General features: G+C 46.6%; 4 protein-coding genes across 6 annotated transcripts; 3 read left to right on the top strand and 1 right to left on the bottom strand.

Moving 5' to 3' along the window:
• Nucleotides 1-7,587: 7,587 nt before the first annotated feature.
• Nucleotides 7,588-12,156, top strand: Il27 (interleukin 27). The gene is made up of 5 exons (XM_076840929.1): nucleotides 7,588-7,618; nucleotides 9,509-9,681; nucleotides 9,767-9,865; nucleotides 10,718-10,876; nucleotides 11,881-12,156. Exons 1-5 carry the CDS (start codon nucleotides 7,588-7,590, stop codon nucleotides 12,154-12,156), a joined length of 738 nt encoding a protein of 245 aa, XP_076697044.1.
• Apobr (apolipoprotein B receptor) lies at nucleotides 11,593-16,596 on the bottom strand. Its single transcript, XM_076840967.2, has 4 exons — nucleotides 16,513-16,596; nucleotides 13,521-16,169; nucleotides 13,174-13,439; nucleotides 11,593-13,088 (listed from the first exon to the last, which is right to left on the bottom strand). Exons 1-4 carry the CDS (start codon nucleotides 16,567-16,569, stop codon nucleotides 13,019-13,021), a joined length of 3,042 nt encoding a protein of 1,013 aa, XP_076697082.2. The 5' UTR covers nucleotides 16,570-16,596; the 3' UTR covers nucleotides 11,593-13,018.
• Cln3 (CLN3 lysosomal/endosomal transmembrane protein, battenin) lies at nucleotides 15,692-30,356 on the top strand. Of its 2 annotated transcripts, none has more exons than XM_076840969.2 (17): nucleotides 15,692-15,927; nucleotides 18,246-18,447; nucleotides 18,646-18,759; nucleotides 18,909-18,987; nucleotides 20,312-20,408; nucleotides 21,399-21,470; nucleotides 21,838-21,917; nucleotides 22,043-22,128; nucleotides 22,592-22,664; nucleotides 22,751-22,894; nucleotides 23,976-24,088; nucleotides 25,948-25,994; nucleotides 26,075-26,143; nucleotides 26,230-26,285; nucleotides 26,427-26,520; nucleotides 29,847-29,987; nucleotides 30,080-30,356. In XM_076840969.2, exons 3-17 carry the CDS (start codon nucleotides 18,714-18,716, stop codon nucleotides 30,197-30,199), a joined length of 1,317 nt encoding a protein of 438 aa, XP_076697084.2. In that variant the 5' UTR covers nucleotides 15,692-15,927; nucleotides 18,246-18,447; nucleotides 18,646-18,713; the 3' UTR covers nucleotides 30,200-30,356. The 2 variants fall into 2 exon arrangements, with proteins under 2 accessions (XP_076697084.2, XP_076697083.2); XM_076840968.2 differs by having other exon boundaries at nucleotides 15,692-17,433.
• An 11,992-nt stretch (nucleotides 30,357-42,348) lies between these two features.
• LOC143385077 (eukaryotic translation initiation factor 3 subunit C) lies at nucleotides 42,349-63,125 on the top strand. 2 transcript variants are annotated; one of them, XM_076840336.2, is made up of 21 exons: nucleotides 42,349-42,435; nucleotides 42,578-42,717; nucleotides 44,586-44,651; nucleotides 44,737-44,926; nucleotides 45,799-45,924; nucleotides 46,111-46,165; nucleotides 46,253-46,362; nucleotides 46,739-46,866; nucleotides 53,113-53,272; nucleotides 53,412-53,512; nucleotides 53,876-54,017; nucleotides 54,217-54,342; nucleotides 54,476-54,569; nucleotides 55,517-55,707; nucleotides 55,932-56,156; nucleotides 59,908-60,271; nucleotides 62,102-62,261; nucleotides 62,356-62,421; nucleotides 62,513-62,600; nucleotides 62,692-62,854; nucleotides 62,956-63,125. In XM_076840336.2, exons 2-21 carry the CDS (start codon nucleotides 42,617-42,619, stop codon nucleotides 63,036-63,038), a joined length of 2,739 nt encoding a protein of 912 aa, XP_076696451.1. In that variant the 5' UTR covers nucleotides 42,349-42,435; nucleotides 42,578-42,616; the 3' UTR covers nucleotides 63,039-63,125. The 2 variants fall into 2 exon arrangements, with proteins under 2 accessions (XP_076696451.1, XP_076696450.1); XM_076840335.2 differs by having other exon boundaries at nucleotides 53,409-53,512.
• Nucleotides 63,126-63,573: the final 448 nt, after the last annotated feature.

The raw sequence follows: 63,573 nt of genomic DNA, 5'->3' as shown, positions 1-63,573 counted from the left end.
CACTGGATCTCAAGCTAGCATGGACCAAAAAGAAAAAGATCACTTTGTGAAACAACATTTCAGAAGTAATTACTTAGAGAATGTCTGGATATAAGAGCTCAAATTAAATAATAATCAAGATTCTTGTCTATGGGGCCGGGGTGGTGGCTCAGTGTTAGAGTACTTGCGTAGCATGTATGAGGCACTGGGTTCGATTCTCAGCACTGCATATAAATAAATAAAATAAAGGTCCATTGACAATTAAAAAAACTTGGCTCTGCTTTCTCACGTGCCGGCTCCAGTCTGACGAAAATTCTTGCCTCATGGCATCTCCCAACAGAGTCGGGTTCACATCCTTCCATCAGTTCATCAATGCCTACAGAGAGAGGGAGGGCTTCTTTCCTTAAATCCCAGAGCTGATTCTCAGATTCTCAGATTCTCAGATTCACATGTCCATCCCTGAACCATTCACTATAGCGAGGGGTATGGGTCACCCTGACTGGATGGGACTGGCTTGTGTCCACCATGGTAGAACGGCAGTCCCTGAGCAAGTTTGATTCCCCAAAGAAAACCCAGTGCTTTATTTTATTGATCTATTTATCTATCAGATTTATATCTTTCATTTTGATACTGGGAATTGAACCCAGGGCACTCAACCACTGAGCCACATCCCCAGCCATTTTTATGTTTTATTTAGAGACAGGGTCTTGCTAAGTTGCTTAGGGCCTCGCTAAATTTCTGAGGCTGCTTTTGAACTCGTGATTCTCCTGCCTCAGCTTCCTGAGCGGCTGGGATTACAGGTATATGCCACCGTGCATGGCTGTTGGTTTATACATTGAGTGATTGATTTTTGTGTTGCTGAAATGGAACCCAGGGTCTCACATATGCTAGCAAGCACTTTAACACCGGGCTATACCCATAGCCCTTATTTTTTTATTTAAAAAGGAGGACTAAGGACTAGGTGAGCATGTGGAAAAGACACACAAACCAGGTTCCAGACAATGCTCTTCTTTCCCCACCCTCTCACCTCTGGCCAGTTGACAATTTTTTTAATATTCTATTTTTTAGTTTTAGGTGGACACAATATCTTTATTTTATTTTTATGTGGTGCTGAGAATTGAACCCAGTGCCTCACGCATGCCAGGCGAGCCCGCTACCACTTGAGCCACATCCTCAGGCCCTGGTTGACAATTTTTGCTTTGTGACTTCTCAGTCCAGTTTGAGCATCCCTAATCCAAAACTCTGAAATTCAAAATCCCAGTTTGTTTGTTTGCTTGCTTGTTTGTTTGTAGTGTTGGAGATCAAATCCAGGGCCTCTTGTAGGCCAAACTAGCACTCAATCACTGAGCTCCACCCTCATCCCCAATCCCAAACCTCTTGAGTGCTGACATGATGCTACAGCGGAAAATTGGCATATATGAAATGCAAATAAATGTCATGTTGAGTTTTGGGTTCCATCCCCATGATATCTCATTCTGTATTTGCAAATTCCAAAATCTGAAAAATATTTGAAATTCAAAACACTTCTAGTCCCAAGCATCTTGGGATGATAAGGTACCTGTACTGATAGCATTTTCCAGTTTCTACAAGCCCAGAGCCCGTGCTCATGCACTCTGGGTTTCTCTGCAAGTAAAGTATGCTATGTCCCTTCTCCAGGAGAAGGAAGGAAGACCAGAATGTGGCTTTTCAGGGTACTCCAGCAACTTACCAACTCTGCCCTGCCTTTTCTGGCTGGCTCTGGCTCTGCACACACCACCTGTGTTCTCAGCTGGGTCATCTCTGTGGGCAAGGACCACGGTTCCCACACCTCAGCACCAAGCCCTCAATTACATCTTCCCCTCTCTACCCACGTGCTCCACTTCAGTAGAGAAAGAGGAGCAAGTGGAAGTTGATAGTCTCAACATTGCCAACAGGATCTGAATGTCTGATGAGGGAGGTTTTGGAAACTTGAGGTTTAGAGAAGACTCCAGGAATTTGGCAATGGCCCAGAATTTGTAGAAAATTGAGAGGCTAAGAGACTCACATGTAGATTTATTTTAGGGTTGTACACAGGGTGTTCAGGCTGGCAGAAATGGAGTGGGACAGTCTTCCTAGACATAGAGTGACAAAGGTGTTTATCAGGAGACAGGACCTGAAGGAGGAAAAAGAAGCCAGTTATATGAAGAGCCAAGGGAAGAGTGTTCTAAGCAGTGGTAACAGCGGTGGAAAGGCCCTGTGGTAGGAGTGTGCCTTGTGTGTGTGCAGGCAGCCAGGAGCCAGAGAGAGAGAATAGAGGGAAGAAAAACAAGGGGCAGGACCAAGAGGGTTCCATGGGGAAGTTGATGATAAGCCTGCAGGTGGGTCTGCTGAAGGGTAATTGGGGGGCTCCTGAGTATAGGGGACAACCTTGCCCATCTGGCCCAGCAGCTGAGTGCCACACAGCGGGCCTCCTATCTGAGGCTTCCTCACCCCAGCCCGGGACCTGGCTGGCTGGATCCCCGAGATATCCGCTTCCAGCCTGATCTCTACTCTGACTTACATCTTGGGGTCACCAGCCCCCTTCTGCCTGTGGCTCCTCCTCCCTGGCCTGCACCCCCTCCTTACCCCGGTTTCCCCTTCCTAAACTCTCCCTGTAGCCTCTTCTCTCTTGACCTCCTTCCCCCAGCTCCCCTTCAGATGCATTATGACAACTAGCATTTCCTGTGGCTCAGAGCTTGTACTACTAATAATAGCCGAAACCCAGCGTCTTCCCGCAAGCCAGGCCCTGTTCTGAGGGCTCCACACACAACAGCTCAGTGAGCCCCCGACAGTTATGAGTTTGTATTCTTTTTCTCACAGAGGAGGAAACTACAGCTGCCTAAGATCACACAGCTTTCAGTGACAGTGCCATTTTATGTGCATGATTGTCACAAGAGTCTATCCCACTGGAATGAGTGGGCTCGTCACCTGGTAGATGAGCCCAGCACAGGGAGTGCCATGCTGTGACCAAAGTCCCCCTGGACCTCTGAGAGTCGGAATGTAAATCTGATTGACTCCCCAGCCAGGGCCCTGACCCTTCCCAAGTTCGTCTCCATGCTCAGACCGAGAGGTGCCAGGGAGGGGAGAGTGGGCCTCCTTCTACGGTGGGGAAACTGAAGGGCAGTGTTGGATCAGCCTTGCCCGGGAGGGCGCACCCAGGAAAGGGCAGAGCGTAGCTGGGACTTGAACCGGGACTTTTCATTCAAGGCTGGTGTTTCTCTTGGGCAGCCGCAGCCTCCTGGGCGTCCTTCCCCACCCTCGGCCGACCTGGCCTCCCACCCTCTTCTCCTGGTTCTGGTAGCTCAGTCCTTCCAGCCCTGCCTTCAAGTCACTGCCATAGAACACCTGGTGATGGACATCGGGTTCATAGGAAGAGCACCTCCCCTCCGCCTTCCTCCAGCCCTCCCCGGGTGCCCACCACCGCTGTGAGACTAGCAGGATCAAGTACCCCTTGCAGGGAAAAATGTAAACCCTGTCCCTTCGCCCTCCAGGGTCACAAGTCCCATGACAGCCACTGCATTTAGAGCTGCCCTCCAGGTGGACAGGACAGGGCTGAGGTGACACTGTGAGGATAACTGCAGGAGACATCCTGGTGGGGCTGGGGTGGGACTCAGTGGTGGAGCCTTGCCTAGTGCACGAGGCCCTGGGTTCCATCCCAGCAACGTCAACAACCAAAAAAGAGAGACTCAACCCGGTGGGCAGCAGGACTCGCATGGGATGACGGTGGAGGGGACTGCCGACCCAGGGAGGGGCTTTGGGCTTTATCTACTACTCCTCTTCTGGGGGGGAGGGAGCTGTCCTAGCTCCAGGGTCTCTCCGCCTGGGCTTCGGAGCCTGCCTGTGAGGCCCAGCTCCAGCCAGCCTATCTGCCTCCACCCCAGGCCATCTCCGTTTTGCTGAGGGCCAGTTCAAGCCTTGGAGCTGACATCAGAGAGTGTAGGGATTCCCCTCCCTCGCCCAAACCAGGAGTTCCAGTCTCCATTCTGTCCTAGATCTGCTGTGGGTCTTGAGTAAAGCCTCCCCATCCCCCCAGGCTATCTTGAAATCAGCTCTGAAGCATCTTTCTGCTGCCCCTGAGCTTGGATTTCTACCAATCCCCTGGAGTGCCCCAACAGAAACTCTTATGGATGATCTTTTGTTGTTGTTTTGTTTTTAACCCAGGGGTGCTTTTACCACTGAGCTCTATCCCCAACTCTTTTTATTTATTTATTTATTTTTAAATTTTGAGACAAGGCCTCATTAAGTTGCTGAGGCTAGCCTTGAACTTGAGATCCTCCTGCCTCAGCCTCCCAAGGCACTGGAATTATAGGCCTGCACCACTGCGCCTGGCTAGATGGTTGTTTTCTTTTTTCAACATCCAGGCTTTAGTTTCTCTGTGTAGTCATAGTAGCAGCCCTTGAAGATCGCGGTCACGTTTTCACGAGGACACTGAGGTCCAGGGCAGGCCAGTGACTCACCTGAGGTTTTCAGCAGGGCCAGCTCCACACCAGAGTCCACAACCCAGCCTTCAGTTTCCTTCCTACTGGTTCTCACCCCTCACCACATCCCCTTCTTCGTCCACTGGCTCCGGCCCAAGTCACAGTCCATCAACCGAGACCAACTTGTGAAACGAGGCCCAGGTAGCCAGAGACTAGTCTGGAACCATCCTCCAAGACTCTGAACAGAGGCTGGCCCTGTTTTCAGTGACCCTCTGAGTTCTTGCCAAGGGTCTGCTCCATCCTAGGGCCATGTCAAGCAGCCCAGTTGCCCCTTCCCATCCCTGTCGCAGGGGGTCCAAGCCTGGGCTGCAGCAGAAGTCTAATATGACTTCAAATCTCAGGCTAGTTGTCTTGCTGCTCCTTCCAGGTGACTTACATGTGGCCAGCCACGAGCAGAACCTGGATCGGGCATTTGTGGCAGAAACACATTTGTTCAAAAATGATTAAGAGCTTCCTCTTATTGGCTTCTGGGGACACATCACTGCACTGAACAGGCACAAATTCCCACATTCCTGGAACCCAGAGTCTATGGCATGCCACAAAATTAAAGGATGAATGTTAGATATTAAAAATATAAATATAATTATATTTTTATATAATTAAAGATATAAATATAATTATATTTTATATAAGTCCACCACTTGGGAAGGTGATATTGGAGCAGGGAGGGAAGACAGTGAACTCTCCGGATGTCCAGAAGAACGTTCCAGACAGAAGGAACAGCAAGTATAAAGAAAGGCCTGAGGCAGGAGGGGGCTTGATGTTCTATGAGTCACAGGAAAGCCGAGTTACTGGAGGGAGGGAAAAGGGGACAAGACACAGAGCATGTGAAATATCCACTTGAGACAAGATGTATGGTAAGAAACATGAGCCATATATCAGGGAAGCCAAGTGACCAGGGTATGTGTGCAGGGAAGGCTGAGGAGAGGGACACCAAGAAGACAATGGGAGCCAGGCACAATGGCACACTCCTGTAATCCCAGTGATTCAGGAGGCTGAGGCAGGAGGATCGTGAGTTCAAAGCCAGCCTCTGCAAAAGCAAGGCACTAAGCAACTCAGTGAGATCCTGTTTCTAAACAAAATACAAAATCGGGCTAGGGATGTGGTTCAGAGGTCGAGCATCCCTGAGTTCAACCCCCAGTACCCACCCCGCCTGAAAAAGAAGGCAGTGGGGACATTCTAGCAGAGAGAGCAGCTTTAATAAAGAGAAAGCTGAGTGTTCAAACTTGACCACAAAGTCACCAGAGCTAGAATAGGGTGAGGGTGGGGTGAGGCCGGAGGAATTAGCTACAGCCAAGAGAAAGGCAGAAGAAGCAATGAGGGTCAGGGGCCCAGGAGATTGTAGTCAGAGATGGGGAGAGGGGGTTCAAGATTTAAGAAGTGATTCTCACATATAATCCCAGCAACTTGGAAGGCTGAGGTCGGAGGAGCATAAGTTCAAAGCCAGCCTCAGCAGTTTATCCAGGCCCTGAGGCACTTAGTGAGACCCTGTCTCAAAATAAAATATTAAAAGGGCTGGGGATGTGGCTCGGTGGGAAAGCATCCCTAGGTTCAATCCCCAGCACAGAAAGAAAGAAAGAAAAGATTTGAGAAGGGCAGTAGTTTCAGATGGAGGGTCTTCCACATGCTCAAGGGGGTGCAGGGGGTGCAAGGGGTGCAGGAGATGCGAGGGTGGCCATGGCTCCAGGGTGACAGAAAGGACTTGGGAATGCATGCATGACCAGCCAGTGCTCTATCTGTCCTCACCATCCTTGAGATTTATGTCCCCAGTCCTGCCCCAGCTGCTTGGCAAATGGAGGAAGGAGCTTCTACCGCTAGGGGGCGCTGCAAGGAAACCCGTCTGACCAGGATGCTCCAGGCTGGTTTCCTTCTCCCCCAGCGAACCTCTGATCAGCTCCCAGAGCAGCCGCTGCTTGTTCCTGGCACTCGGTCCTTCAGGCAGCCCTGATGGGCAGTGCCCAAGCAGTGCTTAGGAGGTACGATGTGGGAAGGGGAAGCCCCCTTGGTTTCTGTCTCATAGCAGGGACCCAGCAGGGAAACCCCACAAGTCCTAAAAGGAAAGCGGCAGCGGTGGGTCTTGGGGAAGACCAAGAAACCCCATCCCCTCCCTGAAGATGGGAAATCCAGGGTGGGGCTGAGGGCGGGGCTGTGCTGGAAGGGAGACCGCTGGTTGATGTAGCCCAGCCTAGAAGCACGGGGGATTCTTGTGGGTCCTGGCCCAACCCTGATCCTGACCTCACACAACCCCACCCTGGCCATGAGCTGAACCCTGGTCCTAGCCATAGATGGATCTCTGTCCTTCAACAAGCCCATCCCTGACCAGAGCAGAGCCCCAGGACGTGGGTAGCTCTGACCCCAAACAGACAGACCCAGGATGTGGGTCCCAGACTAGATTCGCAATCCAACCCTAAACCAAATCCTGACCCTGGATAATGGAGCTTTAATCCTATACCTGATTCTGGCCAAAGACTGAGCCCTTGACCTTGGATGGAGCCAATCCTAGTCCCAGACATGTTCTTGGGCCTGGGTCTCTTCCCTCTCTGACCCCAGTTTATAGACAGGTCTGATGCCATCCCTGATATTCATCAGACCCAGCCCCCACCCACCTTGCACCAACACTCATCCCAGCCACCATTGAAATCTGACGTCCCTCTCAGGCACACACCCCCCTCAGCCATCTGGTAAAACAGAGAGGATGAGGATGACTCAGAACCCCTAGTCCCCTTTGGTGGGCAATCCCCTTACCTGGCCATCCATCTTTTGAAGGACAGTGGACTGGTGATGGCTCCCGGGTGATGGTGACAGAGAAGACAAGCAGGAGGGGGTTTGAGTCCCTGGGACCCACCCACGAATAGAGCTGAACAGCATGCCCCAGAAGGGGGCACCGAGGTAAATCCTAGACCTGAGAGCCAGGAGCTCAGATTCACTGAAACCCCAGCTTCCCGCCATCCCCCGTGCCTCCCACCCCCTCTGGGAAGGGAAATTACATTTCCCTATTTTAGCACAAGGGGTGGCGAAAAGCGAATACAAAGTTGAAAGTACAAGTAGGACGGAAAGTGAAACCGGGTGCAACCCCCAGTATAAGACTCCCCCCTACCCAGGAGATGGCTGGACAAAGAGGCTGGGCCCTGACATGGGCCAGACGGCAGGCGACCTTGGCTGGCGTGAGTTGGAAGCCAGGGCTGAAGCGGAGGGGCGGGAGGCTTGGGGGAGACTGGGCAGAGGATGGAAAGGCCGACTGGTGTGGACGGAATCCATGGCATGGGGACAATAACTTAGCCAGGACCAAGGACCCGGCTTACTGGAGCCTGGGACTGACCATGGCATAAGTGAGGGGGGGGGGCCTGGGGCAGTAGGGCGGGGGTGTGGTCCAGGGCAGGGCACAAGCGGGACAGTTTTGCTGGGATGAATGGGAGGGACTGGACAGGCAATTTGACCAGGACCAGGATGAGGCAGATACATGAAGTTTGAAGTAATCGAGCCAGAGGCGGATGGTGAGGCTGAGACTGAGAACTGAAGCCAGTCAGAGGAAGTGCAGCAGGGTGAGTTGGCACAGATGGGGGCTGAGGGTAAGGAACCAGCAGCCTGAGTTGGACATAGGTCTTTAGTCCGAAGGTGGGAAGGAGGTCCAGTCTGCAGTTGGCAGCTAAAGAACTCAGGGGCTGGTGCCAGAGCTGAATTTGGTACCTCTAGGTAGGGCTGATGGCTTGAGGGTGAGGAGCGAGCCTTGAAAGGCCAGAGCCAAGAACCCAGGACTAGATACAAGGGTATGGAGCAGCTGGGGAGTAAAGTTCAGGAGACACAAATCAATCTGGATAGGCAATACCACAAGGGCCTAGGCCCCCAACATAGAGCTAGGAAGAAGCCTATTCTGCCTTGGGTCTCCAGGATGCCACAGGGTCAGAGTGGCCTCCAAGCCAAGGAACCAGAACACCAGAGATCTTAGGCGTGGCCCACATCCTCTGGAAGTCCGTGCGGGGGAAGTGGGTAGCCCAGAAACTCCTCTTACCCTTTGCTGAGAGGCACTTTGAGAAGCAGTGTGCAGGGATTAGAGATTATCCTTGGACAGGGAAGGGGCCTGGAGTGCAGCAAGAGTGGGGATGGACTGGGGTTCGGTTTTAGTTTGAGTTTCAATGGCAATTGTATAACTTCATGATGGCTAGATTTCCTCACCCGAGGGAGAAACCACTGAACACTGCCCTCTGCCCCGGGTGCCCATCCTGTGGCCCCTCTTCCCTCTTTCCAGGAAAACATAGGGCTTGAAGCACCCTCAGATGCCAGCTGATCTGACCCCCATTTTGCAGACGGGGGCCTGAGGCATAGAGGAGAGACAGCTTGCTCAAAGGAAGACCAGGATGAGAAACAGAGTGACCCCTCCCATGCCAAGCCCCCTCCCTCCCTTCCCAGCACCCCCGCCCTGCCTACTCTCATGCCGCAGACTTGCCCCAGGTGGGTCTGCTGCAGAATGACCCCCCGCCTTGGCGGAGGCCTTACCACATGGTCATGCCATCCCTGGGGCCCCTAGTAGCCAGTTCAAGGCATCAGAGCCGCCTGGCTGAGCCCAAGGAATCCTTGGCAGAACAGACAGTCCCCACTCCTGGGCCAGGTTGCTGCCTCCTCTGAGGTCCCTGGGGAAAGCAAGTGGACTGTATGTTTGGACAGATCTGGAATCCAGCCCTGGCCCCCCACCCCCATCTCTGCTATCTGAACTTGGGCCAGTCTCCTTCATTGAGCCCAGGTTCCTCCTCTGCAAGATGGAGAGAATAACAGCAACAGGCTGCCTCATACGTTGTGCCACTCAGAAAAGGCACTTGGCCAGGGAAGTGAGTGGGGAGACAAGATCCAGCCTTGGGTCTGCTTACAAAAATGAGCACTTTGTGCAGATTCTATATGGTGGCCTCAATGGTCCCCATCATGGTGTGGAGGGGCTGTGTGAAGATACCTGGGAAAGTTCCCACGGGGCTTGCGCATCGCGCAGGCTTGGAAAAGTCACATTCCCTTCCTTCTCTGAGTTCTTCCCAAGCCCACATCTTGCTCCCCACCCGTCTCTCCAGGGCTCAGCCTGTTACTGCTCTCCTTGCTTCTGGTGCAAGCTGGTGTCTGGGGATTCCCAAGGCCCCCAGGGAGCCCCCCTGTGAGCCTGCAGGAGCTGCGCAGGGAGTTCACGGTCAGCCTGCATCTTGCCAAGAAGCTGCTCTCTGAGGTCCGGGGCCAGGCTCATCGCTTTGTGAGTTTTCCCTAATGCAGCTGGCTCTAGGGATGAGGAGACTGTCAACCCCCATGGGCCACCACTAACAGACTTCACCCTTCAGGCTGAATCTCGGCTGCCAGGAGTGAGGCTGGACCTGCTGCCCCTGGGAGAGCAGCTCCCCAATGTTTCCTTGACCTTCCAGGCCTGGCGCCACCTCTCTGTGAGTGAGGGGGGCTAGTGGGGCGGGGCCAGGAAGCTGGCCATAGACAGGGCAGCATAGAGACAAGTTGGGGATTGATTTGGGGACAGAATCTGGATGAGGTTAAGTGTGTGGTTGGATATAAAGATGAAGCATGGGGGCTGGGGCTCAGCGGTAGCGCACTTGCCTAGCATGTGTGAGGCACTGGGTTTGGTTCTCAGCACTGCATATAAATAAATAAAATAAAGATCTATCAAAAACTAAAAAAAATATTTAAAAAGAAAAAGATACGCAGAGATTTGGAAATGGGATTAGGAAGAGGGAAAGAGTGAAGCCGGGCATGGGAATGGAGTGGATCGGGAATGAGTGGGATGGAGTTGATGTTGGATGGGAAGAGAAGAAAGGTTGATTGGGGATGAGAAGAAAGGTTGGGGATGAGGGCAAAAATCAGGCGGAGGATGGAAAAGAGATGGAGATGGCTGGTGGGACCGGAGTTAGAGATGAGATGGGGAGACGGTGAGAATGCATATGGAGGAAGGACCCACCTGGGACCAGGAATGGGAATGAGGGTGGGAAAGAGGTTGGAAACAGAATGAAAATGAGTACACAGGAGACAGGAAGGGACGATGGGGGAACGGAGTGGAGTGGCAGAGGAAGAGTGATGGGGATGGGACGGTATTAGAGAGGGGTTGGGATGTCCCAGCATGGGATGGGAAAGGAGATGGGATAGAGGTCAAAGACAATGGAGGTGGGAAACCTGATGAGCACAGGAAGGAAATGGGGATGGAGATGAGGCCTACAATAGAAACAGGAGGCTGGAGCGGGCTTGATCTGGGGTTGGGGTTGACCTACCCTTGCCCCTCCCCTTCACAGGACCCAGAGCGACTCTGCTTCCTCTCCATGATGCTTCAGCCCTTCCATGCCCTGCTGGGAGGCCTGGGGAGGCAGGGCGGCTGGACCAGCTCAGAGAGGATGCAGCTGTGGGCCCTGCGGCTAGATCTCCGGGACCTGCAGTGGCATTTCCGCTTCCAGGTAGAGTGCCCACGCACCCTCTTTGACCCCCTAAGACCAATGCACAAAACTGAGGTTCACCAATTCCCTTTACGGAACACCCCCTGCCCTCAGGTTGGGCGAGTCCGGAGGGAGGTGCTCCTCTGAGCAAGTATATGAGAATGTGCAGGAGGGTGCAGCCACACAGGGTCCTACACAGGGTCCTGACTCCGCCACCTAAGTCCCTCCCTCCTTTGGGGGGTTGGTCTTTAGTGAGATAAGACGCTGGCGTACCCAGGACAGACTGCCATTGGCAGGCCCTGCAGCGAGGTCAGTGCCCTTCTCCCTGTGGTTCTCTGACACAACCCAGATCCTCCTGACCATTTCTAAGAGCAATAGAAATTTCAGTCTTAATAAAAAGGAAATGGAGGGCTGGGCTTATGGCTCAGTGGTAGGGCGCTTGCCTAGTGTGTGTGAGTCACTGGGTTCAATTCTCAGCACCACATCTAAATAAAATGAAAGTCCATTGACACCTAAAAAAAAATTAAAAAAAAAAAAAAAAGGAATGGAAACACAAGCAGCAGATAAACTGGCTGCACCCTGCCTCTGACCATTTCTAATCCTGAGACAATCCAAAATGGCAGGAAGGAACTTCCAGAACCCCAATCCCCAGGGCAACGCAGCTCTGTGAGCATCCTCTTGCTCCAAACTTTTATTTTCTTTTTTTTTTAAACATTTATTTTTCAGTTGTAGGTGGATACAATATCTTTATTTTATTTTCATATGGGGGCTGAGGATCGAACCCAGGGCTTTATGCATGCGAGGACAGTGCTCTACCACTGAGTCACAACCCTAGCCTGCAAAATTCCATCTTCTTAAGCTCAAAAAATCAGGTTAAGACACGTGAGATGACGACATGGAAGATCTGAAGCAGGGGTTATCCAGCGGACTGATGTCATCAGGAGCCACTGGGCTCATATAAGGATTGAAGATTTGCTCAGGTTCTCCGCCTGCCCACTGTCTGAGCTGTGGATCTGTCTTCCTAGGTGCTGGCTGCAGGATTCAACCTGCCCCAGGAGGAAGAGGAAGAGGAGGAGGAGGAGGGGAAGGGGCTGCTCCCAGGGGCTCCAGGGGACTCTGCTCCAGCGTCGGCCCAGGTGTCCTGGCCCCAGCTGCTCTACACCTACCAGCTGCTGCGCTCCCTGGAGCTTGCCTTGTCCCGGGCTGTGCGGGACTTGCTGTTGCTGTCCAAGGCCGGGCACCCAGGCCTGAGTTGGGGCTCTCAACACCCAGATCCCAGCCCGGATGGAGCGATCTTTTAGCCCCTTTCCCTCACTCTTTAGGACTTCAGGACTAGCTTCAGACCCTGCCCAATAACTTAAAGCCCCTCCAGTCCTTGCCAGATATTTATTTCTTAGATATTTATTTATTACCTAAGGAGATGACAGTTTATTTATTGTTTCATCTTTGGGCCAGGCTGCCACATTGCGTGCCTAATAAAGCCCTCTCACTTTCTCTTTGCTTCAAGATCTTTTCACAGAAGGGACATCGGACACCCAAAGGACCTGGAATGGAGCTGGTGGCCTCTGGTTACCCAGAACCCCTCTCTGCTCCTACATTTTCGGGGTGTCCTGATCCACCTTCCCCCACTGTGACCTGCTCAATTGGCAGTTGCCATAGCAACCAGCAGAGTTCCGAAGTTGAACTATCAGTTTGGAAACTCAAGGCAGCTGACCTGCTGCTCATCGACCTTTGAGACCAAAGTGGTGTCCCCGAGGCCCTTCAGACCTCTTTCCCGTGGGTGGGCTTCCCCTCCTATATGGCTCTGAGGGGTCCAGGTATGGTTGAGGTCTGCAGGGGTCAGAGAGGGAAGGCTGTGGGAAAAGTCTCCTATTCCCCCCATTTTCCTCACAGTCTTCTGGGTAGCTGAGACAGGTCGGGGAGGTAACCAGGACAGGAACTCACGAGAGGCAGTCCCAGTGGCACAGGAGGTCTAGAGTCAGATTCTTCAAGTTCATGGTCTTCACGGATGTCTAGTTATGATCACTCCATGAAGGACACACCAAGAAACCCAGGCCCAGAAGGTGGGAAGAATGCATCCAGGTGGCAGAGAGAGTCAGGGGTGAGGGGTCCCCGGGGAGCCCCGTGACTCTCACAGTCCGGCTCAGCCGGGTCAGGTCTCAATCACTGGGGCTTCGGCCGACCCAGGCGGGCTTGTAGCTCCTGCATCATGCCCGGGTGTGCCAGGCCAAACCTGGAGGTGGAAGACAGGCGCATGGGAGCTGGTCCTCAGAGGCCCACAGCCTCCACCCTATCCCAGCCCGTGCCCCTGTGCCTACCCGAGTCCCAAAGTCTTTCTCCTGGCTGGCACTGGGGTCCCTTCAGGTCTCGGGGGGCTTGGTTCTGGGGCCTCCTCCAGCTGGAGTGGCCTCTGCTCAGGGGCTGATAGTCCCTCCTCGGGCCTCGGGCTAGGAGGGTCCTCCGGCTCCTCAGAGGCCTGGACTCGCCGGAAAGAGGGCCGAGAGCGACGCTGTGAGGAGCTTCGGGAGAGGAGGGCGCGGCTCCTCGGGACAGAGACATCCAGGAGGGGCCCAGGAAGCAAGGCCTGCAAGGGAGCAGGGAGACAGTTCTGTGGGCTGGCTTCTAGATGGGGCTTGTCCCCCCTGGACCTCGCCAGAGCCCTCACCTCACACCAGCTGCTGTGAGTGTCCCCTCTGGCACTTCCTGCAGCCTCAGTAGTGTCCGAGGGCCCAGGCAGGACCTCCACAAGGCCCTGCCGTGTCAGCTGCACCTCCTGGCCTTGAACATCCTCCAGGCCTTCTGGATCAGTCTCCTTGGCCTCTGACCTCTGGCCTCCAGTCCCAGTGTCCTCCACATGCGGCAGCCTTTGTCCTTCTCCCTCAGGGTGGTGGTCCTCACACTGCCCCTCACTGTCTGTCCCCTGCTCTCCGGCTTGCCAGCCCCCAGCCTCTTCCAACAGCTGCTCTCCCAGGAACCCCTCAGCCTCCACTTTGGCTTCAGCGCCCTCTGCTCTTGCTGCCTGGGAGCCTGAGGTAACGCCCTCCACCCCACCACTTCCTTCTACCATGGAAGGTCCCCCGACCCCTGCCTGATCTCCAGCCCTGGCCTCAAAAGCCTCTGCTTCACCATCTCTGCCAGTCACCTCCTCCCCTGCTGAGCCTTCTAGGCCCAAATCTTGCCCACCTTGGTTCCCTCCCTCTGCAGCCTCCACCAGCTCTGCCTCTCCCTCAGCCTCCTCTCTCCCTTCTGAGTTCCAGCCTCTCCCATACTCCCCCACCCAAACTGCCCCAGACTCCTGGAATTCTGGCCCTTCCTCAGCCCCAGCAGCCCTCACAGCCAGGACTGCCTCATCCTCCACAATCTCAGGAGCCAAAAAACTGGTCTGTGCATCCTCCTGGTTCTGGAGGCCCAGAGCTGCCTCCTCCAGCCTCCAGCCTCCCCTGGATGTGAGGTCTGCCTCCGATGGTCCTAAGGCCTCCACTTCGCTATCCTCAGTTTCTCTGGCCTCTGTTTCTCCTGGTGACTGGCCTTTCTCTGCCTCTTCCCCTTGAATTTCCTGCAGCTCCTGGTTTTCTGCTACAAAGCCCTCCCCCTCCTGTGCTGCATATCCTTGGATCTCTGACAAGTCAGACTCCCAGCCTCCTTTGGCCTTGGCCTCCAGTGCCTGACCTCCTGTGCTCTCCTCCTCCCCATCTTCAGTATCTGTTTTTTCCTCCTGGGTGTTACTACTTTCCCTGTCTCTTCTCCTCTGGTTTTCCCAGTCTTCTCCCTCGGGGACCTCAGGATCCATAGACCCCGTGTGCCTGGAATGTTCCTCCAGCCTCCCTTCCATCTCCTCTTTCCTCAGGTCTGAAACTCTCCCGAGTTCTTCCTGAACCCCCTGTCCTTCCTCAGGTTGCTCTGTTGGGGTCAGGACACCTCCCATCAGCTCAGGCTCCTGGCCTTTGGTGACCTTGAATTTGAGGTCTTCCCACTCCTCCTCCAATGTTTCTTGGCTCCTCTGAGCCTCCTTACTTCTCTCCTCAACAAACTCTTCACCAGGCCTGGCCTCTGGGGCTGCCTCCAAGTCATCATCACCTGGAGCCTCTTTGTCCAGGGCCAGCTCAGCCTCTGCGGCCAGGCAACTCCCTTCCTCCTCCCAGTCCCCCTTGGCTTGTACCTCCTCCTCCTCCTCCGGACAAGCTCCCTCAGCCCTGATCTGCACGTCTTGCCTCCCTTCGGCCTCTTTCCCGTGCTGATCGATGTCCCCCTCAAAGCCCTCCCCTGCCTCCTCCTCTGACTCGGGGCCTTCTGCCTCCCTCCCTGCTGTCTGGCCCTCAACTGCCTCAGTGCCCAGGACCGGGGTCTCTTGAGGGAAAAGCTTCACTTCAGTCTCTCCCTTCTCCTCTTCTTGAATCTTGATCCCAGTAACTTCCGGGATCCTTTCTCCTGGGACTGGCCCATATTTGGTCTCCCTGACTCCTGGGAGGTCAGACTCTTCCCTGGCTAAAGCAGCCCCGACCTGCTCCCTGTCTGAGGAGGTTATTCTGGCCTCTTCTCTGCCCAAGGCTGCCCAGTCCTCAGACTCTACCCCTGTCCCCTGTGTCCCTATGCTTTGGCCATTCCTCACCACTACCACCCCCTCTTCTTCCCTCCCAGGCCCTCTGACCTCAAAGTTTTCAGTTTCTGCAGCTGCCTTGGAAACCACTTGCTCTGTCTCCCTGCTGTCCCCTGCCACCTTCTGCCCGCTACTGCCCGCCTTCACCTCAGGCTCTTGGTGCCAGGTCCACTCTGACTCCACCCCCCTGGCCATCCCTGGCTCTGTCACCCTGACCTCTTCCTCCTTCTCCTCCTCCTCATGTTCCCAGTTTCTCGGTGTCTCCCCTCTGCTCACTTCCTGCTCACCAGGATCCTGTCCTTCCTTGGAGTGACCGCTCCTGTCTTGCTGAGCCCTGGACCCTGCCTCAGACTTCTTCCCAGCCTCCAGGGGTGCACTTGGCTCCTGGTCCCCAGAAGCCCTGGCTGCCTCCTGGGACTCAGTGTCCTGCCTATCTGCTTGAGAGCCCTGGGAGCTACCTTTTCCCCGGCCCCAGGTCTGTTCTGCAGCGGAGCTTCCCTCTGGGCATCTCCCGGCCTCTCCAGGCCCTCCTGGCTCCCCAAACCCCTGGCTCCGGTGGTCTCTAAGGCCTTCCAGGGCCTCCTGGGCTTCCTCCTCTACAGTCTTCTCTGGCTTTCCTGCTGCTACCTCCTGCAGTTCTTTGGCTACCTGTGCCTCCTGCTGTACAGTGGGGACCTCATCTCCTATGAGGTAGGACAAAAAGGCACTGAAGGAATCCTAGAGGAAAAGAGTGGAGAAGGTCAAGGCATGCAGGGAAGGCCAGGCCCGGCCCCTTCCCTGGGGGCCCTGGGCCAGAGGAGCCCACAGTAAGGCAGACGGGTTAGGGATCTGGGCAGACAGGGAGAACAGGATCTGCAGAAGGAATGAGAAGGTTCCTAGACTGAGGGTGTTGGATGCACTTGTGGGAAGTAAGAGATTAAAGCCCAGAAAGAACTGGTCAAGGAAACTGCCTGGCCCTGTGAAAGGAACCTCTAATCCGAGGAGAGGTTCAAAGGGAGGAGGGAAGGTGAAGACACAGGGAATGGGGTGAAAATCTTTGGCATCTCTTTGCCCCTCTCACCAGTGCCCCCCTCAAGGCCTGATGCAGCCCAGGGAGGTGTAGCCGGAGGAAGTCCATCTTGTGTGTTTCTGTGTGTCCAGAAAGCTGACAAATGGCAGTCCCCACCCACCAAGACAAGACAGTCTTCCCCAGGACCTAAGACACTTCCTCTTCCCCTGTCTCTCCCTGACGCATCCCCAGGCCCTGCCCACCTTCCCCAGGGCCACAGCAATCTCCACCCCAGGTGGGGAAATGGGTGTGCGTCACCTGTGGGACACAGGTGCACATCTGAGTTTTAAAGTGCAAAGGGTGAGAACGGAAAGAAAGAAGTGGGAGCAAGGGACCTCAGAATTGGGGATGGGGGAAGGGACGTGTGGCAACTGCAGAGGAGTGACTCAGGTCTTGAATTCACACCTCAGCCATTTCCGTCTGCCCCAAGCCACAGCCTTTCTGAGAGAGGAAGCCAGGGTTTCTGGTTCCTGTTTTGTCCAGGGACAGAGCGGAGGAGTGAAAAGGGCTGGTGGGAGCTCTGGCTTCCCAATTCCAAGTCATTAATGCTTCCCTAGGGCATAAAGGGTTGGTTGGTGGCTCTTCCACTCATCCCCTCACCCATGCTTATTCTTGCAAAAAGGACTTGACTAACTTTGTACTGTGCTCATTTGCATCTACCTCCCACACTCCTGTGAGTTCCCTGAGGGCAGGAGCCCGTAGGAAATGCTGCAGAATTTCTAGAGCTCTGCAGGGGTAGTAGGACCTCATTTCTTATTGGTTGCGTGATCTGGGAAGCACATCGCAAGGGGCACATTTCAAACAGCAGTCTGAAGGCCTGGTGGTGGGAAAGAGCTGGTAGAGATGGGCACAGGCAGCTGCAAGCCGTAACAGTTTTTCACAGGGGAAGGACACAATGAAGAAAAGCAAGGATTCTGCTTTACCTAGAGGAAGGTAAGAGAAAGACTCCTTATTTGAGACTATATGAAGTGGCCTCCCTCTCTCCCCTGCCAAGCCCCACTTTCCTAATTTCCTAGGGCAATTGGGTGAGATCACAGAATCAGAATCTTAGGACTTAGAATCTAAGGACCTCTGATGGAGCAGGAATCCAGCAGCAGTCTGCCCAATGACGCTCTGCCTCTGCACTCTTATTTCTTTTTTTTTTTTTATATTTATTTTTTTGTTTTAGGTGGATACAATAACTTTATTTTTATGTGGTCCTGAGGGTCCAACCCAGTGCCTCACATGTGCTGGGCGAGCACTCTACCACTTGACCCACAACCCCTGCCCCTGCGCTCTATTTCTTGCTAAATGGGTCTCTAAGGTCTAATGTTATGTGATAGTCGTTAACTTTTTTCTTATGGTAACTCAGTTTTCTCATCTGTAAACGCAGGGGTTGAAATACTAATGTGGTATTTTTGATACTAGGATAACAGGGGAAAGAGTATCTCTTAAGGCCTTGGATAGTGTCCATAGATAATTCAGGAAATCCCCATAGTTGGCTATTATCTTTATTTTAGGTTTCCAAAACAGTATGTAAGGGTATTAGATAAAAATGAGTGACTGGAGTTTGGCTCTCTTTGCTTCCAAACAAAGGCTCTCAGGGGGTAAGGTAGGGGAGGGCGGGGTGGCCATATTTGCTCCTGGCAAGCGAGGGCGGCTGGAGAAGAGTTGAAGCCGCCCGCGCCATGACGACTGATGGCAGAATTCGGCCACGGCTTTCGAGACCGGTAATCGCGGCTCTCCCTGGCTCCCACCCTCTCCAGTTCAAAACCAGCGGTGCCAGGGCTCTCCTGGAGTCTACCTTTCTCACGCCCTAAAGTTGAAAAGGCCGAAAGCGAAAGCAAGAGGAGGGCCCGGAAGTACGGAGGACCTCCGAGCACGTGATGGGGGAACCTGCGGGTGATGTCACGTGACCCACCAACCTGCCGGGGCTCCTCGGTGCGGATCGTTCTGCTGCTCTTAAAGGTACAGGCCTCAGCCCCCGCCCCGCGTCCGCCTGCTTTAGAGGGGACAGGGGCGGAGTCCGACAGGTGGGGCGTGGTGGGGAGTGGGAGGACGCGAGACGGAAGCCTGGGATCTCCTGATGGATCCTGTGGCGCGAACCCAGCAGGCAGCCGGAGCTAGGTGTGGCAATAGGGCCTTAACCAATTTTACCTGTCGCAGACCCTCATCCACCCGGTTAGAGCCAACTCGCTGACTTTGGACCCTTCGGGGGATCAGAACTTGATGCCATGGGAGGCTGTGAGGGCTCCAGGTGGCGCCTTTTGGATTCCGTGAGTGAGTATTTATGGCCCGCCCCGTCGGGAGTGACTTCTGCCGTGTGCACATCCTAGGGGCTTGGAAGCTGGCTCAGTCAGGGGAAAGACCCTCGCGAGGCAGTAGTGCACCTGAGAGTGGAAGGGATCATGTGCTCTTCTAATTCACAGGGGAGGAGACCACCTCTGAGCCCCAAGCCCCTCTGTTGGAACGTCAGAGTGCCCATTGGAAGAATGCGGTGGGCTTTTGGTAAGTGGCCTAAGAGCTCAGCTAAAGTAAAAATGCAGCAGCAGGAAATGGGGGAGAAAAGTTGAACTGCACAAAGAAGCTGAATCCACAAATATTTACTTAGTTAACTGGTTTGCCCAGAAGCTGCCTGTGAAAATCCACTCGTTTGCTTACCGTCTTCACCTATGAGCCAGATTTTCAGTACCATCTGTAAGATCACTCACTTCATATTCTCCAACCAATTCAGCCTCAATCTCAACATTTTAAAATTCAAGTATTAAAAAAAAAAGAAAGCTGAGCCACTACTTCAAATAGAAAACCAATATTTTGCTAATGCACGTTCATATAAATGGATCACTGCTAAAACTTTTTACAAGATCATCCATGCACCTTCCAAAAGCTTTCAGATACTGAGCCTTGGGAAGTACTGCTAGCATTAGCTTACCCAATTAAGTCACAAGTTTTTAGTTCTTTGAATATTTCAATGAAATTGACCCAGATGCATTAAAATAGGTAGAGTTTATATGTATCTTTTATCCATATTTTCATATATATTTTTTCAAATGCTGTTGGTAATCTCTTTTCTCAAGAAAGTAGAACTGTGAAAGCATGATATTGATTTCAAAAGTTCCTATAAATAGTACAGTTATTGCTCAATTTGAGTTTTTATATGTGTCATAATTTAACTTAATGAGTTAACTGTGGGGGACTTGGGTGGCAGGTTGGGTTGGAAGTGGCTTCCCATGTAACTCTTTGGAAGAGTGACTTGATTTCTCTTAGCTTCAGTTTCCTCAACAATAAAATAGGGAGAGCCACTTCACAGGTTTGTGAAAAGGACACTTGAAAACTCTGACACTGAGCCAAATTTCTTTCCTATCAATGAGCACAACTTTGGAAGATGAAAGTGAGTGAGGTTCCTTATGGATCACAAATGATTTTGGCATTATTTTAATCTTTATAGCCACCCTGGGGATGTAGTCAGGTGAGAAATTTATATTCCCATTTTACACATGAGTTAGACCGAGACACCTGAAAAGGAAGTGGCAGACTTGGGACCACAATGGTCTTTTGGATTTCAAACTGTGGGATATTTTTATTGTACTACAGGGCATCAGTGGTTGAAAAGTGGCCTAGGAACTGAATCACTTGGAGCTCAAAGGAAAAAGTTGTTAAAAGATAGCTTTCTGAAAGGGGCCATGAAAACTTGGAAGTGAACCCAAGTCTCTGATCTCCAAACCTGTATTTCTAGCCCTGACATTGAAAGAAGATGGGATGTGGTGAAGGGCACAGACAAGAAAAGATCATAGGCAGGAAAGTAAGTGAAGATCTGTCCTGCTCATTCCAGGCTCCTGGGCCTTTGCAACAATTTCTCCTACGTGGTGATGCTCAGTGCGGCCCACGACATCCTTAGACACGAGAGAGCCTCTGGGAACCAGAGCCATGTGAGTGCGTCCCTCTCCACTTCCACCACCACCATGGTTGGTCCCTATGGAAAGATTAGGATTCGCCCTGGGGCAGAGCCCCCCACTTGAAAAACTCATGAAGTAAAGTGGCCCATGGGGCAAGGTGGCTTAAGTTCCTAGTCTTCCTGGCACCTATGTCAGGGAAGGTCCTTAGGAGATCAATAGGTGCCAAATGGCTAGGGAGGACTATAGTTTATGGCACTGTTTCTTTTTCTTTCTTTCTTTCTTTTTTTTTTTTTTTTTAACCACTGAGCCATACTCTTAGCCCTTTTTATTTTGAAACAGGGTCTCCCTTAGTTACTGAGGCTGGCCTAGAACTTGTGATCCATCTGCCTCAGCCTCTTGAGTCACAGGGATCACCAGTGTGCGCTAGCATGCCTGGTTTTATGGCTAGGTTTTTTTTGTTTTGTTTTTGGTACCAGGGATTGAACCCAGGGATACTTAACCACTGAGCCACATCTCCAGCCCTCTTTTAATGTTTTATTTAGAGACAGGGTCTTGCTGAGTTTCATAAGGCCTCGCTAAATGGCTGAGGCTGGCTTTGAACTCGCAATCCTCCTGCCTCAGCCTCCCAAGCCATGTGCCACCATGCCCAGCTGTGGCTGGGTTTCTTAACCTGGAGCTGGTGATTGTTTGCTGTGGGATTGTCTTGTGCATTGTAGGATGTCTAGCAGCATCCTGTGCTTCTAACCACTACTCGCCAATAGCATACCCCTGACAAACAAGAGTGACAGCCAATAATGACTCAAGACATTGACAAGAGTACCCTGGAGGTTAAAATTGCCCCCAGTTGAGAAACAGTTGGCTAGAGTGAGCTGGAAGTACATGCCCTATCCAAGCAGATCAGCTGCCACTTTGTAGGTCCAACAGGGAATTTGGTTCCATCTTTCAAATTAGAGCCGAGCTTGGACTGGGGCCATGTCTACCCTCCTTCCTCCCTAGGTGAAAAGCTTTTTTCTCTCCCATCAGGTAGACCCAAGCCCGATGCCCATCCCCCACAATAGTTCATCTCGATTCGACTGCAACTCTCTCTCCACAGCTGTGAGTATCCATCTGGTCCCCCACCGTGAACCCCTTGGCACATAGCTGGGATTGTTATGATTACAGTTATTGAGACTGCTTGTTACGGGGCTCTTTCCACGAGTGGCACATATTAACTCATGTAATCCGCATGCTAGTCCTACGAGTTAGGTACTGTAAGCATCCCCACTTCCCTGATTGGGTGGGGGGGATCCCCTAAACAAACAAACACACACACGCGCGCACACACACGAACCCAGATCTGTCTGGTTCCAGAGCCTGTACTTGTAGCAGGTCTCATTGCCTGGCTCCTGTCTTCCCTTGGCCACTTGTTCGGGAGGGTTGTCCCTAGGAAGGTCTGGAGTCTCACTCTCTTCTCCTGTTGCAGGCAGTGCTCCTGGCTGACATCCTCCCTACCCTCATCATCAAATTGCTGGCTCCTCTAGGCCTTCATCTGCTGCCCTACAGGTCTGGGTGTGGGGGTGGAGGGAGAAAGGGCAGGCATGATCGGAGAGCTGGGAGGAGTGGCAGGAGGCCACAGAGCCAAGGGAGGAGGCTGACCTTCCACTTCCCCTTTCTCCATTCGCCCTTAGCCCCCGGGTGCTCGTCAGTGGGGTTTGTTCTGCGGGCAGCTTTATCTTGGTTGCCTTTTCTCACTCAGTGGCGATCAGCCTGTGCGGTGAGTCTCCAGTTCCATGTCTAGTGAACTGGCCCAGAGGAACCTCAGCGGGGTGGTGTAGGGGGCGGTCTCCCCAGCTTCCCAGAGGAAAGGGGTTATTTCTGCAGCCCACAGAAGCCTTCTGGGGCTGCCACAAGCAGGAAATGGGAGGCAGGGCTACTTGGAGGGGTAGGTAGTGGAAGTGGGAGGATTGATGGAGATTGAACTGAGCAGGGTTTGCCAGACACACCACCACAGGGGGTGGAGGAGACAGGGAGGGTCCTCCCTGATCCTGGCTGCATAACTGGGTACCATTCTCTGCAAGAGGACATTCAGAGAAGGGGTTGTAGCTCTACTTCATAGCTGAACCCAGCCTCTCCAAGAGCTCTGACTTAGCTCCTCTGAGCTGATGCACACAAGGCCATGGTCAAGCACCTTCAGGAACTGGGGCTGTGGGGCCACTTCTGTGCTTGTCCTCCTCCAGGTGTGGTCTTGGCCAGCATCTCATCAGGTCTGGGGGAGGTCACCTTCCTCTCACTCACTGCCTTCTACCCCAGGTAAGCAAAATGGCAGAGAGTGAGGACAGAGGCCATTTCCCCGCTGACTTCGGTCCTCCTGAGAGCACCTGTGTTCTCCTTCCCAGGGCTGTGATCTCCTGGTGGTCCTCGGGCACTGGGGGAGCAGGACTGCTGGGGGCCCTGTCCTACTTGGGCCTCACCCAGGCTGGCCTCTCCCCACAGCACACCCTGCTCTCCATGCTGGGGATCCCTGCCCTGCTGCTGGCCAGGTGAGCAGTCCTGGGCTGGAAGGAAGAAAGAGGGGAGGGGGGCAGGACTTGATCATATCCCAATCTTCAGATCCCAACATTTTTGTTGAGAAGGATAATAGATTTTTTTTAAAATTTATTTTGGTACCAGAAATTAAACCCAGAGGCGCTTAACCCCTGAACCACACCCCCAGCCCTTTTTTATATTTTATTTAGAGTCAAGGTCTCATTGAGTTGCTTAGAGCCTTGCTAAGTTTCAGAGGCTGACTTTGAACTCACAATCCTCCTTCCTCAGCCTCCCGAGCCACTGGGATTCTAGGCATGTGCCACCGTGTCTGGCAGGAGTGTGGATTTTGTATCCTGACAGGTGTAGACACTGCTATTCCAGTTCTAGAGTCCCGGAACTGCCACTTGTTGCCTGTGTGGCATTCGACAAGTTCCTTCGCTCCTCTGACCCTCAATTTCCCCCATATCAAATGGCGGTAGTTCTCGCATTCCCACGAGGGGACACTTGTGAGGCATTCGGCACAGTGTGGTCCCCAAGAGGATTCTAGTAGGACAAGGGTGGACTTTATTCTGCGTATGTTTTCATAAGTATCAGGAAACAATTGTAATGAGCCAATTGAACCTGTGACCTCACAGCTCATAGCTTAGAACAAGGCCAGGTAGGAAAAAAAGCAATCAATGTAAAGGAAATGTTAAGTAAAATAAAACATTACATAGGAAGAATGGAGAAATAGCAGATAACATGAAGCCAGAGCCTAAGTGAGCAAAGGTTGGGAATTTCTGGCCTAGACAAAGTCCCCATGGAGTAGGCCATACCTAGAGCCGTCATTAGAATGGGAATGAACCGCCTGCTCAGAGAGGGGCAGCAAGCATCCAGGGGCCTTGGGTAGTTGGAAGGAGGCAAGTGTCAGCTCCGGAAGGGGGCATTTGTCCATAATAGGGGCTCCACAGCAAGGAAATGGGGTACCTGCAGCTCCCCATCATTGGAAGCCTACGCATACCAGGTGTGCCCTGGAAAGGGGTGGCCTTCCTGGCCTTGGGCGGCCTTGCCAGCCCTTCAGGGCTTGTTGACTGTCCTCACTGTGCTCACTCTTAGCTATTTCTTGTTGCTCACATCTCCCGAGCCCCAGGACCCTGGAGGTGAGGACGAGGCAGAGACCGCAGCTCGGCAGCCCCTCATAGGCTCGGAAACCTCAGAGTCAAAGCCAGGTAGGAGGTGCAGGCCCCCACGAGGGCCCTTTCTGCATTGGGGTTTTCCTCGTTTCCTCTCTGCAGTGGGCACAGTCAAGGCAGGACGCGGGTGGGTCGGGTTGGTTCCAGCCAAAACACGGGCCAAGAGCTGCTTACTAAGTACTGGCTGTGCCAGACATTCTGACTGCTTTGGGGACAAAGTATGCCCAAGACGAGGAAATGAGACAGTTCATAAGCGAACCAACGAGTCGAAAAAGTTATCTTTATTTTCATATATTGATTGATAAGCACGGGAAGGACGTAAAACAGTGATATGATGCAATGACAGTCGAAGGGAGGCGGGGAAGGATTGGTGCTGTCCTTTAGAGAATGTTCTAGTTCAGAGAAGGCCTTTTGGAGGAGATGTTTGGGCTGAGACTTGATTGACAGGTTGTCTAGGTGAACAGGTTCTAGGCAGAAGAAACATGGGGAGCTGGGGCCCTGTGGTGGGAATGAGCTTGGATGTTCTAGAAGCAGAAGAGCCAGCAAGGCAGGGGTGGAGTATATAGATGAGCATCTGTACACAGAGATATGAAAAGGTTTCATCTAGTGTCCTTTTCATTTCTTTATTTTGAGATGGGATTCCCCCTATATTGCCCAGGCTGGTATTGAACTCCTGGGCTCAAGTGATCCTTTCTCCTCAGCCTCCTCTGAATCTGAACTCCAGGCATGTACCAGTGTCCCTGGCTAACTTCTAACTTCTGTGTGTGTGGTGCTGGGAATAGAATATACCAGACAAGTGTTCCACCACTGCTGTACCTTTTTTTTTTTGGAACTGGGAATTGAACCCAGAGCCACATCCCTTAGTCCCTTTTTGTATTTTATTAGAGACAAGGTCTTGCTGAGTTGCTTAGGGCCTCACTAAGTTGCTGAGTCTGGCTTTGAACTTGTGATCCTCCTGCCTCAGCCTCCCGAGCTGCTGGAATTACAGGTGTGCACCACCATACCCAGCCCTCCATACCCAGCCTTTTTTTTTTTTTTTTTAATTGTGATTATAGAGAATGTGAAGCTGGACATGGTAGCACACACCTGTAATCCCAGCAACCCAGGAGGCTGAGGTAGGAGGATCGCAAGTTCACGGCCAGTCTGGACAACTTAGTGGGACCTTGTGTCAAAATACAAATAAAGAGGGCTAGGGGTACAGCTTAGTGGTAGAGTTCTCACCTAGTATGCATGAGGCCCTGGGTCCAATTCCGAGCAACCCAAAAAGAAGGAAAGGAAGGGCAGCCGTGGTTGTCCATACCTGGAATGCCAGCGACTCAGGAGGCCGAGACAGGAAGATCACAAGTTTGAGAGCAGCCTGGACAACTTAGCAAACCTACCTCAGAATAAAAGTAAAAGGGACAAGGGCTGGGGATGTGGCTTAGTGATAGAGCACTTGCCTAGCATGCAGGAGACCCTAGGTTCCATTCCCAACACCACAAAAATAAATAGATAAATAGGACTTGGATGTAATTCAATGGCAGAGTGCCCTGGGTTCAACCCCAGAACCACGTGCACACACACACACACCAAAAAATGTGTGTGTGTGTGTGTGTGTGTGTATGTGATTGTTTTATATCTATCCCTAGCCCTTTTTATTTTTTGAGACGGGGCCTCGCTAAGTTGTCCAGGCTGGCCTCAAACGTGCCAGCCTCTTGCCTTAGCCTCCTGAGTCACTGGCATTGTAGGCGTGTGCCGCGATGCCCAGCCATGTTAAGCACTTCTGAGTGTGCATCGTGGTGCCATCTAAGTGTGTCCACACTGCTGGGTTGGCTGGTGCTTCCGGCACACTCGTGCCCCTGGCTGAGTCTTCGGTATTCTGACTTCCTCTGTCTCTCTCTCCCTGTCCCCTGCAGGCTCCAGCTGGAACCTGTCCCTCCAGGAAAGGTGGATCGTGTTCAAGGTCTGAGTGGTGGCTATCAGGTGTGCCCCGTGGTTGGTGACTTTCCCCAGCCCTCCACTTACACCTGCCAACTCTTCCAGGGTCTGCTGTGCTACATCGTGCCCTTGGTGCTGGTCTACTTTGCTGAGTATTTTATCAACCAGGGGCTGGTGAGTGAGGGGTGTTGGGAGGGGCCTGGAAGAGGCAGTTGGTCCGCCGTCCGCATTCATCTCTCCTGTCTGGTTCTTTGCTGCAGTTTGAGCTTCTGTTTTTCCGGAACACATCCCTGAGTCATGCTCAGCAGTATCGCTGGTGAGAGGCAGAAGGGAAGGTGGTGGGGGACACCCTCCCAGTGGGCTGGGAGGTCCCCCTGATGACGGGTACCTGGGGACACGGGGCTGCCCTGCCCAGCTGGCACTCAGAGGGGCTTCCTGCTCCCTGCCCCCACCTCAGGTACCAGATGCTGTACCAGGCTGGCGTCTTCGCCTCCCGCTCTTCTCTCCGTTGCTTTCACATCCGCTTCATCTGGGTCCTGGCCCTGCTGCAGGTACCAAGCCCCTTCCCGGCCCCCAGTCCCACCTTGGCTCCCAGCTTCCCCAGGCCCTGCTGCTTCCCTCCCTCATCAGGAAGTCTTTATTGTGCACGAACATTTCTAAGCAGAGAGACCAAAATCCACAAGGGTCCCACGTACAATATGTGTCCCCTGGAACCGGGCAAACCTGAGTGCAAATCCCGGCTTCTGTACTCAGTAGCTGTGTGACTCAGGACAGGTCTCTGAACCTCTCTGAGCCTAAGTCAGATGTGGAGGAGTGGGGCTGTAGCTCAGTGGTAGAGAACTTATTTGGCTAGCATGTGCAAGGCCCTGAGTTTGATCTCCAGCACTGCAGAAAATAAAAAATAAATAAACCAGATGTGGGTCAGCATCTGTTTCTCAGAATAGTTATTAGAAATAGAGAGGACAAGATTTTGTGTTGTGTTTTAATCAATGAGACAGGATTTCTTTTTTTTTTTTTTTTGGTACTAGAGATTGAACCCAGAGGCACTTAACCACTGAGCCACACCCCCATCTCTTTTTTATATTTTATTTTGAGACAGGGTCTCGTTATATTGCTCAGGGCCTTGCTAAGTTGCTGAGGCTGGTTTTAAACTCAGGATCCTCCTGCCTCAGCTGCCTGGATTTCAAATAATATTTCTACATACAGGAATATGTACAGTTTTTTTTTTTCATTCTGGATGTTAATTATGATAAAATCAGTGACCTTATAGTCAAAGGGTTACCTATCTTAGTAAATAATTTCTGGTGACCAAATTCAACTATCCTTGGCAAATAGTCACTTATAGTTTTTAACAAACACACACTATTCTCTATATACAGTCTAATCAAAGGAGTGTGACGTGACTAGCACTCATTATTTCAACGTTTCGAGTCTACAGCCCTTAAACATAATTGGTTTTTTTTTGTTGTTGTTTGTTTGTTCATTTGTTTTAATAGTTTTTTTAGTTGTCAATGGGCCTTTATTTTTATGTTGTGCTGAGAATCAAATCCAGTGCCTCACACATGCCAGGCAAGTGCTCTACCACTGGGCCACAACCCCAGCCCCCCTTGAAGGTAATTGTTAAAATAAATCTTCCAGGGCCAGGCTTGGTTGTGCACACCTGTAACCCCAGTGGCTAGGGAGGCTAAGATTGGAGGATCGTGAGTTCAAAGCCAACCTCAGCAAGGACGAGGCACTAAGCAACTCAGTGAGACCCTCTCTCTAAATAAAATACAAAATAGGGATGGGGAAGTGGTTTAGCGGTTGTGTGCCCCTGAGTTCAATCCCCAGTACCCTAAATAAATAAGTAAATGAATTAATTGAATAAAATAAACCTTCCACTTCAGGCTGAGCATCCCTAATCTGAAACTCTTAATTGTTCCAAAATTTGCCAGTTTTTGAGCATGGAGGTTCAACCACAAATAGAAAATTCTATACCAGGAAGTGGTGGTTTTGTTTTTTTTTTTTAGTTGATGATTCTTTATTTTATTTATTTTTATGGGGTGCTGAGGATTGAACCCAGTGCCTCACACATGCTAGGCAAGTGCTCTAACCACTGTGTCACAACCCCAGCCCTATACCAGGAAAATTATTGCACAAAATTATTAGAAATACTGTATCAGATTACCTTCAGGCAATGTGTATAAGGTTTATCTGAAACACAAGTGAATTTTGCTTTTAGATATGCATCCCATCTCCCAAAAATATACCATATGCAAGTATTCCAAAATCTAAAAAAAAATCTGAAATCCCAACAAATTCTGAGTTTAAGCCCATAAATTTCAGATAAGGAATATATAACACATGTTAAAAGAATATTTTATTGCCCTTATATTTTTGGGGGGAGGTACCAGAGATTGAACTCAGGGGCACTCAACCACTGAGCCCCATCCCCCAGCCCTATTTTGTATTTTATTTAGAGACAGGGTCTCAATTATTTACTAAGATAGGTAACCCTTTGACTTAGCAACTTAGCAAGGCCCTAAGCAATTTAACATGACAGGCCAATTTAACATGACAATTTAAATGAGACAAGGTCTCGTTTTGCTGAGGCTGGCTTTGAACTCGTGGTCCTCCTGTCTCGGCCTCCCTAGCTGCTGGGGTTACACAGGTGTGCACCACTGCACCCAGCCATCCTTTGCCCTTTTAAGAACTGCTGGGCACCATGGCGCACACAAATAATCCCAGCAATTTGGGAGGGTGAGGCAGGAGAATCGCAAGTTCAAGGCCAGCCTCAGCAACTTAGCAAGACCCTGTCTCAAAATAAAAAGGGCTGGGGGTATAAATGAGTGGTAAAGTGTTCCTGGGTTCAAGCCCCAGTTCAAAAGAAAATTAAGAATTCAACTTTATAATAACAAGATACAGAAGTATAGATCATACTTTGGGATGACAACGACTTACAAATATTCTCTAACCACCTCCCTTATTTGTCTGAGCAGTGCTGCCAGCTCGGGGCTTGTACTCACAAAGTTCCAAATTGTGGCATCAACATTTGCAGCTCAGGGTTCTTCTAGATGCTGCTGAAACATGTGGCTTATGGTTTGAGGTACACATTCAACCAAAGCTGCTTATTAGAATTAGGGCTCAAAATCATGTATTGCCACCTCATCCTTACTGAATTAGGACTTCTTAGGGGGAGGCATGCATGGAGCATATTTAACAAGGCCCCCAGGAATACTGCTGATTGACTGGGATACAAAGGAGGGACCTGCACCTTCAGATGGGGGTCAAGGAGTTTTCCTAAAAGAAATGGAAATATCTAAACAGGGTTTCTCCACCTCAGCACGCTGGACATGGGGACTGGGTACTTCTCTGTTGTGGGGGGGCTATCCTGTGCACAGTAGGGTATTTAGCAGCATCCCTAGACTCTACCCACTCGATGCCAGGGGAACACCCAAATGTGACAATCAAAGATTCCTCTGGATGTTACCAAGAGTTCCCTAGACCACAGGTCTCAGACTGGTAAATGGGGAGGGGAACGCTCAGTTCAAGGAGCCCTTGGAAGAAGGAAGTGAAGTCATGGGAGGGACCGTGATCCTGATAAACTGAGATTCCAAGTGATGGAAGGTGGGATAGCAATCCAGGCAGTAGGAGCCATGGGAGCCAAGGGAAGAGGGGTGGGGCCTACAGGTGGATAGGGTGCTGGAGAGAGGGTGGGGCAGAGGCCTTCCCCGGATCCGGGTCTGTGGGTGCAGCTGGGTAATGGGATTTTATTCAGGCCTGTCATCTCTGTCCTTCCCCAGTGAGTCCCAGAAATGGGGGCCACTGGATGAGAGGCCCAGCCTCCCTCTGGCCCTGCTCTGGTTGCACACTGACCTCCCTCCGCCTGTGCCCACAGTGCCTCAACCTGGCCTTCCTACTGGCAGATGTGCTGTTGACCTTCCTGCCGAGCATCTATATCGTCTTCTTGATCATCCTCTACGAGGGGCTCCTGGGGGGCGCGGCCTACGTGAACACCTTCCACAACATTGCTCTGGAGGTCAGTACCAGCCAGCGAGGGCTGTGGGGGGTCCCTCTGAGGGAGTCCAGGGCAGAGACCCCTAGCTTTACCACCTCCCTCTGCTCTCCCAGACCAGTGACCAGCACCGAGAATTTGCCATGGCAGCCGCCTGTATCTCTGACACCCTGGGGATCTCCCTGTCAGGGGTCCTGGCCCTGCCTTTGCATGACTTCCTCTGCCAGCTGCCCTGACGCTCTGACGGGTTGGAGCACAGGCCTGCCGGGTGGGAAGTGCTGACATCTGTTCCCCTCGACCATGGGTCAGCCGTGGTCTCCTCCTCTCAAGCTGGTCTCGGGAGTTTCTTCACAGCATTATGCCCTCTGAATAAATGCTTATTTTATCAATTGACTTCTTGTGCAATTCTTTTGTTTTCTGAAAAACTGTTATAAAAATTACACAAGGCCACTTTGAAACATATGTGTATATGTGTACATGTTATAAATGTATATGTGACTGCATAAAGAAAGCACTGCAGGAGACTTCTGCCCAGTCTTTGAGGCTTTATTATATTTTTTCATTCTGTAGCTTTGTCTATACATCTTTATTTCCCAACACGAAAGTACTTTTTTTTTTTTTTTTGTACCAGGGATTGAACCCAGGAGCACTTAACTCTTGTGCCACATCCCCAGCCCTTCTTATTTTTTATTTTGAGACAGGGTCTTACTAAGTTGCTTAGGACCTCACCGAGTTGCTGAGGCTGGCTTTGAACTCAGGATCCTCCTGCCTCGGCCTCCAGAGCGTCTGGGATTACAGGCATGCACCACCATACCTGTCTTGCACAGTGTTGTCCAACCTTGGAGTATATAGCAATACTTCTTTCCACATTGTACTACTGTATTCCTTTTTGTGGCAGAATAGTATCCCATTCCATGAACACTTAGCATTTTGTTTCTCTATTTGTTAGTGGATGAACACTTGAGTTTCAATTTTTTGGTAGGAATGCGATTGCTATAAACATTTCTGTTGGATAACACCTAGGAATACAATTGCTGGGTCTTAAAGTAACTGTTTAATCCTTCGAGAAACTGCCAGGCTCCAAAATGGCTGTACTGAGCCAGGCTCAATGATGCACACCTGTAGTCCCAGCAGCTGGAGAGGCTGAGGCAGGAGGATTGCAAGTTCAAAGCTAGCCTCAGCAGCTTAGTGAGACCCTGTCTCCAAATAAGAAATAAAAAGGTCTGGGGATGTGGCTCAGTGGAAAAGCACCCCTGGTACGAAATAAAACAAAATGTCTGCACTGGTTTACATTCCTCTGTGTGGCACGAGGGTTCTGCTTTCTCCACATCCTCACCAATACTTGTTGTTTCCCATTTTTGTGGGTGTATGTGGTCGATTGGTTTGGTTTTTGTTTTATTATAGCCATTCTAATGAGTGTGGGATCTCACTGTGGTTTTGATTTGCATTTCCTTGATGATTAATGATGTTGAACTTTTTCTCTTTGCATACTCATTGGTCATCCGTGTACCTCCCTCGAGAAATGTCGATCCAGATGCCTACCCGTTTTGAAATTGGCCCTTCAGGGCTGGAGTGTAGCTTAGTAGCAGAGTGCTCTCCTAGCATATGTGCACTGAAGGAAGATTATATTTTGTTTTGTTTGAATCCCCACTACCAAAAAATGAAAATTAATATAATAATAAGAGCTGGGGAGGTAGCTAAGTGGTAGAGCGCCCCTGGGTTCGATCCCTAGTACTAAAAAGAAAAAGAAGGAAGAAAGTGGGTATCCTGTCTTAGCTCTGATCTTAGGGAAAATGCTTTCAGTCTTTTATCATTAAGCACAATGTTAGCTTTGAGATTTCTGTAGATGCTTAGTTGTTTGGGATGCTATAACAAAATACCTAAAACTAGGTAATTTATAAACAACAAAGTTATTGCTCACAGTTCTGGAAGCTGTGAAGGCCAAGACCAAGGGGTTAGCAGATTTGGTGTCTGGTGACAGCTCTTCCCTCATGGGTGGCACCTTCTATTTGTCCTCATGTGGTAGGAGGGGCAGATTAACTCCCTTGGATTTCTTTCTTTCTTTGGTACTGGGGATTGAACTCAGGGGCACTTTACCACTGAGCCACATCCTCAGCCTCTCTTTGTATTTTATTTAGAGACAGGGTCTTAGTAAGTTGCTTAGGGCCTCAGTAAATTGCTGAGTCTGGCTTTGAACACGTGATCTTCCTGCCTCAGCTTTCTGAGCCGCTGGGATCACAGGCATACACCACCATGCCCCGCTTCCTTGGATTTCTTATTAGGGCACTAATCTCATTCTTGAGGGCTCCATCCTCATGAACAAATCAGCTCCTAAAAGCGCCACCTCTTAATACTATTGCATTGGAGATTAGGATTTAACATCAAATTTGGGGTTGAGGCACAATCATTCAGACCAATGAATGCCCATTTATCAAGTTAAAAAAAAATCTGTTCATTCCTAATTTGTCATGAAGGGGTGTTGAATATTTCCAAATGCTTTTTTTGGCATCTATTAAGCTAATCATGTGGTTTTTGTATTTTATTCTATTGATATGGTATTTGCGTTAGTTTTTTTTTTTTTAAGTACTAGAGGATTGAATCCACTGAGCAACATTCTTAGTCCTTTTATTTTATTGTATTTTTATTTTTTTATATTTATTTTTTATTTTATTTTTATTTTTAGGTTGACACAGTATCTTTATTTTATATTTATGTGGTGCTGAGGATCGAACCCAGTGCCTCATGCATGCTAGGCGAGCACTCTACCACTGAGCCACAACCCCAGCCTTATTGTATTTTTTATTTTGAGACAGGGTCTTACTAAATTTCTTAGGTCCTAAATTGCTGAGGCTGGCCTTGATTTTGTGATCGATCCTCCTGCCTCAGCCTCCTAAGTCTAGGATTATAGGTGTGTGCCACTATGCCACACCGGGTGTTCTAGAATTTTATCCATGATTTTTGTGTCTGGTCTGTTGTCTTCTTGCATTGTTATCTTCTGGTTTTGGTATCTTGATAACACTGGCCTCAAGAATGAGTTTGGCAAGTGCTTCCTCCTCTACTCTTTGTTAGAATTTGTGAAGAATTGAGCTGGGCATGGTGGCACATGCCTATAATCCCAGCAGCTTAGGAGGCTGAGTCAGGAGGAGCGTGAGTTCTAAGCCAGCCTCAGCAATTTAGCAAGGCCCTAAGTAACTCAGTGAGGCCATCGCTAAAGTTCAACCCTCAGTTTTTTTTGTTTTGTTTTGTTTTGTTTTGTTTTTTTAAAGTACATGTTTTTTTTAAAGAGAGAGGGAGAGAGAGAGAGAGAGAGAATTTTTTTTTATTATTTATTTTTTTTTAGTTATTGGTGGACACAACATCTTTGTTTGTACGTGGTGCTGAGGATCGAACCCGGGCCACCCGCGTGCCAGGCGAGCGCGCTACCGCTTGAGCCACATCCCCAGCCCCTTGTTTTGTTTTTTGTTGTTGTTTTTGTTGTTGTTTGTTTTGTTTTATGAAGAATTAGCGTTGATTTTTCTTTACATGTTTGTGAAATTGACCAATGAAACCATCTTCATTGGTCAATTTTATTTTGAGACATAAAATACTGTCTTTGTAGATAAGTAGTTACTGCTACAGTTTTTTAAAATTTTTGTTTGTTTGTTTTGGGGGGAGCTGGTACTGGCGATTGAACCCAGGGGTGCTTTACCACTGAACTACATCCCCCAATCCTTTTTGTTTTTTATTTTGAGACGGGGTCTCACTAAGTTGCTTAGTACCTTGCTAAATTGCTGAGGTTGGCCTTGAGCTTGTGATCCTCTTGCCTCAGCCTCCTGAGCCACTGGGATTACAGGGGTGCGTCACTGAACCCAGATTCACGTAGTTTTTAAGTCTCTGAAATGTGGCTAAGAGAAATATGGCTGAGAAACTGACCTTTTAATTTTATTAATTTGTTAGGTTAAATTGAACAGGTCACAGTGGTTATTTACTGTATTGAACAGGTCTGGAGCAGTTGTTCTCCATGGGGTGATACTGCCTCCTAGGGTCACATTGGAAATTCATGAGGCTTCTGAATCATACTGGGAATAGGGACAGTGTCCATAGAGGGTAAGGGCCATGGCATCCTGCTATGCACAGGAATTATTCTGTTTGTTTGAGTGGCTTTTCAGTATCTTCCCTAAGACATCTAACAATATATGCCAAGAGTCTAACTTCATTTTGTAAAGGGAGTATTTTTCTTGGGTTTTAATGAATGCTGAATTTTTCAGGGCTACGACTGTCCTTTTGCTATGAGCTAAATGTTTCTCCCTCCCCACCACCAATTCATATGTTGAATCCCTAATGTGATGGTATTAGGAGGTAGGGCCTTGGAGGTTAACTAGGGTCAGATTAGTTCAGGAAGGTGGGGACTTCATGGTGGGATTAATGCCCTTTGTGTGTGTGTGTGTGTGTGTGTGTGGTTCTGGGGATTGAACCCAGGGCCTTGTGCATGTGAGGCAAGCACTCCACCAACCGAGCTGTATCCCCAGCCCCTCATTCACTTTTGATCCTAAGTGTGTATACAAATGCTAACTATATGACATATAATTGTGTGTGTGTGTGTGATGTGGATTTGGGGATTGTACCCAAGGCCTCACCCAAGCTAGGCAAGTACCCTACCACGGGCTACATCCCCAGGTCTTGTAAATTTTTATTTTGAGACATAAAATACTTATTTTTAAATGTCAAGTATAAAGAAAAAAAGATCAACATTTTTCATGTTACAGTTGTTTTTTCATAAGTCTCAACTGTCAAAACTGTCATTTCAAGCCAGGTGTGGTGGTACATGTCTAAGTGGCTCTGTAGGCTGAGGCAGAAGGATCATGAGTTCAAAGCCAGCCTCAGCGAAAGTAAAGCACTAACCAATTTAATGAAATTCTGTCTCTAAATAAAATACAAAATAAGGCTGGGGATGTGGTGAAGTGCCCCTGAATTCAATCCCCAGTACCCCCCCCCAAAAAAAATATATGCACCACCATATCCAGCTTCTTTTTTCTGTTTAGTAAATAAGCTTAGTTTATAGCAGCATTTACTGAATATACACTTACTCTATGACTCAACTGTGGTACCCAAGATACAAAATACTTGTAGAAAAGTGTTGATAACAGCTTTATTTATAAGAGCCCAAACTGAAGATCAAATCAACAAATATATTGTGACATAGTTAAACATTTGAAGATCGTTCAGCAATCAAAAATGAATGAACTACCATGTCAGTACACATTGCAACACAGACGCATCTCATGAGCGTTATGGTTAGCAAAAGAAGTCTTACATAAAAGAGCACATATCTCAGTATATTTACATGAAGCTCAAGGACAGACAAGACTAATACAGCTGTTCCCTGACTTATCATGCTTTAACTTAGAATTTTTTGGCTTTACCATAGTAAAGCTTACCCCTGAAATCATTCTGCTTTTCACTACCAGTGCAGTATTCAATAAATTATGTGAGCTGGGTACAGTGGCACACACCTGTAATCCCAGAAACTCAGGAGGCCGAGGCAGGAGGGTTGTAAGTTCAAGGCCAGCCTCAACAACTTAGCAAGACCCTGTCTCAAAATCAAAAATAAAAAAGGATGGGGATGTGGCTCAGGAGTAGAGTGCCCCTGACTCAATCCGCATTAGATGATTTTGCTAAACTGTAGTCTAATTTAAATGTTCTTGGCATATTTAAGGAAGTCCAGGCTCTGTTACTGATGTTTGGTTTATATACATTAAATGCATTTCAACTTACAGTATTTTCAATTTACAATGGGGTTATTAGGACAAACCCCATCATAAGTCAAGGACCCCCTGTAGATGCTAGTAGAAGACAAATCAGTAAGGCCCTGTTTCAAAATTCAAAATAAAAGGGGTGTAGCTTAGTGGTAAAGTGCCCGAGTTCAACATGCCCAGTATCAAAAAATAAAATAGTGTATGCCAGAAAGTTACATTTCTCCAGGGTGTGGTGGTGTACACCTGTAATCTCAGTGACTTGGGAGGCTAAGGCAGGAGGATTGTACATTGGAGGCCAGCCTCAGCAGCTTACCAAAATCTCATCTCAAAAAATAAAAAGGGGGGCGGGGTTGTGTCTCAGTGGTAGAGTGCTCACCTAGCATGCATGAGGCACTGGGTTTCATCCTTAGCATTACATAGAAATAAAATATTGTGTCCACCTAAAACTAAAAAATAAATAAATATTAAAAATACGAATTAAAAAAAAAAATGGCTAGGTGTGTAGCTCGGTGATAGAACACCATTGAATCAATTCCCAGAACCTGAAAACAAACAACAGTTCCATTGCCTATTAATTTCATTGAGTCTCAAGATATTAATTTTAGAAAGGAAATATTGGATCAGCCAGACCCGAAGCCTCAGGAGGCCGAGGCAGGAGGATTGCAAGTTCAAAGCTAGCTTCAGCCCTGCAGATAGTGAGCAGGGGTCCACCATACCTAGCATTTTGTCTCAGAGGGGAGTCCCAATGCCACCCCTCCCTTTCTTGCTCTGTCCTCTACCACCTCCTCACTGGATTCCCCTTTCACAGTGGAGTAATGCATCGGGAGGGTCTTCTGTGGCCTGTGAATGACAGGACCTATTTCAGGACTTAATGCTGTCACTAGCTGAGCCACCACCGGCCCTTCAGAGGCTTGGTTTTCTCATTTGTAAATGAAGTTAGTAGTAGTTGCTTTTTCTGCCCACCTAAGAGTTGGTCTCAGTTTCAGACTCTCTTGAGTTTCAGATTGCCATTGGAAGGCCAATTATGACTAACAATCATCTGTCTGCTTCCTGGTTATAATGTTACAGGATGAGAAGAGAAGCAATCCACTGAGGCAAGTGTGTATTCCCATGTGAACTGGGTACACCAGGTGGATCAAAGTTCCTTCAGGGTATGCTTCTTTCTCTAGGGCCAGTAGGACCCCATCAAAATCTGAGCATTACAAAATTCATGCATTAGAAACACCCACGGGAGCTGGGCCTGGGGTGCATGCCTGTAATTCCAGCGACTTCTGGAGGCTGAGGCAGAGGATCGGGAGTTAAAGGCCAGCCTCAGCAACTTAGCAAGACCCTATCTCTAAAAAAAATATAAAAAGGGTTGGGAAAGCGGCTCAGTGGCTAAGCACCCCAGAGTTCAATCCCTGGTACCGAAAACAACAACAAAACAAAAGCACCCATGTGAAGTTTGGCTCCAGATCCACAGCCCAGTTATGCTCCTAAATGAAGAAGTTCTTGGATTTTCTTTAGTGAGCTGTCATCATTGCCATCTATCCTATTTATAAGACCAAGTTATGTCAGTTCAAAAAATTGTTAGTGTCTAAAAAAAACAATTGACAAAAATTGTCGGGAGTCTAGCTCTGAAACAACAAAGCTCCTGACAGTTCAGGTAGCCATGGAATCATGTTTGATTTAGAATTCAAGCTCTCAGTGTGACCTTGGACAACTCACTTGACCTCTCAGGGCATTAACATTCTCTGTCAGGAGCCGCCACATAGGGGCTGAGCGCCCCCTAGCTTTGAGCGATGGGAATGTGGGGATGTGGTGAGCCAGCCACGGGCTGTGTGTGTGTGTGTGAGCTGTGAGCATTTTGAGCGCACATGGCGGACTGGACTGAGGATGCTGCTGTGTCTGGGCTGTGCACATAGGTGTCCCTTTCACTCGCTCTGCCTTTGATCATCACACAGCACATGAGATGGGTGTGGTCTTCCAAGATGTCAGCAAACCTGCTGACCTGCAAAGATATCGAGAAGCTAGACTCAACACCTGAAACCTGACTCCTTGCCTCATTTGAATGGCTTCTCCCCAATAAAACCCTGTTCGAGCATGCTCTCTCTCTTTCTTGCCTGCCTTGCCTCCTTTGTGGGAGCTGGGTCAGAGGAGCCATCCCAGAACCCAAAGAAAAAGGTATTTCTCTGTCTCTGTGTGATTATTTTGTGCCAGCCCAGTTCACTTGGAGTGACCCTGACTGGTTTAGTCATGTGTCCCAACCATTCTCCTTTCTAAAGAGAGACAATTGTGCCTACTTTGTATGGTTACTGTGAATATTCATAAGAGGCAATCATCAGTAACTGTCTGAGTAAATAAATTTTATGTGTAGCACTTAATGAAACAAGTTTCTGCCATTAACAAGAACACGGAGGGGGCTGGGGCTGGGGCTGGGGCTCAGTGGTAGAGCACTTGCCTAGCATTCGTGAGGCACTGGGTTCGATCCCCAGCACCACAAACTAAACAAAATAAAGGTATTGTGTCCATATACAACAAATATATAAAGAACACGGTTTATGGGCACAGTGGCACACACCTGTAATTCCTGTGACTCAGGAATCAGAGGCAGGGGGATGTCAAGTTTCCAGGCCAGCCTCAGCAACTTAATGAGACTCTGAGGATGTAGCTCAGTGGCAAAGTGTCCTTGAATTCAATTCCCAGCATCACAAAAATAAAAACAAAAAAGAGGGGCTGGGGATGTGGCTCAAGTGGTAGCATGCTCGCCTAGCATGCATGAGGCACTGGATTCGAATCTCAGCACCACATAAAAATAAAGATATTGTATCCACCTCAAACTAAAAAATAAATATTAAAAAAAAGAATGACACAAATCCCTATGCACTGATATAGAATGAGCTACAAGATATATGAATAATGAAATAATATGCAGAAAAAAAGGTAGGGATATACATACATTCCAGATCTTTCTATCTAGATAGATTGATTTTTTTTCAGCTGACAGTTTTTTGTTTTGTTTTGTTTTTGTTTTTGTTTTACAGGATATGAAAGCAATCCACATTTGGTAGAAACCATACTTTGATTTTTTTTTTTTTTTTTTTTTTTTTTTTGGTACTGGGGATTGAACTCAGGGGCACTCGACCACTGAGCCCCATCCCCAGCTTTATTATGTATTTTATTTAGAGACAGGGTCTACTGAGTTGCTTAGAGCCTCACCGTTGCTGAGGCTAGCTTTGAACTTGTGATCCTCCTGCCTCAGCCTCCAAAACCACTGGGATTACAGGTGTGTGCCACCACACCCAGTTATACTTTGATTTTTGAGCTTTTCCCACACTAATGCTATGCATACAATACTCTCATGATGCTGGGCAGCAGCAGAGAGGGACAGCTCCTGGTCAGTCATGTGATGATTAGGGGAAACACCTGACACTCCCAGATGTGTACTGAGTTGCAAACTAGGAAGTTCGGTAGCCTGGGTATATAAAATACATTTACTTATGATATTTTTAACTTACCGTGGGTTTATTGAGGCATAAGGCCATCATAAGTCAAGGGGCATCTATATAATCCTTATACACAGTCTACCATACAATAATCTGTCTATATTCTTTCATATTTCAGTATCTGGAAAGAAAAGGAGAGAGAGAAAAGAAGCACGTGGAAAATAACACTATAAACTAATTATTGTGTATGCCTTCCAGAGAGAAGCTGAAGTACAGGGTGGGTGGCAAGGAGATTTATTTTTCTCTGTATTCCCTTTTTACCATTTACATTTTATAATAATGTCTATGTATTATTTTAAAATAGAGATCATCCTTGTAAAAAGACCTGGCACATTAGATACTTTAAAGATACTTATAGATGTACAAAGAACGTCATTCATTAAGACTTCCTTTTTTTTTTTTTTTTTTTTGGTGCTGGGAATTGAACCCAGATCTTTCTGCATGAACTTTATCGCTTGCTTTAAAAAAAAAAAAAAAAAAAAGCTACTACCAAAGCAGAATGTGGTATTTGATAATACCACATTTGACAATGCTGGGTAGATTGTGGGTGCATATATGTTCATTGCATTATACTTTTTTTTTTAAAACCAAGGATTGGACCCAAGGGCACTTAACCACTGAGCCGTATTCCCAGCCCTTTTTTGTATTTTATTTAGAGACAGGGTCTCGTTGAGTGGCCTAGTGCCTCACTAAATTGCTGAGGCTGGCTTTGAACTGGAGATTCTCCTGCCTCAGCCTCTAAAGTTGCTGGAAGTACAGGCGTGCCCAGCTTGCAATATAGTCTTTACACTTGTATTTATGTTTGAAGTATTTCACAATAATAATAACTTTCAAAAAAGCCATCAGGTTTAAAAAGCCTGTGGGAAAGTGACTTGAGGCAGATACCGAAAGGGAGCTGGACTGGGGGAAGCAGGTCACATTTGGTTTCTTGACGTGGGCACTGGCTACACAGGTGTGTCCCCTTTGTGAAAACCCATCAAGCTATGTACTTGGGATCTGTCATGCATCTAAATTTATGTTATGCTTCAAGAAAAACTTCACTACAAAAGCCCCTTTCTTGTGAAATGGCACTCTTTCATAATGATTTCATCCTTGATTAATAAAAATAAAGAATTCGATATGCTTTTTCCTTTGCAAATGATTGAGGTTTTCAGAGTAACAGGAAACCACTCTAAAATCAAGAGCTTTCACATTAGTGTACATTTGCATTTCTTCATCTTCAGAAACATTGATCGTCTCTCCCAACCTCCTTTACCCTTTACCTTGGGCTCCTTGACAATCTTAGTGCATTTTGATTTCTGTTTGGGGAGGCAAGGAGAATTGGGTCAGAATAGAGTGGATCTCTGCAGAGGAGGGAAAAAAGAGAGGGAGAGGGAGAGGGAGAAAGAACAGAGCAAAGAGCCAGGGGAAAGAGAGAGGGGAAAGGGATTCGATGACAGGTCTGGGGTATGTGGAGAGGTCCTGACACATTTTAACCCCAAAACCACTGAATAGATCTTGAGCTTTCCTGCCTCCAGGGTTTTGTTCTGATTTTGTTTCTTCTACCTTAAATACCTCAAATGGCTTCCTCCTCCTCCCCCTCTGTGTGTGAGAGAAAGATACAATAGATTGAACCCAGGCTCTCACACATATTAGGCAAACACTCTACCACTGAGCTACATCCCCAACCTCCACTCGCTGCTTTTTAAGACAGAGTCTCCCTAAGTTGCTGAGGCTGTCTTCAGACTTGCCACCTTCCTACCTCAACCTCCCAAGTAGCTGGGATCACAGGTAGGTGTACCTGCTCCAGGGAAATGGCTTCCTTCTTACCCTGCAATCTGCCGATTCCTATATTTGTTTTAGGGGAGCATTGCACCTCCATTGCTAAACATGGACAGATATGTGGCAAATGTACCATGAATGAAAAGCCTTAAAAAAATTTCCTTTAACGGGATTTGCTAATAAAAGTGAGGGAAAATGAATGAATGAATTTAAAAATAAACACATATGGGACTGGTTGTTGCTCAGTGGTAGAGCACTTGCCTAGCACACTTGAGGCACTGAGTTCGATCCTCAGCACCACATGAAAATAAATAAAATAAAGGTATTGTGTCCATGTACAACTAAAATTTTTTTTTTTAAACACCACCTTTTAAAAAAGTGTTGGAGGTAAACTTCCCCCCCATAACTTCTCCAATCTTCTGGATTTAAATCCATAGGCCTGCAAGGACCTGCATTATCTAGTATTGTCTACACTGGCCTTATCCTTATTCCCAGAATCTGGTCAAACTCATCTTTGCTTCAGGGCCTTTGCACTGGTTGGGAATGCTCTTTTCCTTAGATGACCTTCTACATGGTTCCTTCCTTCCTGTCATTTGGATCTCAGTTCAAATATTACCTCTTTAGAGAAGTCCTCATCTTCCTATCCAAAATAATCTTCCTCAAACCAGTCACTTTAATGTCTTTATGGTAATTATTACTATTTGTAATTGCTTTTTATTCCTTTACTTGTTTATTACATCACTTCACTAGAATGTGAGTTCCTTGTGAAATCCAGAACCTATTATATTTGGTCACTAGTGTACCAATGTTTAGGACATTGCTCCTATGGGGAGCGCGGTGGAAGTGTTGCTCAGTTGTAGAGCAGTTACATAGCCCATGTGAGACCTTGGGTTGCATCTCCAGCCCAAAATGAAAAAAATCAACATTTTAGAAGTACATAATAAATGTTTAGCGAATAAGTATTTGAGGAATATGAAAGAATATTAGCTAATGTCATATGCTTATTTTGTACAAGGCACTGGCTCAAATGCTTCACATAGACGATTTTTTTCTTATCCTATGAAATGGGTGCTATTATTGCCCTTATTGTAAAATGAGCCATAAGGCTTGAGAAGACTGACGGACACAGAAAGGTTAGGATTCCAACCCTGAAAGTCTGTCTGGAAGGTTGCTCTAAGCCTAGCTCCAAAATCTAACAACCATCAGCATAACGTGCGCGCAGGCCCTAGGATTCTGATTCTGCAGTTCAAGGGTATTTTGTATTTTAAGTCGTGCCGCCCTTAGGGGTGGACTCGGGAAGCAGCCTAGTAAGGTCTTAGAGCCGGCTCCTCAAGCTTGTCCCCGCCCCTGCATGGCGCGAAGACTCCTGGGAGTTGTAGTTTTTCCAATGTAGTCGGTGCTTCCCGGAAGTGACGCAAGGCACCGCTTTTTTCTCTCTCGACGTTTCCGCTGTTTCGCTTTGGCGGTGTGACCGATTCTGGATCTCAGCTGGTTGGTATTTCCTGCGCCTCGTGCTTCGAGGAAGGATACCGGGCCGGGGGACGGGCGGGGACCGTGAGGAGGGATCGGAGGTCTGGGGTGGTGGTGGCTCGGACCCCTTCTCGTGGCCCGTGACTCTCCGGCTCTTCCTCAGGTCCGGCCGCGCCGGCCTTAGCCCCTCAGCGCCGTCGCCATGTCGCGGTTTTTCACCACCGGTTCGGACAGCGAGTCCGAGTCGTCCCTGTCCGGGGAGGAGCTCGTCACCAAACCTGTCGGGGGTAACTACGGCAAACAGTGAGTAGGAGAGGCTGCGCCGTGTGCCCCTCGGGGAGTGCGAATTGGGCGGGCTGCGGAGAGCCGCCACTGAGCTGGGGGGATGGAGACGGCGACCGGGCGGGCGCGGCTTCGCGGGATGGTGCTTACCGCGCCGGGGCGGAGGGGGATGCGAAGCTCTCCATCGTGGGGTGTTGTGAATTGTGGGAGTCCACCCCCGGGGTCGGAGGGGTGGAATCGCGGAGAAGACGCTTCCGGCTGGCGGGGTCAGTTTCATCAGCTTTTTGGTTGGCTTATAGGTCTCCAGACTGTGCCTCCCCCGTCCCTTTCCCATCACCCCCTGCTTCCCTTTACCTCAGTCTGGTCTTAACCAAAACCCTCCACATCCCGGCTTTTCTTACCCCCAAGAAATCCTCAGTGACCACACAACTCAGAGAACCAAACCTTGAATGTTAGTTAATGCCTGGGTGTCCCCTGATGTGCCACTTGGTTCTGTAGCAGGTTTTTAAACATCTGTTATACTCCTGTCGTTTACCTCCACCTAAATAGCCTTTCCCCATCTCTGCAAATATATTTTCTCAAACTGTTGTCATTCCCATTCCACTTTTCATTATTTGTGTTGTGTTCCTCTTCTACTATTTAGTATGTACTTGCCCAGGTACAGACACATGTGTTCACTAATATGGATATGATTTCTTATCATCCCCACAAGTGGAAAGCCAGCATCACTTGTCATAAAATGGGAAATAATTGGAAAAATTAATAAAATGGAAAGAAAAGAATGGAGGCCCTGTTGCTGGCTGGGTACTGTGATCTGTGATCTGGTCTTGTTTAACTAGTAGCCAGTTGCTGTATTCCCAACAATACAGGCTGGGACAGGAGGATCACGAGTTTGAGGCCAATGTAGGCAACTTAGTGAAGATACTGTTTGAAATTATTATTTTTTTTTTTTTAAAGAAAGAGTGGGAGAGAGTGAGAAAGAGGGAGAGAGAGAGAATTTTAATATTTATTTTCTAGTATTTGGCGGACACAACATCTTTGTCTGTATGTGGTGCTGAGGATCGAACCCGGGCCGCATGCATGTCAGGCGAGCGCGCTACCACTTGAGCCACATCCCCAGCCCAACTGTTTGAAATTAAAAAAAAAAAAAAAAAAAAAAAGCTGTAGCTCAGTGGTACAGTGACATTGGGTTCAATCTACAATATCATGGAAAAGAAAACTACTGACAATGGAGGTATTTAAGCCACTGAGATATTTTTCTTGATGTTGGCCTCTCATACTTGTGTTTTATGGGATCTAGTTTAGGTACCAGCTCCTTGAAGCCTTTTCTTTTCTAGCTTTTTTCTCTACCCTGTCTTCCCACCATACTGAGAATTCCCAGGGGTGCTTTTCTGCTAGGCTGTATCCTCAGCCCTTTTTATTTATTATTTTTTGAGACAGGGACTGGATAAGTTGGTGAGACTGGCCTCTGCCTTGTAATTCTCCTGCCTCGGCCCCTCAAGTAGCTGGGATCAAAGATATGTGGTACCAGCCTGGCTCTTTCTTTTCTTCTTCTTTTTTTTTTTTTTTGGTACCAGTGATTGAACCCAGGGGTGCTTATCCACTGAGCTCCATCCCCAGCCCTATTTTGTGTATTATTTTGAGACATGGTCTCGCTAAGTTTCTTAGGCCCTGCCTAAATTGCTATGGCTGGTTTTAAACTCATGATCTTCCTGCCTCAGCCTCCAGAGCTGCTGGGGTGACAGGCGTGTGCCACCATGTTTGTTCTGCACATGTTTTCCAAGGTTTACCTTGTAGTATATAACAGTGCCTTGGTTCTACCTGCCCCCTCTGAGAAATGTAATAACTAGGAGTGGAGGTTGTTAATGGTCTCTGTTCCTTCTGAACAGGCCACTGTTACTGAGCGAGGATGAAGAAGATACCAAGAGAGTTGTCCGAAGTGCCAAGGACAAGAGGTGAGGCAGTGGGAAGTTTCTGGGAGCAGTGGGAAGTTTTTCCTGTGGTGGACATATCAGATGTGGAACTGGGTTCCTAATCCAGGTTTGAGGAGCTGACAAATCTTATCCGGACCATTCGTAATGCCATGAAGATTCGGGATGTCACCAAGTGCCTGGAAGAGTTTGAGCTCCTGGGAAAAGCATATGGGAAGGCCAAGAGTATTGTGGACAAGGAAGGCGTCCCCCGGTTCTATATCCGCATCCTGGCTGACCTGGAGGATTATCTTAATGAGGTGTGATGCATGTGGGTGAAGGGAAGCCAAAAAGGGATTGGACCTGGCTGTGCTAACTATCTGGCTTACAGGATTCATTTCTTCCTAGATTCTTTGCCTTATTATATACAGTGTATCTTGAATATAGAAAATGGAATAAAATAAGGGGGAAAAAACTTTTTGGCCCTAGATTGTATTTATCTCTTACTCATGATTTTGTACTTTTAGGGGTGATATATGAAGGATTTAGAGAAAAAATAATAATAGGCAAGGTACAGTGACACATGCCTATAATCCCAGCAGCTCAAGAGGCTGAGGCTAGAGGATTGCAGGTTCAGAGCCAGCCTCAGTGACTTAGCAAGGCTGTAAGCAACCTAATGAGACCCTGTTTCAAAATGAAAGGGGCTGGAGATTGATTCAGTGGTGAATGCCCTTGGGTTCAATCCCTGATACCAAAAAAAAAAAAAAAAAAAGTAAATAGGAGTTAGGGATGTTGTTGTTGATCCTAAGTTCAATCCCCAGCACCACAAAAAGAAAATGTGTAGTTGGTAAGTAGTGCAGGTGATATATAGGTAATGACCTTCAAAAAAGTGATAGTGGGTGATGCACACCTGTAATCCCATCTGCTTGGGAGGCTGAGACTGAGGCAGAAGAATGGCAAGTTCAAAGCCAGCCACAGCAAGGGCAAGGCGCTAAGTAACTCAGTGAGACCCTGTCTCTAAATAAAATACAAAATAGGTAAGTGGCTATTTGGGGATGTGGCTCAATGGTTAGGGTACTCCTGAGTTCATTCCCCAGTACCAAAAAAAAAGTGGTGGTGGAACCTGAAGTTTAGTCAGTACTACTTAGTCGTAAATCACTGTTCTCCTTCTCTTTCCTCTTCTTTCATTTAGCTTTGGGAAGATAAAGAAGGGAAGAAGAAGATGAACAAGAATAATGCTAAGGCTCTGAGCACCTTGCGCCAGAAAATCCGAAAATACAACCGAGATTTTGAGTCTCATATCACAAACTACAAGCAGGTTAGGGATGCTAGAGGTAGACTTTTTTTTTTTTTTTTTTTTTTTTTTAAACTGGGATCATTGATCCAATAACTCCCTCAAAAGAGCATTAACAAGTGGGTTTGAGACTGGAAAAGGAATTATGGGGGGTGGGATGGGTTGTGGTTGGCAGGCATCCTTAGTTATCTCTCATTTTCCTATGTCCAGAACCCTGAGCAATCTGCAGATGAGGATGCAGAGAAGAATGAGGAGGATTCAGAAGGTGAGAAAGCTTCAAGGCCCTGAGTTTGGTTGCCCTTCAGTCTTACACTTCAACATTCTAAATTTTTTCTCCCGCCTTTCCTTCTAGGCTCATCAGATGAGGATGAGGATGAGGATGGAGTTAGTGCTGCAGCATTCTTGAAGAAGAAATCAGAAGCTCCTTCTGGGGAGAGTCGCAAGTTCCTCAAAAAGATGGATGTAAGAGCCAGGGTTAGATTAATGAATGATTTGCCTGCCAGAGGTCATTTGGGTCCCTGGGAACAAGAAAACATGGAACCCTGTGGTTGGGAGGGGTGGGATTTAGTCTAGTCTGATTTGAGAACCGGCTTCCTCTTAGATGAGAGTATTGAGCAAACCGGAATCTGGGCCTAGCTCTGGTCCTGGGGAGTTTGTGTGTCCTTGGGGCAAGTTGTAATGTCTGTAGGTCTTGGAGGTCCATTCCAGCTCCTGATAACCACTCTCCTTCTGCTTCTAAAATTCTCTGAAACATGTTTGAGACACAGGAGAGCAGAGAGACCAGTTTTCCTATTTTCTTGCTCATCTTTTTTTTTTTTTTTTTTTTTCTCCCTTTAAGGATGAAGATGAGGACTCAGAAGATTCTGAAGATGATGAAGACTGGGACACAGGTTCCACATCCTCTGGTTCAGACTCAGAGGAGGAAGAAGGGAAACAAACAGCACTGGCCTCAAGATTCCTCAAAAAGTAAGGAAATAAATGGGACCTAGGGCAATAGTGGGAAGAGTAGAAAGCCTTCAGTCATCTTGAAGGTTGTTGCTTCTTCCATATAGTCATTTTAGGAGTGTTAAGTGCTCCTGTTTCACAGCAGGGCTCAGAAAGTCAAGTATATTAGTTGGCTAAGATCACAAAGCTAATGAGTTCTAAATATGGGATTTGATGACTCCAGAGTCCTAATATTTAACCACCTTACTCATTGCATGTGGACTGGGTGCACATCTCACTTTGGCATCTATTAACTGTGATACTGAGCAAGATGCTTAGGGCCTAGATAAATTACTTAGGCTGGCCTTGAACTTGTGGTCTTTCTGCCTTAGCCTCCCTAGTTGCTGGGATGACAGGCACATGGGTCACCACACATCTGACTTTTTTTTTTTTTTTAAGGGTTTTTTTTGTACCAAGGATTGAGCCTGGGGTGCTTAACTCCTGAGACACATCCCCATTTTACTTTTTATTTTGAGATAGGATCTTGCTAAATTGCTAAGGGCCTTACTAAGTTGGCTGGCTTTGAACTCATCATTTTCCTACTTCAGCCTCCCAAGTTGGGATTGTTGGTGTGCACCATTGTGCCCAGCTTATTTTAAGATTTTTAATAGCTTTATTGAGGTAACTAGTAACTACACATATTTAAAGTTAATTTGATAAATTGTCACAATTCTTGTATACCCATGAAGTCTTGCCACATTTGAAACAAATAATAACTATCACCTAAGAATTTCCTCATGCCCCTTTCTTAGCCTGTGTGCTGCTACACCTACTCTTCTCACCCTTTTCCCTGATTTTTTTTTTTTTTTTAAACAATTTGTTGCATAGCTGGTTAGGTTCAAGCAATACTTCTGCCTCACCCTCCTGAGTAGCTGGGACTATAGGCATATACCACCATACCCAGCTTTGATTGGCTTTCTATCATTAATTTAGCCTTTTCTAGAATTTTATATAAATGAAATCATATAGTATGTTGCCCCGGTCTGGCTGGGCACAATTCAGGAGCCACTTGTCAAAAGAAACTAACTTTATTTTTAGAACCACACACGCCAAACAAAAGAGCTCCTCAGGAAAAAACCCTCAGAGCCCAACTGCCACCACCAGCTTCCCACAAGCCACACTCCCCAACCACCAGCCTCCACACCTCCCACAATCCTCTTCCTCTTGAGGCCGATTGGCTGGGTCGTATGGGCGGAGCCAAAAAGTCCCCCAATGAGCAGCTCCGTGGCCTGAAAGGGCAGGGAAACAGCCCAATGAGCTTCACCGCAGAGGAGCCAATCAGCGGCTGTGGCCGCTGTGAGCCAATCATCAGCTGGCAGTCTGAAAGTTTGCTGGGGCCCCTTGGCTGTGGCTCTCAACAGTATGTAATTTAGGGCATCAATTGGTTTTATTTTAAGATTAATCCTGTTTCTGTTTCTCACCCCTTTGGAGGGGGGCACGTCTGTATTTTTCCCTCCTGTTCAGTTTGTTTCTCTCTGCTGGTTTGGGAATTAATATATTATAGAGGTTTCTTGAGTTTTGTTTTTGTCTTTAACTTATGGAATTTTACTTGGAACATCTAACTGGAAAGAGGGAGATGGTTGAAAACTAGTTGAATCAATGTTCTGAGGAAAGTTTTTGGAGAAATAATGTTGGAATTTTGGTTGTCAAAGGGAATTTTGGGTGGTGCTCAGAATTGAATCTAGGGCCTTGTGCTTGCCAGGCATGTGATCTGCCACTGAGCCCCCCAGTCCATAGTGTTGTTGGGGTTTTTTGTTTGTTTGTTTGTTTAATGTGCTGAGGATTGAACCCAGTACCTCACATGGGCCAGACTAACACTCTGTCACTGAGCCATAGTCCCAGTCTTCCCATAGGTTTTCTGACATTGAGGAAATTTTTTTTTTCATTGTCAATGGACCTTTCATTATTTATTTGCAGTGCTGAGAACCATACCCAGTGCCTCACACATGCTAGGCAAGTGGGCACTCTACCACTGAGCTACAACTCCAGCTCCAATTTATTTATTTTGCAATTTTCAAATTTTATTCTTTTCCTGGGCCAGTAATATGTGGTGTGAGACTATCTTATTATGCTGGGCTGGGGTCAAAGCTCCACCATTAATCATGCGATCATGAGAGTGAATTAATACTCTACAGTTCACTGAATTAAAAATTTATTTTGATCAGTTGATATGATGGGTTAAATGTATTTGCAACTTAGAATAGTTGCAGTTTATGAAGTGTTGTAACCCCATCATAGGTCAAAGCATCTGTAGAGAGAGGAAAGGAACAAATGGGAGGAACAAACCACAATAAATTTTGTTTGCACATTTTTCTGTATAAGCTCTCCTTGAGTCAGCCAATCAATGTTTATGGATTTTCTAGAAAATATGATGGACTGTCTATAATGTCTGCCAGTATCCTTTTTCTGCATCTCCTTGTTAAAGCCAATCTGTATCTTTTCCCTGATTAGAATTTCTCAGCCTTTACCTTTTGATGGAAACAAGCTCATAAAGGAGTAGGTTTATCTTCCAGAATTTCAATATCTTTTTTTGTGGGCTATGACTGGGGTAGCTTTAAAGCACCTGGATATTAGATCATACCTTTGGATAGAAAATATGACGACTATCACAGATATTTTTAGAAATATTTTAGAACCTATATTTATTTTCAAACAGGGTTAAAAGCCTATCTAGGAGAATGTCTTTTCAGAATCAGCTTAGTTAACTTTAATCAAGTGGCTTGTTTCTTCCTTTTTCTCCCTTAAAGAGTCAAGGTCCTTGTGTTGAATAATAAGGCTTCAGCTCTCAGTCCTGCCTCAGCTTTAGCCTTGGCCTCGTGAGTAACTAGGACTACAGGCATATGCTAGTGGCTTGGGCTTGTTTCTTAATTGAGTAAATGATCTGTTTTTTCCAGAGTATTTACCCAGGAACTGTAAGATGTTGTTTATTGCACAGACTCTGTCTTTACTGTATTTGAGATAAATTTTATTTGGTTAATTTTTAAGGAATATATTAGATTGGGGTTAAAAAAATTCCTTAAAATTTGAAACCTATTGTTTTAGAGGTAAATTACAGATTACACACTCAGGTTTCTCAATTTGTAGTTGGTACAAATTTTTAAGAATATACTGATAAAGGGTATCTTGAATCCTTTTTGGTAAGTGGTCACTTTGAACTTCTAATTGTGAGCAACTAACAGATTGTTTTTAAACTTGTAAGTAATTAACCCCTGAAAAGATTAGTAATAGAGATGAGCAAAAATGACTGACAGAAAAGAAGAAAAAGAATAGAAAAATGCAAACAATAAAATGTCTTATCTCAGTATGGATCTTGATCTAAAGGTTTTTGGAAGAAGTTGTTTACATCTGATGCCATGATTGACCTGTGAAATCTTATAGGGATGCTGTCTACCTCAAGAGTTACTTCTTGAGGGTTGTGTTTGTGTGTGCATGTTGGTAAGCAAGAGTGTGTGTGAGAGAGAGACCTCAAGGGATCTAATGAAATTGAATGCCTGCATTGTTAGAATCCTAAGCAAGGATCTATTTCAAGGCAATTTATTATAGCTGTGGTTGAGAAGGCATGGAATGGTCCTTCATATTGTATAGTATATTTCTAGGCCTGACTTCTGTTGGTGTCTCTCAATTAATCTTTGGTGTCTTAGCTGTATTAAGTCTAGAACTGTAGTTTTTATCTGTTGGATATATACCCAATAGATAGACATCTGTCTACTGATAATTTTCTGACAAGATGTTACTATGCCAAGGTATAATCAAGGTCAAGAGGTCAAGCCCAAGTTTTAGGTCTTTTAGCTAGAATTTCTTAGGGTATGAATTCATTGTGCTGAATAAGGGACACCTAAGGGCTAAGAGTAAAACTTTAGGCCAAGAAAGATAAGTTTGTTGGAAGCACTGATGTTTACTGATTGATTGGTTTTTTTCCTTATTCATTTTAGTTATACATGACAGAAGGGTATCTTTTGACATATTATACATACATGGAGTATAACTGCCCATTCTTTTGGTTGTACATGATGTAGAGTTACAATGAACATGTATTTATATGTGAACATAATGTCTGATTCATTATACTATCTTTTCTGTTTCCATTCTTCCTCCCTTTCCTTATTCCCCTTTGTCTAATCCAAAGTATTTCTGTTCTCCCACCCCCCTCCCTTATTGTGTGTTAGTGTCCACATATCAGAACTTTCAGCCTTTGGTTTTGGGGGATCACCTTATTTCACTTAACATGATTGTCTCCAGTTCCATCCATTTACTGGCAGATGCCATAATTTCATCCTTTTTATGGCTGAGTAATGTATATATATACCACAATTTCTTTATGCATTCATCTGTTGGAAGGACAGTTGGATTGGTTCCAAAGCTTAGCTGTTGTTGAATTCAGCTGCTATAAACATTTATGGGGCTGTGTCACTATAGTATGCTGGTATTAAATCCTTTGAGTATATACCAAAGAGTGGGATAACTGGGTCAAATGGTGGTTCCATTCTGAGTTTTCTGAGGAATCTCCATACTACTTTCTAGAATTGTTACACCAATTTGCATTCCACCAGCAGTGTATATCTTTTCCTCCACATTTTTGCCAACATTTATTGTTACTTGTATTTTTTTTAACTATTTATTTATTTTATATTTTATATGGTGAGAATTGAACCCAATGCCTCACACATGCTATGCAAGCATTCCACCACTGAGCCACAACCCCAGCCTATTACTTTTATCTTGATAATTGCCATTCCGACTGGAGTGAAATGAAATCTCTGTAGTTTTAATTCACATTTCTCTAATTGGTGAGATGTTGAACATTTTTTGATATATTTGTTGACCGCTCATATTTCTTCTGTGAAGTGCCTATTCTATTCCTTTGCCCGTTTATTAATTGGGTTATTTGTGTTATTTTGGTGTTTTTTTCTTCATATATCCTAGAGATTAATGCTGTATCTGAGATGCAGGTGGCAAAGATTTGAAGCACTGATTTTAAAAATAGCATTAGCTCCTTTGATCCTCTTAGAGCTGTGGGGATAATGTGGACAAAGAGGTTTCAACTTAATGAACATATTTTGCATATTTACAAAACCTGTGAAGTGAATTTTTATTGTTAGGAAACAGTGATATGGGGGGAAATCCATAAGGGTTTTTTTTTGTTTTGTTTTTCAAGAGCTAAAGCATTAATCTTTTGGCAAAGGAAAATTTTAACACAAGTGGCATATTTATAAACTACTTACTGGGCTGGGGTTGTAGCTGAGTGGTAGAGTGCTTACCTAGCATGTGTGAGGCACTGGGTTCCATCCTCAGCACCACATAAATAAATAAGTAAATAAATAAAGGTATTGTGTCCATCTAAAACTTTTAAAAAAAAATGTGTGTGTGTGTGTGTGTGTGTGTATTTTTTTAAAGTGCTACTTACTGAAACATCCAAACTTTAAAATATTTTAACCTTGTCATATTTAGTTTATATTTTGTTATGTACTAATTAAAAATCTAGAGATGGCTTAGGCAACATCGAATGACATTTTGAGACAACTAATGATTTTTTTTCTTGTGAAGCATTTTTTGCATTGAAGTTTTTTCTTCTTAAATTTTTAAATACAGAATTTAGATCAATTTTCATAAAATAAGCCATATAACAGCAGATTATTTTTTCACCTTTTTTAATGTAAACTGACTGTCAGAGTCTGTTTTTATTGAAGAAAAAAAAAAAGCTTAGCCTGGATAGAGCACCTATCAAAAAACAATAACTCAGGGCTGGGGTTGTAGCTCAGTGGTAGAGCGCTTGCCTAGCATGTGTGAGACACTGGGTTCAATCCTCAGCGCCACATAAAAAAATTAAAGGCATTGTGTCCATATGCAACTTAAAAAATATATTTTAAAAAATTACAAGTTGTTTATGATTTTCCTTTATTTAAACATTGAAGATTAGCTTTGGAGCTAGATGACAGGTTGTTTATGTCTGCAATAGCCTGATTGACACCTTATTGGATCTGGCCATGCCCTCCCTACCCTTCATAATAGCATTTTAATTGGTGTAACATGGTGACATATTGGTGCGTAGTCCAGCAAATCAAATTTTCAGTGGTCCTGGCTTTGGTTGTGATTGTCTCTGTTCTGCAGGTCACTGTTGTATAGCACAACTTGGATCCTTAGTGGAGGAAAAGAGGTAGTAGTTCATGGAAGGAGGAAGCTTCAGTGGTGGGAGGGGGATTGGTATTTCATCTTTTTGTCTCCTGACAGGGCCCCCACCACAGAGGAGGACAAAAAGGCAGCTGAAAAGAAACGGGAGGACAAAGCCAAGAAGAAGCACGATAGGAAATCTAAGCGCCTGGATGAGGAGGAAGAAGACAATGAAGGAGGGGAGTGGGAAAGGGTCCGAGGTGGAGTGCCCCTCGTTAAGGTGAGGACTTAAGAATTAAAATGAACAGGGGAGCAGTTTGGGAGAGCATACAAGTGGCCACCTGGTCAGAGTGGGGAAAAGCTTAAGGTAAAAGATTTCTGCGGACATGCATATGACAGGATATGTATTGGCCTAGGAGAAGCCAAAAATGTTTGCCAAGGGAACTGAGATCACCCATGCTGTTGTCATCAAGAAATTGAATGAGATTCTACAGGCACGAGGCAAGAAGGGAACTGATCGGTAAGATTCATGGGCCCTTCACTGTAGAGTGAAGAAGCTCTTTTTCTATAACACAAGGCAGAGATTGGTGAGGAAATAGCTCTGTTTTGGTACTGTTTTTGCCACAAGTAAAATGGGAATAATATTCACCTTTAATTATTAGGTGACTGAAGAGAATTGTGGGTATGAAACCATTTTATATCATCCCAGGGTTGTTACACTATTGCTGTTTTTGTTAGGAATATAAAGGAGAAGCAAGCATACAGATGAAAATAGGAGTATCATAAATGGCTGCCTTGCTTGTCTGAAGAGGGCATTTCTATATGACAGGATGAGACCTTTTGATTTGTTTCCAAAGCCTCACTCAGTTCTGTACCCCTCCAGTGCTACCCAGATTGAACTGCTACAACTGCTGGTTCAGATTGCTTCTGAAAACAACCTAGGGGAGGGTGTCATCGTCAAGATCAAGTTCAATATCATTGCTTCTCTCTATGACTACAACCCCAACCTGGCCACATACATGAAGGTAAGGGCAACAAAGAGGACTATCTCAGGGCTGAATTGACTGGTCAGGGAAAGGTGCCTAGAGTTTTTAAAAAATTGGGGACTATGGACACAGTCTTACTAGTTGAAGGCTCTATGTAATCTTGGTGAAAGAGGCTGTTGGGAGACAGTTGCTTTTCCCATCCTCAGACTTCTGATTCTGCTGTCTGATCTCTTGGCAGCCAGAGATGTGGCAGAAATGCCTGGACTGCATTAATGAACTTATGGACATCTTGTTTGCAAATTCCAACATCTTTGTTGGAGAGAACATTTTGGAAGAAAGTGAGAACCTGCAAAATGTTGACCAGGTAAAGGGGAATTGGCAGGATAACTGGAGGTATATGTTTCTTTTGGGGAGACTCAGTGGAGATGGAAGAAAGGCAAAATTTAGGGTAGCGATCTGGGCTAATTTATTTATTCCTCTTTTGCTTTCCTCTTCAGCCACTGCGTGTCCGTGGCTGTATCCTAACTCTGGTAGAACGAATGGATGAAGAATTTACCAAAATAATGCAAAATACTGATCCTCACTCTCAAGGTGAGCCTAAGTAAGGATGGTCTTTGTTGAGAGGGAAAGTGTAGGAAATACTGCTGATTTTGGGGTTTGTAAGGATTGTAAATCAAAGCAAAAAGCCAGTCCTTTCCTACCCAGCATCACACTGAGGAACCTGTTGAGATGCTGAGCTCCGCTCCCATAGTTTTTGATTCATTTGTGGGTAGGAGGGCACAGCAGGAATTGGATTTTCCTCCTGTTTCCAAGTGATATTCCTGGTTTGGGGACTTATATTTTGAGAATCATTGGGGCAGGGCATCTGTTTTTAATTGGCTTGTTTAGTATGGATCAGAAGCATTGGAATGGAGAGGTGCAGGACAGTTTACTCAGTAAAAATACTAATATGCCCATTAAATCAAGGGTGTAGTGCTTAAACAGGCCACCAAAAGCCTCCATGCATATGGAGCTTACTTTGGTACTAGAGAAAGGCAGTTGAACAAATAATACCAAAGTAATAAACAAGGTAATATTGAATCACATGAATTAAGACTTTGTAATGGAACCCTGAGATTGAAAATGACTGGAAGGATGGCTGCTTTAAATGTAGTTGAAGATCATTGAGTAGGAACCATTTGAGATGAGGTCAGAGGAAGAATTAGAAGAGAGCACTGAGAGAGGAACAGAAAGTGAGGTTGGCACGTTATAGGAATAAAAAGTGGTGCAGGCTCATCTAAGGCTAGGGGAGAATCATGGGATAATTAGGGCAAGTGCCAGATTTCACAGGCCCTTGTTGGCCAAAGTTGGTAGTTGAGATTTTTTTCCTGAGCCATGGGATAGCAACATTGTAGGTTCTGGGAGAGGATAGTGTTTCCAGGGCACGTTGAATACTTCCTGACAAATGGCAGAGAATAGATGAAGCTAACTGGATAGATTAGGGACAGGTGTTGGGAAAACTTGGATGCCTGAGATAAGGGTGAATGTTTTTCTCCTAGAATATGTGGAGCACCTGAAGGATGAGGCACAGGTATGTGCCATCATTGAGCGCGTGCAACGCTACCTGGAGGAGAAGGGCACCACCGAGGAAATCTGCCGCATCTACTTGAGGCGCATCCTTCACACTTATTACAAGTTCGATTATAAGGCCCATCAGCGGCAGCTTACCCCTCCTGAGGGCTCTTCGAAGGTGAGTACTTGACAGTTGTGCAAGGGAGAGAGGTGTGTTGGTTTGTGCTACTTAATCTATTAGGACTTGATGGCAAATCTATTCCTTAGGAACTTCTTTTGGTGGAGTAGTGAGGGAAATGAAGGATTAGAATAAAGCTGGATAAAGTCTCATCTCTGATTATTAGAATTTGAGCAATTTAAAGCCTTTATGTTTGTATCCAATAATGTCTCTTCTCTTCCTAGTCTGAGCAAGACCAGGCAGAAAATGAGGGTGAGGATTCAGCTGTGCTGATGGAGAGGCTCTGCAAATACATCTATGCCAAGGACCGCACAGACCGGATCCGTACATGCGCCATCCTCTGCCATATCTACCACCATGCTCTGCACTCCCGCTGGTATCAGGCCCGTGACCTCATGCTTATGAGCCACCTACAAGACAATATTCAGCATGCAGACCCACCAGTACAGGTAGGCTGAGGAGGCATCTGACCCTAGTGGTGAAGAGCCCAAGCTTCTGTCCTCTGGACAAATTGGTTTAACCAGTAAAGCCACTCTTTATTGCAGATCTAAATGCCAGTATTCTTTGACCCTCCTCCATGTTGACCCATATTTTATATTGTCCCAATTACATTAAAGTCTTTTGGAGTAGAGACAGGTGTGAATTTAACTGACATTCATATTATTGGTTTTGTGGTCCAGAACATTAGATTATCTCATGTAGAAAGGTTTAAAAAAAAAAAAAAATAGGGGGGAAGACCCAAATGCAATGTCGTGTATTGGGACACTGTCTAACAATAGAACATCTAATTTTGCCTATATTGGTATTATGAGGGCTTCTTCATATGGAGGAATTGCCAGAGCTGTGTCCAAGGATAGATCCTGTTAAATGTGTGTTTAAGATAATTAGAAAGTATCTATAGAATATTTGCTGTCTGGTGATGGTGGTTTTTAAACAGCACTCATTTGTTTTTTTTTATATCTTCTGTGAAATGTGTTGTCAACTCTTCTGTCCCTGCTTTTTGTTTATTTGTTTGTTTGGGTAGTGGGGATTGAACCCAAGGGTACTTTACCACTGATCCACATCCCCAGCCCTTTTTATTTATTTTGGCTCAAGGTTTGCGCGTAGTGAGATTGAGATTTTTTTCCTTCACACAAACCTAGTTGTGCCAACATCATTTGAAGTAAATACATTCCTTGTTGTGTTGCTTTGGCACTTTTTGAAAAACCACATAACTCTGCAGGGATAGGGTGTTCCTGGACTCTGTTCCATCCATTCATTCATCTTTTTGTATGTCTTGTGCCACTCCCACACTGTCTCGATTGCTGAGCCTTTGTGTGGTAGTTGATCTTAAACTCAAGGCAGTATGAGTCCTCCAACTTCTTTTTCAAGATTGCTTTGGATTGTCTAGGTCCTTTGCTTTTCCACGTAAATTTTAGAATCAATCTGCCTACAAAAAAAATGTTGGGATTATATTGAATCTATAAATCAGTTAATATCTTAATAATATTTAACTTTTCAATCTTGTACATTATATCTCTTTACTTAATTTCTTACTTAGTTTTTTTCTGAGGTGGTTTAGTTTTTGGTGTAGATTGTTCCTAAATATATTTTATGATTTTTATGCTATTTTAAATGCAGTTTTTTTCACTTTACAATTATTAACTCCTAGTATTTAAAATACAATTAATTTTTGTGTATTGGCTTTATATCTTGCCATTTTGTAAATTTATTCTAGTTATTTTATAGATTACTTTCTAGTTATATAATCATATACTTTGTAAGTATAGTTCTATTACTACAGATGGTCCCTGATTTAATGGTTTGACTTAAGAGTTTTTCAGCTGATGATGGTGCTACAGAAGTGATATGTACTCAGTAGAAACCATACTTCAGATTTTGAATTATGATCTTTTCCTAGGCTAGCAATATATATATATTTTTATTTATCTTACATTGCAGTAATTAAAGTCTCTTAAGACAATACTGAATGAAAGTAGTGTGAGCGCAGTCAGCTTGCCTTTTTCTCAAGTGAACTGGGAAGCAGTCACCTTTCACTTATAAGGATGACAGTTTTTATAGATACTTTTTCCCTGATTCAAGTTCTCTTTTGACCTATTTAGCTGAAAATTTTTGTCATAACTAAATCTTGGAATTTTGTCAGATTTCTTCTGCATCCATCGAAATTATATACTCTTCTTTATTCTGCTCATAAATTGAATGACCATGATTGTGGAGGCAAGTGCATGGAGTACTGCATATGTGGCATATATTAAGGGTGTCTGAGTAGCAAATCACTCCCCCGTGCTACACGTGGCAAACCGCTTATCCCTTAGGCAGTCCTGGGCGTGAGGCTGTGTGTTGCAGTCCCTGCACTTGCTCCATGGCCCACTCCTCGATTGGTTGCTGCAAAGACAGTTGGCTAGAAATTGTATTGGTGGCTGCTTATAATCTGCTTAGCTACTGCCTGAATATATATACATGGTAACTGTGTAATAAAATCAGACCTGCTTCCTGCTTGGTCTCCGGAGGTCTTGATTAGCGACTCCACAGCCACACTTTCCTCTACCCTGTTCCGTGGCCCATGCACATAATTTCAGATTTTTGGCGAGGGGTACTGGGAATTGAATTCATGAACTCAGCCTTAGAGCTACATAGCCAGCCCTATTTTGTAATTTACTTAGGGTCTCACTGAGTTGCTTAGTGTCTCACTTTTGAAGTCTGGCTTTGAACTTGAGGTCCTCCAGCCTCAGCCTCCTGAGCCACTGGAATTATAAGTGTGCACCACTGCACCCAGCATAATTTCAGATTTTCATTTTTATTTTTTAATTTTTTTTTTAGTATTTAATGTGGTGTGCTGAGGATTAAACGCAGGGCCTTGCATATGCAAGGCGAGCATTCTACCACTGAGCCACAACCACAGCCCATGATTTCAGATTTTTTTTTTTTTTTTTTTAGAGAGAGAGAGAATTTTTAATATTAATTTTTTTAGTTTTCGGCAGACACAACATCTTTGTTTGTATGTGGTGCTGAGGATCGAACCCGGGCTGCACGCATGCCAGCGGAGCATGCTACCGCTTGAGCCACATCACCAGCCCAGAGATTTTTATACCAACCTTTGATTCCTGAGACCTAGCCTGTTTAGTCCTGATATATCATCTTTTATATATTGCTAAATTTTATTTGCAGTTTTGTTTTTTTATAAAGTTATTATATTATACCCTTATTTTATTTATTTTTTTTGTAGTACTGAGGATCCAATGCAGTGCCTCACACATGCTAGGCATGCATTCTACTGCTGTGCTACAGCCTCAGCCTGCTAATATTTCTTACAGCTGTTTGCATCATTGTTTTATGACTTGTGCGTTGATCTCCTACATTTTTTGTTTGGGTTTTTTCGTTTGTTTTTTCGTTGTTTTAGTAATAGGGATTGAACCCAGGCATGCTACTTAACCACTAAGCCACATCTGCAACCCTTTTAGAGACAGGGTCTCACTGAGTTACTTAGGGCCTTGCTAAATTGCTGAGACTGGCTTTAAATTTGCAGTCCTCCTATCTCAGCCTCCTGAGCTGTAGGGATTATAGGTGGACCTAGCTATAATTGTTAATGAAGATTTAATCTTTCTGGGCACAGTGGCACATGCCGGTAACCCCAGCTGCTTGGGAGGCTGAGGCAGGAGGTTTACAAGTTCAAAGCCAGCCCCAGGAGGGCCATGAGCAACTTAGGGAGACCTTGCCTCAAAATGAAAAATGTCCTTGGATTCATTCTCTTGGTCCCCCACCCCATCTCCGCCAAAAAAATCATTAACATGAAGTGGTGGGTGTAGGGATGCATGCTTGTAATCTCCCTACTTGGTGGGCTAAGGCAGAAGGATCACAAATTTGAGTCAACCTCAACATTTTAGCAAGACTTTGTGTCAAAGTAAAAAGCCAGAGGAGGGGGAGGTATTGCTTAGTTGTCGAGCACTCCTGGGTTCAATCTCCAGTACTGCAAAAAGGAACAAAGAAAAGCAAGCCACCATTATCACACAAACTCCTTTTTTACTCCCTTCTCCTATTTTATTTTTCTGTAACATTAGTCATTTTCATCATGTAGTTATTTTGTTCTATATCCATAGGCCATGCCCTTGTACTCAGCATATAGTAGATGCTTTAAATTTTTTGACTAAATGAACAACTTGCCTGTGGCTGATACCTGACTGCATTCCTCTGTTCCCCCAGATCCTGTACAACCGCACTATGGTACAGCTCGGCATCTGTGCCTTCCGCCAAGGCCTAACCAAGGATGCACACAATGCACTGTTGGATATCCAGTCGAGTGGCCGGGCCAAGGAACTTCTGGGCCAGGGTCTGCTGCTGCGCAGCCTACAAGAGCGCAACCAGGAGCAGGAGAAGGTGGAGCGGCGCCGACAGGTGCCCTTTCACCTGCACATTAACCTGGAGCTGCTGGAGTGTGTGTATCTGGTGTCTGCCATGCTCCTGGAGATCCCCTACATGGCTGCCCATGAGAGCGATGCTCGGCGCCGCATGATCAGCAAGCAGTTCCATCACCAGCTGCGGGTGGGCGAGCGACAGCCCTTGCTGGGTGAGTGTGGACTTCTGTAGTGTAGCATACTTCCTTTGCTGTTTGGTTATGATTAAGTATTAAGAGAAGTTAAGGAGAGTAACTCTCCCACTCAGTGATTCCATTTGGTTTAATGATACTTTCTCTGGCACTATTCTGAATGTTTTACAAATGAAAATTTGTTTCATCTGTTTTAGAAATGGCACTGTGATACAGATTCCCTTGTTTACCTCTTTTTCCTGATGTAGAAACTGAGGCACAGAGAAGTTAAAGTGACTTGCATAACTTTTAACCTCCCCCCTGCCTTCATTTACAGTGACTCCTTTGATTACTTGTGTGCTTATGCCTGCACGCACACAAAGTGCTAGGTATCAAACCCAGAGCCTTAATGCTAGACAAGCACTTTACCACTGAGCTACATCCTCGGTCTTTGCTCTGATCACTTTTGCTGATCATGCAAGGCCTGAATGAGTTGTGATTCAGTGGGGAGGGAATTGAACTGTGCCCTTCCCACCTATGCAGTTGGTGAATGGAAGGGCTTGAGTGGGCCATACTCACTATCCATGGCTATATCCCCTTACACGGATGTCATCTACTGGTCCTGTGAATGACATCCTACGTGCAATCCTAAGGCAAATTTGGTTTGACTTACATAGTGATGTCTTATTTGATGGAAAATTTTCCATTGAAAATCTGAATTTCTCACACCTTAGGTGGATCTGGCAACCCTGGGGCTGCCTTCCCATGGAGCTGGTCTTGGCAAGAGCTAAAGTTGAAGCTGTAGGGAAGGATTTTCTGGCTTACACGGTCCCTGCGTCTGTCTGTTACTCAGGATGTGTCAAAAAGCAGTTTCTAGGGCTGGGGTTGTGGCTCAGTGGTAGAGCACTTGCCTAGCACTTGTGAGGCACTGGGTTGAATCCTCAGCACCACATAAAAATAAAATTATTAAAAAAATGTTTTTATTTCAGCACTGCACTCTTGCTTGTAGAAAGATATTCCCAGAGCCTCTAAATTTGCCTTTGCAACAGTGTAACAATAGACTAGTCTAAGGTGTGTATTTTTTCTTACACTTAGTTCTTTTCGTATATTATTTGGTCCTGATCAGTGTAATACATTTGAACTTGATGTGCCTATTCTGGTATCTTCCACGATAATTTCCAGTCTTGGCACTTTTGTACTTTGTTTATCCTGAATTCCAGTTAATTTTGTTTGTTGGTTCCTGGCTTATCTCTCAAGAAAGTATTTGGGGACCTGAATTCATAATCAGCACATCAAGCGTGGGATTTCACAGAGATGATTAAACTGAGGCTGAATTTTTTTGGTACTGAGGATTTAAGCCAGTGGTGCTTTACCCTGAGCCACATCCCCAGCACTTTTTATTTTTATTTTGAAACAAGGGCTTGCTAAGTTGCTTAGAGCCTTCCTAAATTGCTGAGGCAATCGATCATTCTTCCTCAGCTGCCCGAGTCTTGAGTATGCAGGTGTGTGCCACCACATTTGGCCTGAGGCTGAATTTTTTAAAGGCAAATAAATGAGCCACTTTCAATTAAAATAACAGACTGTTCAGACTTTTAGTCCTAAACCTACCCTAGTCATTAAAGGTCTGTATGGATATGGCAAAAACACAAAAGTGATAAAAGAATGATTGCTTGTGGCCAAATCTAAGGAAACTATTCAGATATCAAGTGACGTGTAGGGGTCCGTAGGGTCCGTTGTTTTTCAGTGAAACTGGGAGGGAATCTGGTCTAGTTGTTTGCCCTTCTGGCATATGTTCCTTCCTGAGCAGTGCTCATGGGGACAGGAACCTGTGTCCCGAGTATGTCTAGGTCCTACCTTATTCCCAACTTTCAGGTCCCCCTGAGTCCATGAGGGAACATGTGGTTGCTGCCTCCAAGGCCATGAAGATGGGTGACTGGAAGACCTGCCACAGCTTCATCATTAATGAGAAAATGAATGGGAAAGTGTGGGACCTGTTCCCTGAGGCTGACAAAGTTCGCACCATGCTGGTTAGGTGAGTGCAGAAGGAGGTTGTGGTAGGTGGGAAAGGAAAGACTGACTGGTCTCCTTCCCTGAGAACCTCCTCCTTTTCGGCCCTCTTCCCATAGGAAGATCCAGGAAGAGTCCCTGAGGACCTACCTCTTCACCTACAGCAGTGTCTATGATTCCATCAGGTAGGATGGGCTCTGGGACTGCAGAGAGGCCCCCGCTTTGTAGTCCCAGAACTGGCTGCCCCACTCCCTGCTTTGCTTTTCTTCTCCCCAGCATGGAGACACTGTCAGACATGTTTGAGCTGGATCTTCCCACTGTGCACTCCATCATCAGCAAGATGATCATTAATGAGGAGTTAATGGTAAGGGCCAGGTGATGGTAATGGCAGGTGGGGTCATGGAGAGAGCAGGCTAGACGGGTCTTATTGGTGTCACATCGCTTGCGTTCAACAGGCCTCCCTAGACCAGCCAACACAGACAGTGGTGATGCACCGCACTGAGCCCACTGCCCAACAGAACTTGGCTTTACAACTGGCTGAGAAACTGGGCAGCCTGGTGGAGAATAATGAACGGGTGTTTGACCACAAGCAAGGTACTTATGGCGGCTACTTCCGAGGTGAGTGGTTCCAGTTCCCTGTCCTCTCCCAGTACCCCAGCCCTCTACTGCCTTTCCCCTGTGCTCATGCCCTCACCTTTCTTCCCACCTCTTTCCTACAGACCAGAAGGATGGCTACCGCAAAAACGAGGGCTACATGCGCCGGGGTGGCTACCGCCAGCAGCAGTCTCAGACCGCCTACTGAGTTCTACATGTCTGTCTCAATGATTTAGACCATTCAGACTTTTAGTCCTAAACCCACCCCAGTCATTAAAGGTCTGTTTTAAGTTGTTGCAGTTCTTAATTTTCTGCATGTTGTCACAGGTGTGTGTTGGTCTTATTCATTTGCTAATTAGATTTCTAAATTAACCACATGACAGGAAAAAGGCTTGGGATACAAGATGAATTGGATATACCCCTGACTTCAAAGAATCTAGTACGTCTTGATATTTAATAGGAAATTGTAGTGATATGATAAGTTACAGCAGTGGAATTAAAAAGGTGGGTGTGATGAACACAATGTGACTACGGGGCATAACATTAGGGATGGCATAGTGGAGGTAGTAGAGACTGCTGAACCTTGAAGGTGAGTGGTGGTTCATGAGGCAAGGAGAAAAGATAGTTAAGAGTGTGAAGAGTGGTTTTTATAACAGTGTAGATCAACTATTACCTGTTATAATAGGATGGGGGACCATAATTAAGAGTAAGCATAATTTTTATAAAAGTATTGGTCTACAGTA

The sequence above is a fragment of the Callospermophilus lateralis genome, chromosome 19 (assembly GCF_048772815.1).
Source record: "Callospermophilus lateralis isolate mCalLat2 chromosome 19, mCalLat2.hap1, whole genome shotgun sequence".
NCBI classification, from domain to species: Eukaryota; Metazoa; Chordata; class Mammalia; order Rodentia; family Sciuridae; genus Callospermophilus; species Callospermophilus lateralis.
The sequence above is the reverse complement of the archived record's forward strand: the minus strand, read 5'-3'. Positions and strand labels throughout refer to the sequence as shown.

What these genes read in the sequence shown, in the direction of transcription:
- Il27 (XM_076840929.1), top strand. Translation starts at nt 7,588, where the DNA reads ATGGGCCAGACGGCAGGCGACCTTGGCTGGC. An exon ending in GGCAGGCGACCTTGGCTGGC is followed by an intron (nt 7,619 to 9,508) that starts GTGAGTTGGAAG and finishes CCGTCTCTCCAG; the next exon opens with GGCTCAGCCTGTTACTGCTC. An exon ending in AGGCCTGGCGCCACCTCTCT is followed by an intron (nt 9,866 to 10,717) that starts GTGAGTGAGGGG and finishes TCCCCTTCACAG; the next exon opens with GACCCAGAGCGACTCTGCTT.
- Apobr (XM_076840967.2), bottom strand. Translation starts at nt 16,569, where the DNA reads ATGGACTTCCTCCGGCTACACCTCCCTGGGCTGCATCAGGCCTTGAGG. An exon ending in AGGCCTTGAGGGGGGCACTG is followed by an intron (nt 16,170 to 16,512) that starts GTGAGAGGGGCA and finishes CTTTTCCTCTAG; the next exon opens with GATTCCTTCAGTGCCTTTTT. An exon ending in CTCACAGCAGCTGGTGTGAG is followed by an intron (nt 13,440 to 13,520) that starts GTGAGGGCTCTG and finishes GCTCCCTTGCAG; the next exon opens with GCCTTGCTTCCTGGGCCCCT.
- Cln3 (XM_076840969.2), top strand. Translation starts at nt 18,714, where the DNA reads ATGGGAGGCTGTGAGGGCTCCAGGTGGCGCCTTTTGGATTCCGTGA. An exon ending in CTTCATCTGCTGCCCTACAG is followed by an intron (nt 21,918 to 22,042) that starts GTCTGGGTGTGG and finishes ATTCGCCCTTAG; the next exon opens with CCCCCGGGTGCTCGTCAGTG. An exon ending in GGGTCCTGGCCCTGCTGCAG is followed by an intron (nt 26,521 to 29,846) that starts GTACCAAGCCCC and finishes CTGTGCCCACAG; the next exon opens with TGCCTCAACCTGGCCTTCCT.
- LOC143385077 (XM_076840335.2), top strand. Translation starts at nt 42,617, where the DNA reads ATGTCGCGGTTTTTCACCACCGGTTCGGACAGCGAGTCCGAGTCGTCC. An exon ending in GTTCGCACCATGCTGGTTAG is followed by an intron (nt 62,262 to 62,355) that starts GTGAGTGCAGAA and finishes CTCTTCCCATAG; the next exon opens with GAAGATCCAGGAAGAGTCCC. An exon ending in TCATTAATGAGGAGTTAATG is followed by an intron (nt 62,601 to 62,691) that starts GTAAGGGCCAGG and finishes TGCGTTCAACAG; the next exon opens with GCCTCCCTAGACCAGCCAAC.